Below are 72089 nucleotides of genomic sequence, written 5' to 3' on the forward strand. Positions count from 1 at the left end.
GTCAATAACACACGTTAATAACATTGGCACATGTTTACCTTATCAAGTGCTTGATTACAAGCCAGTTAATAGTGACATGGGAACTTGCAAAATCCCATTGGGCTAATGAAATAGCCTACTGAGACCTTCCTAGGCACATCAAAATCACACCAAGGTTCCTCAAGGTTAATGAGGAAACCCGGTGGGATTAGCTCATGAGAAGCTTGATGGAAAAACTATCAGTCTTATAGTTTTTGCAAAGGTGTATGGAAGTTGTATTATAAGAGAAGAAAAGGATTTGAATCTCGTCTTTCACAAAGAAGCTGATCACAAAAAAAACTTAAGACTTAGGAGGCTTGGTATTAAAAGGTTGTAAGATTATGTATATGTTGTCCATAGTAGCAATTGATAGTATATGTTAACCATATTCATGCAATCTCTCTAAAGAAGAAATGGGATAGTTTGGATAAATTCTACATTAAGACGAGGCATTCCCACTTTGTGCTTACTTAAGGACCGTATGCATTGATGATGCTTAAAATCTACAAGGTATATATTAAATTTTAAAGTATGGTAAAGTTGTAGCATTCAGATTCATGCTAATGTTGAATAGTGCAACTCTCCCATGAAAATACATTGAAATAATGCACCCTCTTAGCACACCTTAGGGATATAAAAGCAAATGATATCATTTTCTATTTAGAGAGAAATTGAAAATATTCTTGAACTCTTTATCCGATCGATAATCTATTTATATTCATATAACTATAAGGATGTGTAATGAAATTAGAATATTAACTCATTTCCTTGAGAGCATGTCTTCATATAAAAGAAGAACCATTTAAGCCATAATCTCATTGTGTAGGTAAAATAAAGCTACTTGACAACCCTAGGTAGGATAGCAATGATCCAAAATGAATCCTAGATGTATATGTAGAGATATATGATAAGAGCTAAAATACACTTTGACATATAAAAAAGAAGAAGATGAGATCATATATATAAAGAGTAGGAAGTGCAAATAGAATGAGTGTGTAAACTAGTAAATATAAATAGAGGGACACAATTAGTTGATGAATGAAAGGAAATTGAAAGTCCTTAACAATGAGTTGGCAACACATATTAACTCCAAGCTAGCAATTCCATACCAACATGGTCATATGGTCTTTTAAAATAAAACCAACACTAGAGTCTATAGATTTAGGGCAAAGTGTAAAACTATCATCTATCTTGTTAATTAGGGCACCTACAAAACCTTCTAGATAACCACACATGTTATTTGTGAGAGAAATTTGGAAAATAAGGCAAATTTTCTATTTTTCTTAAATTAAATACAAGTAATAAATTATCTTGATTGAGCCAACTAAAGTATATAATCATTATAGTAAAAAGGTGGTTACTAATGCAATAAAATTATCAACTAATCTTGGCTTGAAAATAATGAATGACAATGTATCATTAATTAAGTGTTAGTTATTTTGTTATATTTACAATACATGTTATGATATTAAATGTATACTTAATAAGATATATGTGCCTTATTTGAAAGATGCACATACACTCTATTTGAATGATCCACTTAAATTAACAAAGAGACCATTCGGGGGGAGGGGGGGAAGAAATGACAAACTAGTTAGGAAAAGTTTGACAAAATTCAATTAGAAAATGTACAACACATATATTCAACCCACTGACTAGTACACAAGTTTGTAGTGATTTGTTGTTTTCAACTAGCTACTATCAACAAGGTGATAGTTAGGAATATCTGTTTTGTTCATATAAAGTATAGCTGACTTATTTGTCCACATTGCAACTACTAATGGCTGTATACATGCAACAAAATCCACCACATGCATGCCTAAAGAAGGAGACAAAAACCAAGCTACCATTGCTAGACTCATGGAATTTCTTTGGATGCACTTATAGGAGTCAACTAGGTAGTGGTGACATGAATGTAAGTAGCTGAATTTTGCATAATTACAAGTGCTACTCTTTGTTGGTGAGATTGTGTAGAAGCCTACAATGATCAATCCATGAATGTAAGTAGCTGAATTTTGCATAATTACAAGTGCTACTCTTTGTTGGTGAGATTGTGCAAAAGCCTACAATGATCAATCCAATAGATGACTTCAAAAAGTAGGAAGACATATGTAACACAAACCTTGCATAAGTTGTATCAAATTTGTAGTTTTCATTGGAGCTTGATGTTGTTTCATCTTGTTTCAAGCAAATACTATCGCACTAACTTCATCACTTGGTATCATGGAACTATATAGGAGTAAGTCATTATAGAGGATATTCCCATAGGATTGGGGCAATACTCTATTGGTTTGATGCAAAGTTCACGGCATATGGATGGAGGTGTGCAATAACATTATCAACCTGTTGATCTCCATTTACATGTGTGACTCAGATGTGGGCATGTTTCTTCATAATTCACAAAATTAATTGTCCTTCCATATTATTAAAATTCCAACAATAGATTACATAGGCTTAATGGCATTGTTGGAGCAAAGAATAGTTATATCAATGTATATTAGCAATTAGGTTAATTTAGCCACTTGCCTTTTTTCTAGTCATGTAGGATGGGAATATCTTAGATGGCACGAGCTAATATGAAGTTATACAAAGCACGAGCAATTAGATTCATGATTAGAAAACACGACCCCATGCCTACTTCTTTGTGAACTTTTCATCGCAACATCCCAAGCCCCCATGATTGATACAAAGCACCTCTGAAGAAGCTCCTAGTACCTAGCTATGCAAACATGGATAAGGAGACCTTTGATGACCAGTTTGGTGCTTTATATGCCTCATAGATGAATGGAGAAGGTGTAGATTGCACACTCTCAAGAAAATAAAGCAAGGCGTATAGATTTGGTTTAGAATGTGCACAATGTAGGCACCTAGGAAATTGCTTAGGACCCCTCTCCCTCCTCAAGGACAATGTTAAAGATCCTCCATCTCCTAATGATAAAACGAATCCTCATTATGTAGAGGTAGACTCTAAGTAGCTACATGGTTGGAGGTGTAGGATGCATGACCTCAAGAAGATAGACCTTGGACATGGTTGATGAAGATTTAGTTAAGTTTTTCACATCGTAGACACCAAAAGAAGCACTTAGAGCCCTTGTGAGGCAAATATTGAGGAGCTCCCTTAACAAGAGAAGGGACATGATACATGGTGCCAAGAAGATAGATTGGAGAGGCGTCCCCTCACTATTCATAGGACTATACAACTTGATTTTGTTTATATTCATAATTTGATTGTAGCCAATGGCAAGACATAATTATAGTCCCACTTTATGCTTTGGTCTTATAGTCCATTTTGGGGCTTTTGTAAACATAAATATACCTTTTTTTGTCAATTGTGCTTGTGTGCGTGCACAGGTGCACATGTGCATCCATGTACACTCCTTGGTAATTCACAATACTTTATCAATTTTTCAAGCATGGACTGGACATAAATAGATTATCACCATTTCAATATGATGAGGACTCCCCATACTTTCTTATATCAATAGATGATGGGTTTATTAGATAACTGGGCTACATGAATGTCATATATTGCATTCTATGAAGGTTTCCTAGAGCATCATCAAACATCCTCGAGGTAAGATCAAGGGCAAGTATCACTATTAGAGGGTTTCTCTTGCTCAGTTGATTGATTGACTTATCCTAATCAAAGATGCCTTGGTCTTTTCTACATAGAGTATGGAGGCACAAAGAGAGACTTCTGCATGTACAAAGCTACAAATCCCAAAAACAGATCATCACAAGCTCCTTCAAGCCCACCAATGCACCCTATCCCTTGGTTTTTCTTCTTCCCATGCACCACTTCACAAAAATGGCTCATTCTATGAAGAGCCTCAAAATATCCTAGCCACCAAGAGACCCATACTATCCAAACACAAACCACCATATCCACATCAAACCACATTTTGCTTAGATCAAGCCATGACATGATAAAGCTTTAGAGTCAGAGATTAGAAAGCCTATGATGAGGTTGACTACATATGATAGCCCTCCTCTCCCCTTACACCATGTATGATATATTATAGCCCTTACTATTAGATTACTAAATTACCCATCATGATCACCCTCTTATAGCATGCTAGATAGGGACTAGATATGGGATGCTTTTGGTCAAATTTAGGGTATTTTAGTTTTTACATGATACTTAAGCTATACGATGATTTGTTTCATATACCAATTTTGTCTCTAACAAACATTATATATATCTCCCTCTCCTCCCCTCCCCCCCCCCCCCCTCTCTCTCTTTCTTCCCAATGATCTAAGAAGCCTCAATGCTATCTATAATAAAAAAGTGGATACTTCATATAAGGTAGCATGACTATAATTTCTCATATTTAACTTTCAAGGACTAATGTTCTATATGAAAGAGGTAGTTGAAGCTATGTGAACACAAGAATTTGCGACCTGAGGTGCATGAGAGAGAGAGAGAGAGAGAGAGAGAGAGAGAGAGAGAGCACATTAAATTTTAGCACCATACACCAAATTGTGGCTTTTTGGCACATTGATCACATGACATTATTATATGGTAATTTGATTCAGGGCCTAACCTTTTACATCAAAGAGCGCATGAATTATCTACTAGTTGAAAATAGAGTGCTAAAGTAGAATGGGAATTAGAGACAAACTTGCATCACAATCAAAACAAATTATAGCAGATAGATAGATGGAAGAGGTATCATGGTTTTTCATTTTGGCAAATTAGAGTTAGCTGACCGTATTATTGAGAAAAAATACAACAAAGTACAAGTGCCAAACAATCTAGTTGGAGTTGAATGCAAACCAATTCAAATAGATATGATGCCTCTTAGGGCAGGCTTTGTTCTTATGTGGTGCTTGGTTTTGGGGGGAGTAGGGGGTGTAAGGGTATAGGCTTTGTAGCTATACCATGGCGTTGAGGTCAGAAATACCGATATAGGGAGTAGTAGTCACTCAATCTTTGCTTAGGATGTACTTCTATATGTGATTCCCTATGCTCAGTGGTGAACCCTCAAATGTATAGCGTCACAAGGATGTAATCCTGAGATATGCCTCAATGTTGTATCTTTCTATATCATGAATATAAAGGATTCCTTAGTGACATATATTATGTGCCTTTTTGCTGTGCCATTTTTGTGCCTCTATGATAGATCATGACTCAAAATCTTGTGAAGGTTTGTAACACAATATCAAAGCATCTCTAGCACGGAGTATACTAGCTCAAGAGGGGAGCAAGCCAAAGAAGAAAAGAAGGGTGAGGATGAGCTCAACCTAGATCTTGGAACACCTTGACCTTGACAACCCCAACTACAACAACCAACCAAACCCACAAAGTTCAATAATGATAGGTTGGAAAGAGAGTTGAAGGAGAGAATCATGAAAATATGGGATGAGATAGAAAAATATTTATTAGATGGAGCCATAGAGAAGATCAAGAAAAAGATGAGACAATAAAATAAAAAGAAATGAGATAGAACAAATAGAGGTAGCTAGGCAAAAGCTAGAAGAGAAAGAAACGATAGAACAAATATGTGGAAGAAAGTAGAAGAAAACAAGAGGAAAAAAGTTAGGGAAAAGATTGAGTGAGTAGAAAGAGGTGGAGGAGCCAAGCTAGAAGAACAAGTGTGGAGAGCTAGGAAGCCAAAGGAAGAAGATAAGCTAGAACAAGAAAAGCAAGAAAAGTAGACCAAGGCTTGAAGGCTAAGGAAGAAGAGATAGAACATGACTTAGACTTAGGTAAGAACAACAAAGAAGAAGAGAAGCAATAGATGGACCTAGGCGAAGAAGGATTAAAAGAAGAAGAAACGATAGAGAATGAGGAGAATGAGAATGAGAAGAAGAAGAAGAAGACGAAACCAAACACCAAGAAATGGAAACAGGCCGCTAAGATGCGAGATGAGAATGAAGATGTCTCCAAAACCCCCTAAACTAAACTTGTGGCTACGGAGGAAGCAAATCAAGCTTTCGATCCAAAGCCACATCCCGTCCTAGCCAACTTGAATCAAAGTAAGAACCAAGTGCACTTCAGCAATGGAGTCATTGGCTACGCCTTTGAGTCCGAAAAAGCAAACCCTTATGAATTGGATAGAATGAGTTAGAGGATAAAGTCTCAAAGAAGGGAAAACATAAGGGAGTGCTCACAATATGGGCTGACCAAGGTAAAATGGAAGGGAACCTTGCTAGTTGAGTCATGGAGAACTCTCTAACTCACTCTTAAGGTGAATATCTTTAGACTATGGAACCCATTGGGACCATACTTAATGTTGGTAAAAATTAAGATCTCGACATTCAAGCCGCATACAGTGTACGCATTGTCATCTCGACTCTATGGATCCATGACATACCAAGCACTCCAATTATGGGTGTCACCCCAAGAATTTCAATGATACCTCTACTTCCGCAACTCTCAATCCGGTCTAAATGTGACAACTTAGTCCACGCCACCTCAAGAACTTCAACTCCAAATGAGACTAAGAAGAGCCAAAGAGGTGCCATGCACCAAGACCGCACCTTCTGTGCAAAAAGGCAAGCTAAACCAGTCAGTTTGTCTAAGTTTAAGGCAAGCAAGAAAGATCTAAGAGGCCAAGAAGAACAACCCAAGTTCTCGACTTGGAGATGAGGGAAAAGTGTCTTGGCAAACGAACCAAACCCAAGTCCCCAAGGCCCAAGACAAAGGCAAGAAGAAAGGGAGGAACTACACAAGGAGCAACCCAATGGATTGCCTCCCTCAAGGCATGGCACAACATGGTACCACTTGAGCCACCATGCCTAGACCCCAATAGCACAACAAGTTGGGATCGTGGCTACAAAGCTTGGCATGCAAAGCCATAAGCACCAAGCCAAATAGAGTTAGGACTATGAAGCCTCCACTCCTCAAATGCAATTGAGTCAAGGGTGAACTAGAATGAAAAATAATAAAAACTAAGTCTAGATTGGTAGACCCTAGCCACCTTGATAGAAAAGTTGTGTTAAGACTCCCAAGTCGTAGTGTAATAGACATTGACCAACTTAATAGAAAAGGCTGCGTTAAGAACCCACTAATGAGTCAAGTCCTACACCGGTAGACATTGACCAACTTGATAGAATGAGTTTTGTTAAGACCCTGGAATGAGTCAAGAAAACCACCCTTAGATTGCTAAGGACAGCAATCCATGAAGCGGGGGTGAGTGTAAGGGTATGGGCTTTGTAGCTATATCATTGTGTTGGAGCCAAAAACACCTATATAGGGAGTAGTAGTCACTCAAACTCTGCTTGGGAGGTACTTCTACATGTGATTCCCTATGCTTAGTGGTGAATCCTCACATGTACCGTGTCATGAGAGTGCAGTCCTAAGAGGTGCCTCAATGTTGTATGTTTCTATATCATGAATACAAAGGATTCCTTATTGATATATCTTGTGTGCCTTTCCACTGTGCCATTTCTGTACCTCATGACAGGTTATGACTCGGAAGTCCCATGGTCTGTAAAAAGAGGGGGAAGGGGGGTATATACAAGGAAAAGAAGCAAGGATGTGGTGTATAACATTGCCCAGGGTAACCATCCCATATGAAGGAACTATCAAAGCTCTTGCCCATGCCAAGAGTATCCTTGGAGCTACTCCTCGATCTCGGAGGGAGTGGATAATGGAGGCCCAAACCTCTGCAAATGTGGCATATGCAGGAAGGCTCTTGCTGCTGAATGCCAGCAGGTAGTGGAGCTTCCAAATGTGCCAGCCTCTTGGGCTCCCAATAAATCTCCACACATTTGATTGCAACACTAAAGGCTCCAATACCCTATCAGCTGGGCAATGCCTCCAAGCCCACCATTGTACATGAACCACCCTCTAAGAACAAAGATTTTTCATGCATCTTACCCTCACAAAGTATGTGGCATTCCTGACTGAGATGGACTGTCAGTAGAAAGCTTCCCAAGTGATGAATCCAAGGCTGGGCTCTACTCAACAGAGGGTCCTGCAGGCTCCTCTCTCCACCAGTTGTGCTGTTTCCGACCACAAGTAGTGCTTTCAGGTCTCTGAGACCTGGGCATTGTCACAGGAAACAAATTGCATCTGTGCAAATTAGCTTAGCTACCTACTATTAGGACCCCATGGATCACCAACCAAAGGATGTCCGAGATCCTCAACCCCCAATCCCATAGGTGTCTCCAGAAAGTGTTGCTTGAAGGGGTCAGTGGTGTTGTGCTTTGCCCAATATGGGTTCTGGGTGGGAAGCATGCTGGCTCACAATGGCATGAGAAAGAGCTAGAAGGTCGTACTACATATTGGTGCTCTGGCACCCTCTCCACCTGTGGTTTGCTGTTATCAATGGTGAGATTGGTTCTTTCATTAGCTTTGTACTCCCCTAAGCAAATAGACAAGAAAAATACATCCCTCTTTATATTTGCAATTTGTGATGTTTGTACCATGTATCTTTACTATAGTGATGATCACCATTCCAAAGATTTTTTGAAGAAAAAGTGCAAATTTGGAGGCTTCAATTTCAACATCTGTATGAACTCACAGATGTAGCTCCTTCAAACATTTACAAGATATCATTTACAAAGACTGCTGGTTGCCAAAGCCTAGTCACTGCATTGGGAAATAACTGCTTTTTGATGTACAAAATAACTATATAAAAATTCAATAATTGTAACTGTACTTTCTTCTTTGAAAGCATCTCCACAGGAATCCTGATTCATATCCCTGAAAAGACTGTTGGAAAACTGTTTAGGATCTATCAAGTCCTCCATGGCTCCTCAGAAACGTACTAAGATACCTACTATAGAGACGTATGATAGTTTGGAATTCTCAATTTATGTACAAAGACCGCACAGTTGAGAGACCATGGATATGCAGCTCAAAACACATGCTGCAGAGAAAAACAAGGATTCTTTTTCTTCAAACACACTGCAAATTCTTTGGAGCAAGATCCATATTTCCAGCCCACCTACTAGGAACGCCAACCTTGGTACATACAGCCAGCATATTGGAGGCCCAAACAAGTATCCTGATTCCCAGAGCCCACCTACTAGAAAGGCCAACATCAGTACATACGTGCAGCATATTGGAGGTCCAAGCATGCCACCAAATGGCAGTATCAATAAAACCTGCAAAAACTGAACACCTAACATCATTATGCCCCTGCTCTTGTTCAGTTGCCTGCTCGCAAGCGTTCCTTGATATCTAAAGCCAATCGTTCCTCCAAATCCTAGAAATAAACAGTTTCATGCACTTTAGTGGGCCATTGAATAGAATAATCAAGACTCAACCTGCACTTTACCCAGCAAACGAGAAGCTTCACATACCATGGCCTCTGTCTGAACACCAGTACATACAGGCTTACTATTACTTCCAAGCCGCTGAATTGACTCGTTAAGATGCAAATCTTCGACTGGCAGGTTGAGAATATCCTCAACTGAAACCGTTACCTTACCTGAAATGGCACCATACAAAAAGGTTATGAAACACTCCAAAAGAGAGCTAGGACTGACTACTGAAGGCTATCCGGAAGATCTGGAGGAAAGGTGTCATCCTCACCTTTCAAAGATGGACATCTAAACAGATCTTTGTATTCTTCAGATTGTTCCACATTTGTAACATTCTCTGCCACAGCTCGAAGAGAAACTGCGGTACGGAGAAGGTGCCTATAAATAAATACAAACTAAATCAGCACCGTTAAGAAGTTTCGTCAAGATTTGAAGAGCACAATTTTTTGTGGAAAGGGCCTGGGCAAGGCACATGAGAAACTCCTGTCGCTGTTGCGAAGTCAACTGATCGAGGGAACTAGGCAGCACAAGTCCTTGAGCACCAGGAGTAGAGGCTTGATCCAACCTGCAGTCCAAAAACTCTTCAGAAATATTGAAGCAACTACAACAAGCCTGAAGAATTAACATTAGTTGGTACAGCATGATCATTTTGATGTACTTTGAAACTCCTTGCTCTCTAGAGCTGTTAGCCTTCTCTATCTCAATATCCTCCAAGCAAGCATACAGAAATGTCATTGCTTCTTCGGCACTGCTTCCTGACTGAAAAGCCTTTGTTTGTTCATTAATGTAGCTCTTCATCCGATCCAATTGCTGCCAGACAACAAAGAACAACCCAAACTTTTACAAAAAGTGTTAAAAAGAACAAGAATCAAGCATCGTGAGTTTGAGGAATAGACCTGATTTTGATCCAGGGAGGATGGTTTAAGGTGCTCCTGCTGGCCAATTAATCTTGTGAACTCCTGATCACCCTTCTTGTCATGCTTGTTGGCATGGTGCTTCTCTGTTGCAAATTACAAAGAGAGGACTTTGATTCTCACTGCAATCATAAGCTCTTTAAACTTATTTTATGAGGTGCATATTAACTATGGTTGACATGACACAACAAGTTGGGCTTATGGTCCATGAAACAGGATGGAGGGCTGTGGGGACCGCTTAAAAGGGTACCAATAATGAGTATATTTCAAGCCCTTCGTGCTGATTAAACCCTGGATAATGACTATTCTTGAAGGATGGAAACAAAACCATCTTGAGTGAAGCAAAGCAATGGATTATGGACTCAGCACTATAACTTGAAGGACATTGGCATTTCAAAGTCGTGCTTGTTGCCCACCCCCTCCTATTGATATTATTGATGTTTGTGTGCAAGTTATGAAAATTGTCCCTCAGATTGCCACTCTTGAAGATAGCCCGTCATCTAGGTGGAGGTAAAAGATGCATTGCTGCCTTGGGTTAATAGAATCCTCAGGTCCCCAAGTTAGGATGGTCTCACAGTGAGATTTTACCATGCTTTTTTAAATGAATGATGCAAGAGGTCTTATGTGATGCTTGGCAGCATGGAAAGCTACCTGAAGTATGGAAACAGGCTAAGGCACCAAATTGTCAATGATGTGAAAGCTTCAACGATTGGATCTCATGTCCATCATATGTTGATTCACAAAACTCTTAAGGCATTTCGAATTCAGGCACATATCCAAGAGAATACAGTTCTAGGTGGCAAATGCATGGCAACATAGTGAATGCTTTCAATGCCATTGAGTACACTATGCAACAGGATGTTCATATCATGGTTGCTAAAAAGACGGACATGGGATGGAATTGATGCTAGTCATAAATAGTTTGAGGGCAGTCTGAACCACACACTTGCTAGAAAGCTGCTCAAAACATACATACATACATTGCATTCTACTCATTAGAGTCGATGTATCACCAAAAAAGCTCACTTTGATGTTGATTGACACAAGATGGAAGCATGGAATGGATACTAATTGATGGATAGGTCACACATTGCTAGAAAGGTGCAGATCCATAAGTTATTTTAACGCTGGTTCAGTTATCTGAAAAAATGCCCATTCTGATGCTCAAAAAGTGGGTGATGTTTGACATGAATTCCAGGCTTCAATAAGGCTGGCCTTTGATGCTTTCCATAAACTAAACTAAGTAACAATGCAGTTTGTTGCCACTAAACCCTGAATTGTATTTATGCTAAAGCACAATTTGGAACCAATCAGTTATAATCACTTACAGAAGAAAAATGTAAAAAAAACAAAGTATCTTAATACATTACCACGTAACTTGTAAAGTAAGATCCGTATAGTCTTTTGATTCATGTGATTTCTCCTTGCCAAATCATCCTCTACCTAAAGCAACAACAAGGCCTATCCAATATATGAGTGTACATTCCCAAAGAGAACAAAGTAACTTGCAATGGATCATAGATGCCAAATAGTTGCATATAAAACAGCAGAGTGTGTGTGGGTGGGTGAGGTGGTGATGGGTGGGTTTTGGGTTTGGGGGGGTTTTGAGGGGGTGGGGGGGCAGGTGGGGGGGGGGGGGGGGGGGAGAGAGCTTGAGCTCTTGCAAGCTCACAACTCCCCACACACACACGAAAGAGTACACACAGAGATGGAGGCTGAAACCTGTTAAGCTAAGAAGGTGCATTATACATTAAACTTTAATTAGCTCATTTAAACAGCCCCTGGGGCCTAAACTCAAACTTATTATGCTAAAAAGAGCTTTCGTGTCCCATAAGAAAACTTCCACAGTTTGGTTGGTTCCTCATTTGTAAATAGATGGTGTGCTCAGTCACTCGTAATCCTGCCCATTCAGTCCAGCCTGCCCCACTCAGTCCAATTCTTCCATTTTCTGTGGTGGCCATCCTCAACTGCCACCTGCCCTGCTAGAGGCTCCTACCAGCCTGTGTTTTGCTCCAGCTGCTGATGTCATCATCTTGCACTGCTTCACAATCAGTGTCAACCTGTGTTTTGCTGTTTACAACCTCCCACCTACCTTGGTCACCTCTATAGCATGTTGGACAGGTTCATCAATTGGCCCAACTCCTAACTGGCTGTTCCCAACTGCCATGCCTTGCTCAGCCAGCCTTAGCAGACAGCTGCATTTTCAGCCTGATCGGCCACCCTGCTGCTGTACAGCTCCTGGGGGTAACACTCTGCTCCAACAAACTCCTAAAGGCTGCATTGTTGCTGCCTGCCCACTTCTTTCATCTCCAACTAATGGTTGTAGCACTCAAGTTCCATCTCCAGTGGACGTCACACTCTGAATCCTCCCTCAGCCTGCTCCCACGAGAGCCATTGGATGTCGGACCATCTTTGAGCATTCTAAACACACTTTCATTCACTTTTAGCATGCATTCAAAAATCCATCGCAATCCCCTCCCACGCCTACCTCTTCTCATGATCACTTGGATTCTCTTTCTTCTACTCTTCATAGCTTAGGATTAAATTCCACACTTACATCAAGTACAAAAGGCTTAGGATCTTCTAATTCCATTTCTAGTACATTTCCTTTTCAGTTCCAAATGTTAGCTACCCACAAGTGAATGCCCTTGAGCCCCCTAGTACTCCATTATCATAGATGCCACCCATAAACATCATGCCTTACACATACCTACAAGTTAACACGCGTTCATATTTGAATGGTTGTGTTGGGTATCCCCTCACTCTGCCTGGACATGCATCTATGGCCACTCAGACCGAGGTATTTCCATGCTCTCCTTATTGTGCACCTTCACACACTCCATGGGCTGCACTGTGGAGACAAGGATTTCCATTCGCTACCTATTGTGCACCTATCTACCCTCCTTAGGATACTCATATGGTTACCATGCCTATGCCTAATCAATGTCCACACACATAGGGATCCACTGTGCACATAGCTTGAATGCATGGCAGGTACTTTTGGGCCAATCCCCAAGTATATACTCTAGTTCCCCACTCTACTTGCCACTCAGCATAAACACTCTAGTTTACAGCCAAGAATGGCTTTACTAATAAGACTCACTTTAACGGGTCAAATTTCACGACTTGGTTGAACCTAATGCAACAAGTGCTCCAGTCTCAAGGTCTTCAAGACCTTGTAATTGGTCTAGAGGCTATGTTGGGGACCCTCGACTCGCCCACCTTGATCATATTCGTTAATGGAGGGCTCACAATGCTATAGCAAACGTTGAGTTGATGCAAGGATTACTACCCGAATTTACTCACCATTACGACACTTCTCCCTAGCATTGACAATTAAAGTCATCTCATTGACTGCTATGTAGCAAGAGATCGAACTTGACACGTCAACCTCGAACATGAGCTGCAAGAGTTTTTCATTAAGGAGATGATCTGAAAGTCAAGATGGCCAAGCATAGGCAATTGCCAATTACTCACTGAGTTCACTAACGCTGGCTCACCAAAGTCAGATGATTATTCTTAAATAAGCTACCTCCTAAATACTGCCACTTTATGCAGCAAGTCATCTCATTACCCCAAGTGACAACCTTCTATAAGTTCAAATGATGTTTTTCTTGCAAGAAAAAAATGGCTAGTTATATTACTTAGAAGACTTTACAACAAAGTACATGTGCTCAATAGCCTAGTTGGAGCTAATACAAAGTCATGTTGGAATCATATACACATGCCTCTCATGGCAGTCTAGGGGGAATGGGGGATCAAAGCCATGGAGGAGGAAAGTAATGCCACCTAGGGTTGCTTGTCTACATCGTGAAGAACAATCATGACCACCCCTAGGTACGTAAGAAGTGTTGTCGGAGCTCCTCACGAGCTCGACAGTCACCCTGCACCTGATCCCAGCCACGAAGGGAGTGGATGATCGAGGTCTAGAGCTCTACCAAAGTCTCATATGTAGACAAGCACTCACTGCCCAAAACCAACTAATAGCATACCTTCCAAATGTGCCAAATTGTGAGGTTCCCAATAATCTCCCATACCTCTGACTGCTCTATTCTCAGCTCTAGTACTTGCCAAATGGGTAGTGCCTCCAAGCCTATCATAGTACATGAACCTACCTCGATAAGAAAAATTGTGGTGAACACAACTAAAGTAGTAAGTTGTGTCACTACATTTGGAGTTAGTACTAGTCAATTCCCAACGCTGCTGGACCTTGTTCACGAGGAAGAGTAGAAAAAGGAGCTGCCATTGGAGGAGGTAGAGCTGCTGTGAGCTCTCAGCTCAGCCCGCCACTTTGTCAGCTGTCCAGCTAGTCTCACTTGCAGTTCTAGTGCCGCCAACCCAATTTGCTAGCTGCCCATGCCCACGGTCAGCCAGCACCTCCACAATCAGCACCTGGTCTGCCAGCTGCGCACCCAACTCCACCCAAGCTAGTGCCCTGCCCTACCCACTGCTGTGCACTGCCCTGTGCTAGCTCTGCCATCTCTGCCTGTGCCTACCAGCGCTGCCACCAACAGCACCAGCATCGCTGCTCATCTGCAGTAAGCTGCCACTTGTCAGCTGTGCAGTGCCACCAGCAGCGCCTGCTGCTCCAGCCCCTCCTCAGCCTGGAGTACACCCGTCTCAGAAACAGCAACTAATGACACTCCAAAGGTCATTGATACGCTTCCCGAGGCAGTGAACACATCCAAAAGTTTGGGGCTTTTGCCCAATTGGAGCTCCTGTGTGCAAATCTCCACTGAATTTGCCAACATCACACAATTTCTCTGACATTGGTGCAAGAAATTTGAGGCTTTTTTGTTTTCTGGGTCCAGCATGCATCCGAAGGTGCATCAAAGTTGCGGTTAATATCTAGGCCCATCCCAATGCAACATTTCATCAAATTTCAGGCTGTAAGTTTTAAAATTTCTACACTTTCTTGAATTTTCTTTGGAGAAACTTGGGGCTTTCACTTGGCATGCATCCCAAGACAGGAAACAGGGGTTGCAACAGCATTATCTTGCTGTTTGAGTCAGATTTGGCAAAGAAATTTGTAAAAATTTGGCAAATTGCAGTAAAATTTGGGATTTCCAGCATTACATAGTTGAAATTTATACTTGGCATGCATTTTGCAGCAAGTGGAGTGGAGGGCACTGAATTGCTGTAAATTGCAGATTGGGTGCTAATTTGTGCAGTGTGGGCACACTTTTCGAGGAGTTTGACCATTTTGGTAGTTTGTACTTGCATTAAGATCCCGTGTTGGGATTTTGGTACTCGGAAGAGTACATTTCACACTTCAACTTGAAAGTGTTTGGCTGCTGAATTTCTTGCAACAATGGCAAATCAGGACACCAAAGATCACAACAACATTTTGGAAGTCCTCACTTAGGAGAATCAGTTGGATGGCACCAACTATCCCTTGTGGAGTTTTATGGTGCACAATCTACTTGTTGCAAAGGATCTCAGGACTATAGGTAAGTGAGGTATAGGTAGAGGTCAATGAGGAGAAAGAGAAAAAGGATAAACACCAGCTCCAAAAAAAAAGGACAAAAACCGAACGGATCATACACGCCCAACCAGACTGGACAAATCATTCTATATGGATCTGTCCATGGATGAAATGCAACTATGGCTGTGACCAGAAGAGCTTGCTCCTCAAACACCTCAGGGCAATGCTAGAGGACAGCCAGCTACCCCTATTTCTACCTTCGCTCCTACGGCAAATTAGAGGAGATGGGATTCAAAGGATACACATGCTTTGTCAGTAAAAGAGAGAGATTATACCTCATATTTGGTCATGCAAGACCTCTAAAGCAGCTTGAGATGTCTTGGAAAGCATGTTTGCAACCCAGAATGAAGCCAAATTCTCTTCCTTGCGAAGAGAATTGGCTAATGCACATATGGATGAGGGTGACAACATAATTGATCACCTTACACACTTGCAGTACTTACATGAGCAGCTGCTGAATATTGATGAGGTTATTTTGGATGCAAAGATTATGAATATCACTCTAAATTCACTTCTAGTCTTATCTTGGGTTCCAAATCTCACTGAATTGGTTTTTTTTTGGGGGAGGGTAAAGCAAAGCGGTAGTGGGGGGGGGGGGGGGGCGGGGGGGGGGGGGGGGGGGGGGGGGGTAGGTGGCCTTACATTCGTGGAGTTGAAGAGCCTCTTGTTACAAGAGAAACATAATTGGAAAAATATTGCTATGCATTCAAGTGATATAGCCATGCTCTTTAAGTACAAAGGCAAGGGTAAAGCAAAGCGGTATGTGAAAAATCAGCCCAAAGCTGATGTGGGACAGCCATCTAACAAGGCTGCCCAAGACACAGAGAGGCAAAGAGAAAGGGGAAATACCACTACTGTAAGAAACCTAAACATTACATTGATGAACGTAGGAAAATATTGGCCAAAGAGAAGAAGAAAGACTCCGGTTTGGTTGTCCAAGAGACATCAGTCTCAAAATCTTTTGATGATGATGCTACAACAAATTTTGTAGAGGAGGACTATGCATTTTTTACATGCAGTTATGACACTTCCATGGCTGATTCTGCATTTAATACTATTGAAATGCAACATACTTGGTATTTTGGTAGTGGAGCATCCAAGCACATCACTTCATGGAAGTGTTTGTTTACATCTTTGCACTCACCACTATAGGGAAGCATATTGAAAGACATTGAATTACATTGCAAATCAGATGGTTGAACTTTTTCAACAAAAAAAATATAAGTAGTAACGCTTAGATCGGAAAAAATTCACTAAATTCCAATGTTGAAATAATATGTACACTATTTTCTATGATCTCCGAAGGGTAAACAACCCTCGATCACCTCAAAATGACCATCAAGCTCAAAAGAAGGTACATGATTTTTATAATTAATGTACAAAGAGGATTATTTATCAAAGAACCATGGCATGTCAAGAATGACATCGACATGGCCAAGTCTCATGAGTCAGAAGTTCATACACTAATGATACTTTTGGATCAATAGATCCAAATCTGATACCATCTGATCCCAGTGCCCATGCGTAAGTTCGGGTTCAGATGAGCATCCTCTATGTATTGAGGTTCGGTAGTAATGGGTGAATCAAAAGGAGATACCGCAAGAGAAGTCATGGTATCAAGACAAGAGAAAGGAGCATAGAGAAGGAAGAAAGTTTGGAGCGATGAAAAGATGTGAGAATTTAGAAATTAAGGAGTGTGCAAGAGGAGAGTAGATTATAACAAAGATACTCTACAGTTAATACAAAACCGAGAGGCAATCTACATTTAATGTAGAATAGAAATTGTGCCCTTTTTTGGGTGCAAGTATGGGGCAGCTTAAGGGCTTGCTTGAGGCACCTTAGACCAAATGAATTTAAAAAAAGGATTAAGGGAAAAAAAAGAGGATCCGAGAAAAGACGTAGACATTGGAAAGGATAAGCAATCCATTGAGAGGGACACACCAATCCATCTTGAAGGACATGCTATCCCTTCGAGTGCCTCAATAGTCCTCCATGCACCATGCCTAGCCATCCCGAGAGTTCCAACAGTCTAATCATCACTCTTTCTTGCCATGTGAGCCCACCCAATAGTTCGTCAATCCAACTGGCAGTCCATTAGTCTCCTACGATCCCACCATCACCAGTCCTCTCTCTCAATCCATCCGTCAATATAATCGACCCCCCTTCATACATCATCTTCCTCTCTTGCTGCACGACATGTACAATGTTTTCCTCTCCACTTAGCATCTTCAAAGAGTTTCTCTCTCTCCACAACTATGAACACAAATTTTTTCTCTCTCCACAATTGAACTTGAGAGAGTTCTTCTCTCTCTATCTCTTTTCAAAATGGCTGACTATCACGATGGTTGACTGCCATCTCACCACGGCAGGGATACCAAATTGACAATAATGTTTGTCCAAAGATTTAAAAAATGTTAACATTGAAATGATAATAACATCAACCTAAGCATTAAATGTTAGACTGACCATAACATTTCATGTTACATCGATGTTAAAATAAATGACAACATTTACCTTAAATATTAAATCAAGAAAAATCATTGTCAATTGAAATTTTGACGCACTGTCAATTGAGATTTTGATATCTATACAGACTGCAAGAACTCAACTTCCAATGATAGTCTACCATAGCCCTAGAGTGGCAACTCCCTAGACTCCAATCATTAGAACCACTAAAATTTCTTACACACAAGCATCAAAACAACACAAAACCCGAGCATGCATACTAGACAAAAATATACCTTGTCATCGTCCCCAACACCTGCAAAACATGCCACCTATGCACACCCCTCCCACTAGCAGTGTCCCATACCACCCTTAACAAGATGACGATGTACCTGTCAAGTGTGACCCATCACAGTTCCATGAGCAAAAGCGGTTCTCACATCATCTAATCTCGCATCCGATTGTAGGTTGACGCTCTGATACCTATGAGACATCCCCCTTGGATCCAGCCTGCACATGAGACATGACACAAGCTGTATTTACAATAAAAGGGATTGGATATCAAACTCGCCTCCCTGCTATAGAGCCAAACGGGCTCACCCCCAAGCTGGGGAGCTAGCAACACTTCAAGTCGCAACCACATCCCAAGGGTTGGTGTCTCATACCACCAACCCACACCATCCCGGTGTACGGATGCATCATCCCAACGGGCCAAGAGTCCAAAAGTGGCAATCACATGTTGAATGTGTACAATAGGGCCTTGAGTCCTAGAAATAGGACTCAATTGCCCTAACCCTGAAGTGCCCTTAGTGCATTTGTACTAAGTCACTTCATGAACACTTTGACCAATGCTACTAGTGCCCATCCGGATATGTAGAGACGTAATAGTACTTCTTCAGTTGATATACCTACTCCTACTCCTTTTGGTAACCCCCACCTTAGTGGCGCATTGTTGAGCGTATGGCATATGGACAACACACTCCATTCCCACTTTTTAGGACCCCTAGAAGTTGGAGTGATTGCTCTACTACACCTCCACCACCAGATTTCTCACTGCATGCACTTCTCAGCACTATTTCAAGGTCTCCTAATGCTTCCCTACTTAGGTCCAGTTCTCCACTTTGTCACGAGTTTCATTGATAGAAGCATGCTATGGACATGCCAATGGTGGCTACTCTTTGGCTAGAACCTTTTAAGTTCCTTAGTGTACCCCCAACTAGTCTAGCATTACTTAGTACTCTTAGCCCCTTAGGCTATCGACTTGGGCCCACGGGCCAACTTGTTCTTTAGGCTACTTAGCTTTCAGATTTTCATTTGTCTTCTATTGCACATATTCATTTGTTGTGTTACTCATTATTTCTTAACCTTATCCTTGTATTACTTTTCTTTGTTTAGTATTGAAGCATCTCAATATGAAGCACTAGAATGCAAGTTTTGGTCTTTTCTTATCCTTACATGCCGGATTTTGTATTTGGTGTGTATTCACTTTAGGGCTTACTTGGTCTTGTAAATCTTCTCTCTACTAACACCACTCAATACACACTATGAAACCAACTATCCACTGTTGGCTTATATGATACATCATGTATCGGTTGCAAAAGGGCTTTGAAACATTGTGCATGGAATTGAAGTTTGTTATGGTAGTGTTTTGAAAGTTGCAAGTGCAACAAAAACAGCTATTGAGGATGTTGCAAGTTCTAGTTCTACTCCAATTAATGCTAAGAGTACCACCACCACCTACTCTTGAGCAGATTTGACAAGATGGAAAAGAGACGAAGGCTCATGCCTTTATTGCATTGTCTATTAAACAAACTATGATTTCACATATTCGCTCATGTAAGACAACTAAAGATGCCTGAGATATACTTGCACATTTGTATCAAGGAAGAAATGAAGCCCAAGTTGCTTACTTATGCAAGTAATTAGAGAGTGAACTTATGGATGAAGATGACTCTATGAACAGTTTTTTAACAAAGATCAAAGATCTTAAGTAGTTGATTGTTGTAGATGAGATTTTGGACTGTTCACCTATGCAAGCTGTTCTCAATAGACTTCCTAATTCTTATCAAAGTTTTACATCTACTCTCCGTTTGATGATGAAAGGAAAACTGAATGCTTTGCCATTTGATGAGTTTTTTGTTTCACTATAAGAAGAACAATCTTGACAAAACAAGTCCATTATGCATGTTGCCGAGCTTTTGTGGCTACTCAAAAAAGTGAAGAAAAAGCTACCTTTCCTACTAGTAAGCAGAAATATGAAAACGTTGTTCAAACAAAGAAGGCTGATAAGGATAAGATAAAAAATCCGAGTAAAATCTATTGTAGATATGCCTTTACTTTCAAGTTAATAGTCGACAAGCACACGTAGCACCAAATGAGGCAATTCTTCAGCCTATGCAGATTTCTCATCAATCCATAGACCAATATATTTCTAATACAAATTTAAATGATACACTTCTAAATGAGAAAGTAGAGACTGAGCAGTCCAAGACCATGCCAAAATGGCCGCTTCAATTGTTACATCCTTGCCACTTGGGTATTTGGATGGGTACTAGTAGCACTAGTTACAATGATCATGACTTGACTTAGTGCAAATGCACTAAGTACACTTCAGGGTTAGAACAACTGAGTCTATTTATAGGACTAAAGGCTCCATTGTGAACATTCATTATGTGATCACCACTCTTAGGGGGGAAGCATTACATTCTTAGACATCTAAATGGGCGCTAGTAGCATCGGCCATTGCTCAGGAAGTGACTCAGTGCAAATGCACCAAGAGCAAGATTCAAGCAGTTGACTTATATTTATAGGACTCAAAGGTCCCATTGTGTATATTCATTGGGTGATCATCATGACTCTTAGACTCTCAAACCATAGGCCGAGGAATCCGTACACTGGAACAATATGGACTATGGCATGGGATGCCAATCTTTGGGACATGGTCGTGACCCAGATGTTGCTAGCTCCCAAGCTCAAGGATAAGCCCATTTGGCTCTATGGATGGGAGGTAAGTCAAATATCCAAACCCTTTATGTTGGTGGATATAGCTTATATCATGTCTCGTGTGGAGATTGGATCCTAGAGGTGGACGTCTCACAAAAATTACATGAAAGTAAATTGGATGAACCTTTGTCTAGTTGTACTTGTTCTGGCTCTCACAATGCTTATTATGCATCACATTGTTATCCATTGGTTATTTCCAATCTATGTGATGGAAATTAGTTTTTTTCTTTTGAAATGGCATACAATTAAAAAAATAAGATGATTACTATGCAATTTAAGTATGATGCTATTTTCAAAAATGGCACTTGGCTCTTATGTGACTTGCCTTCTAGCCAAAAACATAAGTGGATTTACAAGTTGAAATAAAATTCCGATGATAGTATTAATTGCTATAAGGCTAGACTTGTGGCAAAAAGTTATACTTAGTAGAAGGGCATTAACTTTGATGAAACCTTTGCTCCCACTTACCATATGATAACAATTCGTATCATTTTTGCATTAGTAGTCATAATGGTTTGGAACATATATCAATTGGACATTAAAACTACATTTTTGAATGGCGATTCGCATGAGAAAATATACATTTTTCAACCTCGTGGATTAAAGAAGGTATTGTATAGTCTAAAGCAAGAACCTTGGGCTTAGTATAAGAATATTCATGCATACTTGACTATACGTGGTTTTTAGAATAGTCCAACTGAGAGCACCTTATATGTTAGACAAGACGGTGATATACCTTTGATCATTGTGGTTTATATCGATAATATACTATCTATTGGTCCTACTAAGACACATATTGCAGATCTTTAGAACAAATCAAATTGAATTCAGCTTTTTATATAACAAGTTTAGGCCTATTGCATTATTATTTGGGCGTTCAATTCAAGCAATACCATGAAGGTATTGCTTTGCACCAAACAAACTATATTGAGATATTATTGCAAAGATTTGGTCTTGAGGACTGCAGGCCTATAGCTACTCTTATGAAAACAAGTTCGAAGTTGAGCCTCTATGATGCCACTGACTCCTTTGATTTCTCTCTCTATCAGTAGACTCTTGGATGCTTGATTTATGTATGCATTATGAGGCCTAACATTTAGTTTGCAATCTCATAAATAAGTAGGTTTATGCATAGCCTAGGCACCAAGCATTGGCATGCAGTGAAGCATATTTTTCACAGCTGATACTCGGCACTTGGGGCTGTTTTATACCAATGGGGGACCATAACCGCTATATTTACATGCTTTGTCGGATTCTAACTAGGTTGGTTATTACAACACTCCTGTATCCACAAGTGGTTTTTGCTTCATACTTGGCAGCTCGTGCAAGTAGGCAACAACACACTATAAATACTTCTAATTGCAAAGTTGAGTATAGGGCAACTTCACAGCAACTATGGTGGAGTGTGTTTGGCTCAAACACCTTTTGGATGAGTTGGGTGTTGGATAGTCATCTACCACTACCATTTTCACTAGTAGTCAAAGTGCATTGGCAGTTGCACAAAACCCAATTTTCCATGCTCGTACTAGGTACATTGAGGTGGATTATCATTATGTTAGGAAGAGACTCTTTGCAAGAGAGATCGGCTTGGCCTATGTGCCAACATAGGATAACCTTGTAGATCTTTTCACAAAGGCTTTGCTTCATAAGATATTAAGCTTTTTGCAAACTTTGGGCTTACTCTCCTTTGTGGATTGATCGTGGTCCACTGGGCTTGGAACTTCCCCATACATGAGTGCCAACTCTTGTTCACCACATCACTCCCAAGGGGGATTTGTTACCATATCTGATAGTGATGTTTGTCAACACACTTAGGACCATCGGGGCACTTTTTCCCCTCTACTATTTTGTGTTTTTTCGTTTTCATCTAAATTATTTCCTCTTCTCCTTCTTCACCCAAACATAACAAGAAAGGTCTACTTAACATGAGTGAGAATACCACATACAAATGAGTCTATGTACAATGGTGAATGTGAAACCACTAGTGAGTTAGTTGGCAAGAAATTGTGCCATCACTCTTGGCATATAGACCAAGTCGGTGTAGTCTAGTTGTTGTATTGCTAGCAAAGATCCTCATATCTACTACCACATGCTAGTAATAAATATAAGTGAAAAGTCACCCAAATGAACCATGTGTTGAGCTTGATATCTCAACACTTCCCCTCAAGCTCAATACCAATTGTTACAACCCAAGCATCACGTGAAATTGCTGAAGTTTCTCTACTCCGATGGCCTTCATGAAGATGTTGGCAACCTGCTCATTTGTGCTCACATACACAAGGTTGATGTCACTAGCCAAGACCCCATCCCTAATGAAGTGACAGGGCACCTCAATATGCTTCATCCTGTAATTAAAAACCAAGTTCTATGCCAATTGTATGCTACTGAGGTTGTCACAATGAATGACTACTAGCCTCTATACCCATCTCCCCAAATCTCCAAGTAACATATGTAGCCAAGCAAACTCACATGCTGCCACTATAGTACCCCTATACCTCTACCTCTGTACTCAATAAGGCCACCATAGGTTGCTTCTTGCTGCTCCATGTGACATCAACACTCCAAAAGGAAAACATGAACCCACTAGTAGATCGTCTATTAGATGTATTGCCTACCCAATCTGCATCTATATATCCATGGGAGGATTTACTACCAAGATAGTGGGATGGTGATGTAAAAGCATTGGCCTGAAAGGATATGGGGTGAAGCCTCCTACCAAAGGCTAATCCCCCAACATAGGATCTATCAAGCTGCTCACACTTCCAAGGGCAAATGACCCAAAGAGAAATAAAGACTCCAGACTTGAAGATGTCCTACTACATAACTTTATATTTGTCATTTATGGGCTTGTTTTGTACTTTAACCTTCATTTTTTCAGCTGAAGTGATTATTAATTTAAAAAGAATTGTTCAGAAAGGAAAAACAAAGAAAAGCAGGCTCTACTAGCACCAATAATTATTTTCTTAAAGCGTGCATTGTCAAAAGGATACTTCACATTATACTAAAAGCTTGAGTTGACTAAATGATTGAAAGAAAAGTGAGTTTTACTAATGGAATATAAGTGGCCTTTATTAGAAATTATTGGAAAGAACTGGTGTGCTTTCATTAAGATTTTCCACCCATACCATGGGTTTGTGCTAGAGATCATGTTTGAGTTATTAAATCTGCTCACAACAATCACTATGTTTGGAATCACCCTTGCACTTTTGTGCAGCTTACAATACAGACAGTTTTGTTTATAAGATACACTGTTTACGAGTATCATGAGATTGAAAATTATTTATAGCAGGCAAATTATGGCAGATTTGAAGGTCCTACAAGATCATGGTTAATTTTCATTTTCTTTCTCCTCTCAACTAAAGGAATTGACTTTCCCTAACCTAACATGTGTACACAGCCTGCAGCCACAACCTGTTGCTTAACATTCCCAAGAAAAGAACAAAGGCTCAAATATAATTCAATATTACATTGCACGCATAAAATGGCAAAGAAATGCAGACAATTCAAAGGATTCAAATTCAATAGAAGAAAGCCCAGTCAAAAGCTCATATAATTTGACAAATTCCAGGGAGAAACAAACAACCAGTAAAACTTAAAACTTTATAGTCAGGATGTTTTACCTCCTTTGCTAAAAGAACTTGCCGGTGCAGCTCAATATTTTCTTGAACAAGCTTCTCATTCTTTTGTAAAAGCAGTTCGGTTTGCCTTATGTGGTATCCTACTTCCTTGCCAAGCTGCTCATTCTGTAGAATTGTCCTCTTTGTTTTCTGATTTTTTGACAACATCCTTATAAGTACTTAACCCCTCTATGTTCAAGAAAAAGTTGCAAAATCTAATCTGCAAATGAGCTGATAATAACAGAATTACTCAAACACTTTCTACTGCAGCACATCCATAACAGTGCATCAAGAAATGATTGATTGATAGATAATTAGGATACAATACCTCCATGCAACCAAGTGTTAAAAGGCTGGGTATAGAAAATCAGGAAGAGAAATTATATTCTTCATGAAAAGGCGAAGTCCCCAAGTACTTGACATTCAGATAATTCTAACTTCTTGGAAAAGAGAGAAAATTATTTATCCCATTTTAAAGTTTACTGGTATGGGAAACTACAGCATGCAGCTGCTCATCCATTTGCTGCAACATCTGCATCTTGGTTTCTTCTATGCGGGCTGCCATCTCCTTCTTAAGCCTTTCTTTTTCTTGCAAAGCTGCTCTTTCAACATCACTCATGGCCTCTTGATGCTCTTTTTTCTCTTTCTCCAGTTGCTCTTTAAGTCTGATAACAATTTACAAATCACATGGTCTAGCAAATTCTGTTGTATAAAATCAATATGAAGGAACCATGAAGATGATGGATTGATCATGATGTGCTAGTTATGCGAAGGACGGTTCTGGATGTTAATAGACCCATATAAAGGGAAACATTCACATGAAATCATCTGAGAGCCTCAAAAAAAGAATACCAATGACTGAAGCATAACCAAATAAACATAAACTGTCTGCTGTGCAGTGAAAGAATAATCATTTTCTTTCATGCTGGATGTGATTTGTTTATGGCTTCTAATGCTTCATTTTGAAACAGCCTTCTTCATGTGAGCAGCAGCACCAACCCTCCACTAATATAACACAACTGCTGTCAGAGTACTTAGAAACAAGCCAAAACTGCAAACATGCACAGATAGACTCCCTCATTTTCAAAGAAGCCACACATGCACAGCTACTCCAGTACAATGTAGACAAGGATTGCAATCAACAGCTGACCTAGCACCTGCACTAAGCCATGATGTACTGCCCATACTCACAATGCTATCCCAGGAATGCACCATCCAAATTTATCCAAAACCTCAAGCTGAATCTGACCACAAGTAAAGATGATGCCCTCACAGGCTGAGAATAAATGTTCACACAGAAAAACACAAGCTAACTTATGACACTGAAGGCATGACTTCTCAAAAAATGCAACAAGATTGGTTGCACTGCACACAACTCTAAGAGATTACTCATGATGGAAGCAACTCCAATTAGCTATGCCTCTTCATTGCAACTGCACTACAGAACATTCTATCACATGCAAAATACTGGCTTAATACTCAACACAGCAATATTCTTGACCCGTCTTAACAACAGGACTAGGAAGTATAGAAGAGAGAATTGTTTGTGGAACAGAAGAAAAGAAGTAAAACAAACTTGCAGAAAGTCACATTTTGTCAAATAGCTTACTGAGCAAGCTTGGATTTATAGAAACATGGTTGAATTAAACTAGAGAAGACAACCCTGCACGTGGAAGCTGACAGCTTACCCTGCGATTTCTTGTTCGATTGCCTGCTTTTTTGCACGAAAATCATCTATATCACGCAATTGCACCTGTGCGTTTGCCAGCTGAAGCCGCAGATCTTCAGTCACAAATTTGTGGGTATTCTTCAATTCATTAAGATCTTTGGTTAGAGCTTCAATTGCTCTTGTGCTTTCAGCTTTGAGATCTTTCAAGGATTGTTCCAGCTCATAAACCTTTGCTTCTTTTGCTTTATTCTCACTAGAAAGAGACACAAATTTCATTGATCTCAAAAGTCTTTGTTTAAACATAAACGTTTACCTACGCCATGCATATCTTTACCTGGTTAGACAAGATATTACATCTCTAAGTTTTTCCTCCATGTCTTTTGTAGCAATCTGCTGTTTTTCTGTGAGAATTGCAAGTGATTGGGACCTTTTCTCAAGTCTTAAAGACTTATCTAACAAAGTCTCAATCTCCAAGTCCTTTTCAAGCAACAAGCCTTGTATGTCACCCTCATCATTCTTGCCATCTGGGGACCCCTTCTTAGGTGGCATTTCTTATCCTTATCTAGCAGTAAAGCCTCTTCCCTATTCTGCAGCCATTATGTCAAAATTAGGAGTACTGATACCAGTACAAGGTTACAAAATAACATTCACTGCTTTACCACTAATCAAGTATAACAAGCCAACAAAATAACCATATCAATAACGTAATCAAGTACAACAAGCCAATAAAATGACAATATTACTTAACAAATACAGAATATGATTGGTTTATTTAAGCACATGAGAAATCCAGTGCAACAACGAGCAAACAAAGCAAATTTCATTCTGAAGGTTGGCTCTATAGTTTACTGCATCATAAGCAAGCAACCATGTATATGGCTTGCCCGGTTAGTAACTTGGATACTCCCAGAGAACAAACTAGAACATAGTTTTTAATCAACCAGAAGAAGAGACTTAACCTGTGATATAAAAGTTGTTATCACTGTTGATATTTATTGTAAACTAAAAGTAAACGGTCAAGGCTGAATAGCGGCAGGTCAATAGAAAAGGCTCCTTGATCCAAACATGCATTGCAAAAAGGTAACAAGAAATTTCTTGATTAAACCTGTAGTTGAGGATGTATGGAACTGGAGTCATCATACATGCAGTTTCAAGCTAAATGGAGAGTGTCAGCAAATGGTATGTTGCAACTAAACTGACTTAAAAGGGAAACCTGACAGCCATCCACTGTGAAAATAAATATGACACATTTTCCATTTCCATGATACAGTAAGTGCCTAGCTTGTTATACCTGCCTGTGAACTCCCCAATCCAATTATCATGATATGGATGAGTGACAAGGTGGTTAGTACACACTCTCAATTGGAGAAAGCACCATTTGATGTATACTGCTCTTAGTACTCGCCAAAGCAATCCTAGTCTATCAATCACATTGTCTCAAACTTTCAAAATGGGCATCACTCATGGCAAACAATGACTTATTTGGGAAAAACTCAGCCATTCTGTACCGTTCAGTCCAATTGGTGGGCTCAGGCGGTAGAGGACAGGGGCATTGTGGTTCAAAGGAGAGCCATGTGGATCTCTGTGAGAATTTGGAGGATGCACTTATTGGTCTATTGGTAATCTATGCCCCAAATGATCAGTGACAGGAAACCAATTTGGACTACCCTCAATCAATCTCTACCACAGGTCAACCATTGGATAGTTGGCAGTGACTTCAACATGGTGGAGGCCTTGGAGGATAGGAGAGGCAAATGAACAAAGACCGTTAGAGGAGGTGAGCAGGTTGCCTACAAGGGGCTTTTATTTTAGATTAAAGGACAGGACCCATGGTTCACAGCAAAGTTTGGCAGATCCACAGGCTTGTTTTAGTGCTCTAGGAGAGACAGGGCAGCAAGAGCTAGGATTCTCTCCTAGCTCAAACAATTCTATGTGAATGACAGGCTTGTGAAAAGGGCGGCCTAATAGGCATCATAGTTGGCACAAATCTTGGACCATTCACCAATTCTGCTAGTTCTTTTTGAGAGTGTCAGAGGATTCCACTCTAGTGTTGAGATTCCAAAGCACCTGTTCAATCCCATTCCATAATGACGATCTCAGAGAGTTGGTTGCATGGATTTGGGGATCTAGGCCTATCTCAGCTGGACATGCAGCTACACAACTTTGTTAGGATCCTTTACTAGACCCCCAGGCTATGAGAGGGACAAAAAGAGAGTATGGTAGAGCACCGAGAGGGTGATCACTGACAGGATAAGCATCTGATGGCCCTTTTTACAAATTTTTACAAAGCATCTGGAGAAGGCACTTCTGGCACTACCCTCAAGCGAATGACCAGGAGAAGATGAACTGGACAAGTCCTTTTTGCACTATAGGAATATTTTTAGTATAGGCCTCATCACAGCTTTCCAAGAGATTGTGGTATTAGGGAATATGCCAAAGAGACTTAAGGGATTGATTCACCTCTTTCCCACGGGAAGTGGGGACAGATTGGAGATCACACAATGGCAGCCAATCACTTTTCTTGGAAGTGCCTACAAGATCCTTGCAAATACAATCAATCTCAAACTAGCACCCTTGATCCTAGATATCGTCCATCCCACCAGATAGGCTTTGCCCGAGAATGTAGTATCTTGGACAACATCTTCAGCTTTCGGGAGTCCATCGCTCTTGCATGTTACAAGAACTAGGACCTTGTTGTGCTTCTCTTTGACTTCCAGAAGGCATATGATTGTGCAGATCAGGAGTTTCTGGAGGGCAGATACTGAGGATGGAGTTCCCAGACCTGTGGGTCTTGATAGTTGCGGCTCTTTATTCAGCACACAGCCACGTTCTGACCAGCAGCTTACAGGGCCAGAGGAGACAGATTCGGCATTTAGAGATCAGTGAGACAGGGCTATCCACTAGCTTGCTTCTTGCTTCTATTTGTAGCAAAGGCCATAAGCTCTTTCTTGACAGACAGATCCACTGGTATCAAAGGCATCAAGTTACCCATCCCTGAGCTTGAGGAGCTCCTTGATATGGAGTTTCCAAATTATACAACGGTTTATATTTTTCAGAGCTAGCAGGTGCCTTGATTAATTGCCAAGCCTCCTTTGGATTTTGGGTGTGTGACACTAGGCAGCCAGAATGCCGATTGCAGAAGATCCAGAGGCAGAGACTACAAGGTCTCAGGGGCCACAGCTATGATTGAGGCCATGACAAAGGGAGTACCTCCTGACTGGAGGATGGATACAGACACTTCTCAGACCTGTATTGGCCTCTTCTCCAGAGGGGGCATCCTCCTTGCAGTCATTGCAATTAGGAGAGACAAGATAATCACTTGCACAGTGGAGGGGGATGGCTGCCTCCAGCGAGAGGACTTGGACCAGACAGTTCAGAGGGTGTTCTAAACAGAGGACCAGAGTAGTGGCACACTATTAGAGGAAGTGGTACCCAGCCACCTTCATCCTTTAAAATCCCAATTCATAAGTCCAAATGGTCAGTTTGGAAAGCAACCTGACCAGTTCCTATGCGATGGGATGTCTACCAAGCTATGGATAGCCAAGCATTAGCTGAGATAATAGGAGGTTCATCACGTATCTGCTTGAACGAACCATCAGCCAAGGTGTTTGAGTGTAGTGCCCATTTAGGCAGTCAGAAAATGGCATGAATGTTTTAGGTCATTGGATATAGATTGAAAGACACTGGGACAGCAATACAAATTGACCAAACCAAGTGCTTGGGGAAGCTCCTTGGCTCACAAAGTCCTCAAACAAAAAAAAAGATAATATTTCAGGTTTGTGAAGGTACTGCGCGAATTCAGATCCTCAGATCAAGCTCAATTGTGAGTAGGATATGCCTTTCAATACTACTTTGCTCACCTACAAAAGTGCCATTGCTTTAGAGATCTCATTTCCTTCACATTCAAAATTTGCATGATGTCAATACCCATACAGACAAAACAGTAGCTAAACATGTTACGATGTTTTTTCTAGTTAGAAATGAAGAAGTGAAACACAAGCAAGTGTGATTAAGGAAGCCCAACCTGTCAAGTTTAGTAAAACTCTTTCTACACCCTCAGTTACAATCGCATTTTTCATCAATGAGAATGAGCCACTATCATGAAGCATTCTACAACTCAGCACTTCACTACAAAGCATTACCCTACTCAGCACTGCATAAGGTTCATTTTTTAAAGAACCAGCTCACTGTTTCTCTGTGTGGTTAGAAAGACAGACCCCAACAAATCAACTCAAGTGGCTTTTAGCTCTTGAATACCAAAGGTTCCAGGGACAGGACTTCTTTAACAGGAAAACCTCACCACAAGAAACATCTGCCACTGTGAAGGAATGCAAACAGTATTGGCATTCCTATTTTCCCCCACATACTGTTCAAGTCTGATTGTTACCTTGATTGCAGTAGTATTTGAGCACATTCAATTGGATTGGTATTCCGAGCAAGAGGGCCCTCACAAGAACCTGTCCAACTACAAGATGTCATCAATTTATGGACAGATTTGAACAATCAATCGACGAACTATTTGGAAGTGTAGATAGCATCGATTGTCCAAATCTGATTTGTACCTTGATTGCAATGGTATTCGAGCACATCTAATCTGATTGCAATGATATTCGAGCACATCTAATCTGATTGGCATTCTGAGCAAGCAGGCCGTCACAAGAATCTGTCCAAACTGCAAGATGTCATCAACTTATGGAATATCTATACTTCCAGATAGTTTTCCAATCCATTGCAACATGAATTTCACAGGATTACAAGATGTCATCGATTTACTGCATATCCACACTTCCTGTTAATCAATTTGCAATATGAATATTTGACCGGATTTCATCTTAGTTAAAGATATGCTGTCGAACTACGAAATGCTAGAATCCGCAAAAAATTATAACTGACACATTCAGCTAGCTACAATTCAGGAAGCGACACTGGATGTCGTGTTCTGTAGACGCCCTGTGCATGCAAAACAATGTGGCTCTGTGAAAAAACAGTAGATTACAAGAAGCATGGGCATACCTTGCGTGCCGCTGGAAGGACTTGACGGTGGTCTAATGGCGGGCGAGGCGGGGGCGTGACCCGTCGTGACTGACTCTGAGAGAGAGAGAGAGAGAGAGAGAGAGAGAGAGAGAGAGGAGAGGAGAGGCAAACGTCACCAATGGAAGGCCAAATGTCAGCGAAGAGGGCTTTCTTGCCACGTGTCGCATGTAGAAGTGACTAGTGCTAGGACATCACTTCTTAATGCTATAAAATCAAGGCTGGCTGTTGAAATGTGGTGTAGGCAAAAATAAATAATACAAATATTCACACTTCCCTTTTTTTTTTTTTTTTGCTTGGAGAAAGTGTGAAATCAATACATTAAGCAAAACGAAGGTATGTACATCAAAGTATCAAGATTGATGAGAAGCTAGCTTTGCGAAGTAGCCAGCATAAGACAATTCTCGCAGCACTTTGCACCGCTATATTTCCGATGGGGTTCAAAAGTATGTTTCTCGTGGCAAGAGGATTCATGAGAGGTTGATATAAGAAACATAGTCCAAACTCTAAAATCTTTGACAATTTAGACTAATACAATGTTGAATGTATGAAAATGTAATTTATGGGGATGTCACACTCACTAATATATAGGAGCGGAAGACCGACATTAAGAGGATCAAGCCTAAGATATATCTCCAAAGAACCCTTATGACCATTTCTCAAAGTTTTTCAAATACAAACACATTTCATGGTGATTTCTATTTACATTGAGCCTATCATAGCATGCACACTATCCTCACAAATTAAATCTACAACATTACATAAATTTGACAACCCATAAGATATATCAAGAATCTTTTCTTCTTCGCTTCTCTCTCCCTCTCTCTCTCTCTCATAATTAATAATTAATAACATATGTACATAGTTACACACACACACACACACACACACACACACGTACGTTAATTGGTATACAATTATATATAGTTATGTATCTTTTAGTAATAGTTAATTGACTTATTAATAATCAACAATTAATACTTATTTAATTACATTATTGTATCATTGTGTATATTACTTACCTACACAAAATTAAGTACATCTAAGTATTAATAACTGCCATACATATATTACAATTATCATTAATAAAAACAAAATATGAAAGATAATTATATATAAGAATAATGAGTTAAAATGATAATATGTTAATTAATATTATAGATTATTGTTATATATTAACATATATGCATAACACACACACACATTAACCTATTTATTAATTATTACCTACATATATCTTACATATCTTTTATTTACAATTCATTAATGTATTGATAATTAAAGACCTATACATAATCAATTATGTTAATGTATTATTAACTAATTATATAATATTTATTATTATTATAAGTTACTATTATATATATAAATAATAATAATACATATATATAAGTATATATGAATTATTACACACCTTAATAATTATAATATATATTATAATAAAATAAATAAATATTATACATAATAAAATATCAATATGTGATATAAAGATTAACTACCATCCACTATTGTACATAAGCTTTGTGGCAATACGTAGGCTTCAAATTTCATTTTCTTAACATGCAACTCAATGGAAAGAGGTAGCATCTATCATTCAAACATCATACCAAGTGGTAGAAAGCATAGCAATAAAACCCTCTTTGCTATTTTGAGAGAGAGAGAATAAATATGGCCCCCACTCACCATTGAAGAAAAAGCCCTATTTATTTCTTGAATACTAAACTTTTCCTCATTGTGGCATGTAGGCTTGGAAGCCTTTTGGTTGGTTTAGGATCCCCAATGAAAATCTCTTAATAATATATAGAATAGATTTACATTTTCATTAGACACAAATAGATATTTGATCGTAAATAATATCATTTATTATATCCTTGGATTTTAGCCAAAAAAGAGAAACAACTTTCAAGTAAGTGGAATTCAATTTTGCAACTACTTGCAATTCAACCAAAGTGTCGTTTTTAGGCCAACCCATCTTGTGCATAAGCTCCCAAAACCACAAATGCTTGAAAACTATATCCTCCAAGTTGATGTCTACCCAAACCGAGTCAAACAACTGTTTGAGCATGGCTTCCCAAATGTACTAAATAGTTAAGGACCTAATAGTTTGAAAGCTTAAAATTTATGTGTTGTATTGCCCTCTCTATATATGTTGAAAATGCATATTTTAAAGTACTTCCTCATTTCTCCCATGTAAGCTAAGAAACAAGAGAATAGGAATGATGACCATACCATTTTGCATTGGGAAAAAACCATTTAGATTATGGGCAACCACTTCCCAACAATTTGGTATGCCCTAGATAAATTTTGAAGACTCCTTGCTTTTGAAGCACTCATACTAAGCTTAGTAGGTTTCTCTTTTTCCCATGATGTGAGCAATGGGAAGAGTAACAAACCATGTCCAAAAAACATTTTCTTCCTACCTAAAACCTTATTTGTTCTGCACAAAATAGTGTTAACTATTGTAGTTGCCCACAACCCTAACAAACAAGAAACAAGACCCTACAACTCAACTTTCTTAATTGTTTGTGTAATTACTAGGCCAACTCCATCGATGCTTCAAGTGCCGCAGAATTCGTATTCTGATGGAGTAGTAGCACTATGATCATCTACATCCATGGTGTGTCCTACTGCCAACATCTATGAAGCAATCTAGCCCTTAGAATTCTTCCTTCCTCATTGATGTCTATCAATTGAAGAATGCCCCATTGTTTTGTCCTTTATTGAGGGTTTCCAGCATGAAGGGGGCAAGATGTTTATTATTATGCCCTTTCCCAAAGAAATATGCCTAACTAGGTGTCCCATTCCTTTTGCATTCTAGAGCTCAACATAGGTAGTGGTAGATAGCAAGGTGTAGTGGAATAGATGAACATCTCAAGGATCTCTAAATTTACATGTAAAACCCATGCAGTTGTACTCTAGCATGGGATTTTCCTTCTAATTTTGTCCAAACCCCAATTAGTTTTCTAAGCTTCCCTCATGTCAATGCCCAACAAGACACCTGAAATTCTTTATACTATCAATCACTTTTCCTTACCAACAAAGATTTAGGAGATCCTCCCCAAAGACACGATCATGGTGGATTTTTGGAAGTTGAAATTAAAACCTATAGCTCTTCCATAGGTCTTTAAGACTTGTAATGCCTTCTAAAGATCAACCTTGGCTGCTTCCAACATCATGAGTAGATCATCCACAAAACCTTGGTTGATTGGCTATTTTTCCTCCTATTCAATGCCTATCAATTCTTAACTCTTTATTAGTTTCTCAATCATATAGAAGAATGGGTGAGTGTAGCTCTACTACAAAGAGGAGAGGGCTGATTGGGCAACCTTTCTTGATTCCTCTTTGAATCTCAAAGAAGTCTAATAGCTTATCATTTACTGATACTTGAGCCTACATTTTGACTACCAGAAGATAGGGGAGATTAGCGAACTTTTTATTAAAACCCATGTTAATTGTTACTTACTTCAAATAGTTCCATGAAATCTATCAAATGCTTTCTCTATGTCTAGTAGAAAGTTGATTACCATTTGACTGGAGGATTTATCTCATTCTTCAACAAGTACTACATTTAACACATTGTCAAGGAGGGATTTGTCCCTTATGAAGCCATATTGATGTTTGTGGATATGTCTCTAAATGTTAGGTGGCAACAACCTTGGTGAGGACTTTGTATATAGTGCTCATGAGAGCAATCAACCTCTGGTGGAACAATTTCAAGCATTGGTTTTGCTTAGGGGATCAAGTTGACAATGCTTTTTGTCCCTCGTGCTAGTGGTTACCCTATCTCCCAATATGTGTTAGTCAGCTTAGTCACATGACAAGGTAAATCCGATTAGAAATGTACATGCATTACATCATGACACCATCACATTTGGCTCCGAAACTTCCATGGGCCATTAGCATAACCTCTTGAGAAAAGGCTTTGAGAATATTGTAATTATCATCCTTACTAAATCCAATAACTATTTTGTTTGCCCCCCAATCCATGTCATCCTTGTCTACATACAATGCTATAATATAATTTTTGTACAAAAGCATGAGTTCATTTTGACATGTGACCCAAGTGCCACCTTGACTATAAGGCTTGTGGACTTAGGGTTTAGGAATGCAAGTACACAACTAAGAGAAAAAGAATTTTGAGAGAGCTCAACTCAAAGTGTATTTGGAGGTATCGATAGAGAATATTTATGAGACTAAGTATACTCTAAAAGTGAATATTCATGTATACAAGGCCAGTGGGGCAACACCTCCTAAAGAGGGAAAAAGTACCCTGATAAGTGTGTCACACACATATAGTAACAAATCCTCCCTAGGAGTGATGTAGTGAATGAGAGCTATCGCTCATATATAGGGAAGTGCCATGCCAAATGGACTAGATCAATCAATGAAAAGAATTGATATGGATGTGCAATTGAAGGGAGAATGGCACAAGATATAGAGGCTCAAGCAATCTTTTCCTTCTTTATCTTCATTCTTCTATATCTTCCATTCAACAATCTACACACCAAGTATCTCACTAAAGTAATAGATATATTTTGACCCTTAAGTCTCTTTACACACAACCTCTCTTTTATTTATGTATAGATAGGATATAGACTTAGCCTATGTTATGTTTCTCAACACTCCCCCTTAATCTCAGAATGAGCTTACAAATACAATACCCCAAGCACACTTTTGAAGTACTTAAATGTACATTTATAATGTTGTGGTAAAGATATATGTGACTTGGTTATTAGTTTTGACATGTAACAAGTCTATCTCTCCATCCATGACTTTCTCTCTAATGAAATGATAGTGCACTTCAATATACTTCATCCTTGCATGGTAGACTAGGTTATTTGCCAACATGATGCTACTAATGTTATCATAATATACGATAACTCTACCATCTATCTCAATTCCCATATCACATAATAGTAGTCTCAGCCATGTCTACTCACATGATGCCAATGCTATACCTCTGTACTATGCTTCTGTACTAGATAAAGCAACTACATGTTATTTTTTGTTGCTCCAACTCACCATGGTTGAACCAAATTAAAAATCATAACTATCGGTGGATCTCCTATCCATGGTACTTCTTGCCCAATCTACATCTATGTATCCAAACAATGTTGGTTTGATCTCTTTCTCATAGAACAAGCCAAAGGTAACTATCTTCTTCACATATCTCAAGACTCTTCTATATCCAAATGTGACTTGCATGACTTCTGCATTGAATAACTCAAGTCTAGTCTTGTTATGGTTAGGTAGGTTAGTCATCTTTCTAAACATAGTAACATCCTCAACATACTATCAATCATCCACCATCTTTATGTTTTTATCCAATGGTGTATCCACTAGCTTACATGCTATCATCCCATACTTCTCTAACATCTCCAATGATTATTACCTTTGCATTGTCCAAACTCCATGTGGAGTATCAATCAAGTAGGCATCCCATACTTCTCTAACATCTCCAATGAATATTACATTTGCACTAGCCAAATTCCATGCATAGTGTTAACCTATCAACTAGATGCCTCACTCTATCGGATCTTCTCAACCGAGGTGCAATAGACAGTGCCTCAACCATTCTTGCATGTGGTGGTACATACTTTCCTGCACTCTTTAATCCTAGAGTTCTTACATGTGGTATCCCAAACTCATCATCCATAGACTCATCCTTTAAACTTTTACCCATAGGCTTCTTTTCTTATGAAATGTCTGCCTTCTTTTGTGCACTTGGTAGCCTGTCACTCCATGGGCTATAACTGTCATCGCTTTCTTCACAGTCTTGAGGTCCAGATGTATCCTGAATATATTGATTTCTTTGACCATTATTTTCTATAATTTTCTTTCCAGAACCATCATCATTAGTGTTCTCATATGCATCCAACTCAACTACAGCTTTCAATATATACCAAGAATCATACTCACTAAACCTTACATCCATGTTTATGTAGACCCCTCCAGTAAGAAGATCATAGCATTTGTTATCTAGATAGCCAAGGAAAATGCATTTGATAGTCCATTTTCTTCCTCAAGTCATTAGGGACATGAATATAGCATACACAACCAAACACCCTAAGATATGCAAGTGTGGTTGTTCTTCCATACATCTTCTCATATAGAGATATGTGACGAGTTAAAACTATAGGTGTCATGTTCATATTATAGACTACAATATGTACTGCCTTAGCCCAATTAGTTAAAGGCATGTGTATCTGATTCATTATAGCCCTTGCAACTTCCACAATAATCATGTTCTTCCTTTTTGCATCACCATAATGTTGCGGTGTAAATGTGCATATAACTTGTCTTTTGATCACATGATCTCCCAAATAGCAAGAGGATTCGTTAGCATGTATTCTCCTCCATTATCTAATCCCAAGCATTTTATGTAACTCCCAAATTGCTTTTCTACCATGGCTTTGAAATCCAAAATCTTTTCAAAATCTTTTCAAAAGCTTCACTTTTATGTTGCTATTTGGGCTCATCAGGTCGTTTTGGGTATGCATCTTCACCTGTAATGAGGTCATATAGACCTTTTCACATCAAAAAATTCTCCATGTGATAGGACCATACATTGTAGTTGTCCTTAGTCAATTTATGGCCCATAATCTAAATAATCTGTGTAGTTTTTGACAGTATGATAGTTGCAATTTTAGAAAAACTAATAGTATGTAATGTGTCAAATCACTATCCAAGTATGTGAACAAGTCCAAGCATCAACCACTCAAATCCAAGACCAAAAAGTATTAAAAATGCCCAAGAACATTAAAAATTTTGAGTTTCACTACTATGGTTGTCATACATGTGTCCGATTTCTATCATGTATACCCGTACATCGTGTCAATATGTCAAACATCAGCTCTCCAACACAAAAAACAATGAAAACGAGGCTTAAACGATACTTATACGACCCAAAAAGCATCAAAATACAAGTCTAAAAGTGAGGAATTTCCCTACTATTTTTTTGTAGTTTTTCATGCGAACAATGAAGTCCAACACAAGCTCAATCCACACTAATTTTCTTGGAAATATTCTTGAATTTTTTCCCTTTCATATCAACACTAGAAAATGGCATAGAAACTGATATTTTTATCTAGTTCAATCTGTCTACAATGTGAATAGACAATTTGTCAACCAGTTTACAAAATAACTAGTTCAAGCTTTTTCTGTGTGAATCCAAAGTTATAAGTTCATCTGACACAAGGGTGAAAGCAGATATCCAAAATAACCAATTCAATGCCTATGTCAATATGAAGGGGGACAATTTGCATTAAGGCTTAATATGCTTCTCGCCTCTTACTCAATAAGAAATGTGAGAGCTTAAGCTCTATTACCTATATAAATAACTCTTCTCTTTCTCTTCTCTATGTCTATTCATCATTAAACCCCCTACTTTTTTCCAAGTAGGCCTTGTGCAAGCAACCCCTATGCTTTTGGGCTCAAGAAAGCCCCCTACTCAAGCAAACCTTGAGTTTAAGCACTCCCGGTGCTTCCAATAAGTAAACATGAGCCAATCCAAAACTAGATACAATCAAAACCTTGCTATCATACATCATTTCCAACCTCCTATGCATTCAAAGTGAGCATCAATGCCTCTCTTATAGTTCTTGAATCCATGTACCTACTTTCGGTGGATTAGATGAGAATTTTTACTTGATTTCATGGCAAACAAGAAGCTTTAAATTGGATGTAGACCTTGAATTTTCACACTCCTTGATTTGATCTTTTGCTCTCATACTCCCGCTCTGATACCAACTAAAAAGAATCATTATGGATGTGCAACAGAAGGGAGAATGACACAAGATATGTAAGCAATCTTCTTCATCATCTTCTTCATTCTTCTCTATCTTCCATTCAACAGTCAATACACCAAGTATCTTACTAAAGTGATAGATACCTTTTGAACCTTAAGTCTCTTTACACATAGCCTCTCTTTTATTTATGCATACATAGGATATGGACTTAGCCTATGTTATATTTCTCAATAATCCACAAAGGGGAAAGCCCAAAGCTTTGCAGAAAGCTTTGAACTTCTCATGAGGCAAAGCCTTTGTGAAAAGATCTGCAAGCTTGTCCTATGTTAGCACATATGCCAAGTTGATCTCTTCGTAGAGAGTTTCTCCATGAAATAATGATAATGCATCTAAATCTACTTAGTATGTGTATGGAACACTAGATTTTGTGCAATTGCTAATGTACTCTAACTGTCCTCAGTGAAGATGGTGATGATAGATGATTGTTCAATACCCAAATCAACCAAGAGGAGTCTATGCCAAATACACTCAATCATAGTTGTGAAAGCTACCTTGTACTTAGCTTCACAACTAGAAGTGGCTATAGTGGGATGCTTCTTACTCAACCACAATATGCATGTTGCCAAGCATGAAGCAAAAACTACTTGTGGATACATGGGTATCATAACAACCAACCTAGTTAGAACCTAAAAAATGATCTGAATCTGGCTCGAATGATCCCTCCTCGGAACAAAGTAGCCCCCGACGTGTCAAGAACCACTCGAGTAGCAAAATGTATGCTCCATTGCCTACCAATGGTTAGTATTTGGGCTATGCATAAAACTACTCATCTATAAGACTACAAAGTGAATGTTAGGCCTCATAATGCACATATAAATCAAGCATCCAATAGTATGTTGATAGAGAAAGTCATCAAAACTATCTTGAATATTGTGAAGGCTCAGCTTCAAACTTGTCTCCATTGTAGTAGCAATAGTTTTACAGTCTTCGAGACTAAATCTCTACAATAATCTCTCAAAATACTTTATTTGACACAAAGTAATACATCCATCACACTACATAAATTGAATGCCCAAATAATAATGCAATAGGCCCAAATTAGACATGTCAAAAACTAAATTTAAATTAGCCTCAAATTCAACAATATGTGTCTCATTAGGACCAATGAGTAGCATGTCATCAACATAAAGCCACAATGATCAAAGGCACATCACCGCATAATAATCTAATGCAATAAGAGACACTGTGAGAGCCCAAACAAGAATGACTAGCCAATGGTGCATCCAACTTATTATCATGCAATGTTTGCACTAGTCATTTTGGCATAGTCCTAGACTCCTCAATCTCTACTCTCTCATCGAGAAGTGCAACATTCACATCTACATTAGAAATAGGCTGATCTATGTTATCATGAGAAACCTACATAGGATGAAAACCGAGCTCATTTAGCACTGCATGTGACTACACCCCACTAAAAAAAAAGCAAGAAAGTGTCATACATATCCTATGAGTATATATCTATCTCTTTTGTACATAAAAGTAAAGGCTAAACAATATGCTTGACCAAGATATGCTCATTTCTTGCTTATGGATGGTATAACTTACAACCTTTGCTTTCATTATTGTACCTTAATGAAAATACATTTTACAGCCTTGTCATCCAACTTCTTGAGTTGTTGTACTAAAATGAAAGCATAAGTCAACAAACCAAAAACATGCAAGTGAGCTACATACGATTTTTTAATATACCAAGCCTCATATAGAGTGATAGATTGCAAACCCTTTGTGAGGCATATGTTAAGCATATAGGTTGCACATAAAATAGCTTCAAGTCAGAAACTATCTGGCAACGATTGACTCTTAATCATGCATTGTGCCATCTCCCCATAAGTTATCTGTTTTCCCTCTCAACTATACCATTTTATTGTGGTATATATAGAATTGCACATTTGTGTTTAATCCCACATTCAACAAATATCCATTAAATTCCTTAGATATATACTCCCCTCCCTGATCAAAATGGAGGGTATCAACTTTACATCCTGACAAATTTTTAGTCATGCTAATATACTACTTGAAGTACAAAAACACTTCGAATTTAGCTTTTAAACCATGTACCCATGCATGCCTAGAGTAGTCATCAAAGTACAAGTAGTTGCCAAAAGATGTTCTTTGCATTAAATGTCACTATGTACAAGCTATAGGTTGCAAACATCTCTCATTGAGCCATCCTTTGGAAATGAAGCACGCTACATTTTACCCAACATGCAGCCTTCTTAAATGTGTTTTCTAGGTGCCTCATAACTATGCAATGAAGACACCATATTAAATTTTTGTAAATGCAACAAACTAGCAAAATTCAAATGACCAAAATCCACATGGGAAAGTTTTGCATCTAAAACTACCTATGAATCTACAACATCACATGCCATGTCTTCCATGCATTTCCCTTAGTTAATGAGCTTATACATCCCACAACATAGTGAACCAAATGCAATAATTGTATCACCATAAGAGAGATCATGAACTATACATCTCCCATCAATAGACTTCATAATCCAATCTTTGCAAGCGTAAAAATTGACAACAAATTCTTTTTTTATCTTTGGTATATAGAAAGCATCCATAAGTGTAAAAGTACTACCATTAATAGCAATCAAAACAAATTTTCCAATTCTTTTAACATAATAAGAGGAGTTATTTGCACATGTCATAGTATTTCCCATACATGCAAGCTTAAGAGAAGTGAACACATTGCATAGAAAAGTAATATGCTTTGTGGACCATTGTCAAAGTACCATATATTTGCATACACAACAAACATGCAAGAATTGTGTAAAGAAGAGTCATAAATATTTTATGCACTAAATGTCCATTCTATATCCTCCACAACATTTACAAGTTCTGACTTAGAAGGAGAGTCATCTGTAATAGCCATACTAGTCTTCTTTCTTCTTAGCTTCTTTTACAACCAATTTAGGACAACCTTTTATGATATGATCTTTTGCCTTATAATACCTACATAGCATTTGACTCTTTCTTCTCATCCTTATCATCCTTCTTTGTTTGAGTAGCATAGCTTGGTATGCAACACACATAATGGATCTATTTTTTCTATATTATTCGTCTTACATCAGAACACAAACCAACTCATCAGACAAAGCATTCAAATTTCCTTTCATTATCAAGTGAAGAGTAGATGCTAAACTTTTATCAGAATCAGGAAGACCATTGAGATCAATCTGCACAAGTGAATTGTCTAGTAAAATCTTATCTATAACACTCAACTACTCCTTAAGATCTTTTAATTTTTTAAAGAAATTATCCATGGAATCACCTTCATCCATATGTTCACTTTCTAAACTGATTACACAAGTAACGCGAGCCTCATTTCTTCCTTCATACAAACATGCAAGAGTATCCCATGAATCCTTAGCTATCTTACATGATTGAACATGTGGGATTGTGGCACATTTAATGGACAATGCAATCAAATCACGGGTCTCTATGTCTCTGCCATCCCAACAAATTTGCATAGGAGTAGGTGGTGATGGCATTGTAGCATCAATTGGAACAAAACCTATACTTGTAATACCCTCAATATCACATGTTTCTATTGCTTCTACTACACTCACAACTTCTAAAACACAAGCAACATTTCTTTCAATTCCATGTACAATGTTCCAAAGCTCCTTTGCAACCAATATATAATGCACCATATAAGCCCACAATGAATAGTTAGCTCCATCCAATGTATCCTCAACAGCCAACATATGAAATACATAGTTTCTAGTTGTGGCCATTGATTATAGTTGATGCAAAAGTTGCCTATGTAGAGGAAAATATGTACAAAACCAACTTTTTTATGTAGCATAGTATAAAGGAGATTGTAAGGGTTCTTACCTACTTAAATGACTAATGCAAAAAAATTTGAACAAAAGGGCGAAGTAGCTTGTGCAATACTCACAATAGTGAAAATGGAGGCCAAAATAAACCCAAATGAAAAATTAGACAAGGTTTATCCCTTATGGGCTATCCAAATCTCATTCCAATATGAGAATAGAGTGTTGTGGACTTTGCCCAAGAGGTTGAAACTCGCTCTAATACCAATTGTTTGATTTAGAGGTGCAATAAATGCAAGTACATTGTTAGGAAAAGAAGAAGTTTGATAGTGTATTGAGAGTATCAATAGAGAAGATTTACAATACTAAGTATACCCTAAAAGTGAATAAGCATATAAAGAAGGCCAAGGGAAAAAAACGTCCTACAAAGGGAAAGAAGTGTGTTGATGGTCCTAAGTATGTTCGCACACATCACTACCAAAATACAATAACAAGGCTTTCCTTCATTCATTTTCACCTTATGCTGCTCATTTTACAAACTTCACAAAGTTGCATTGCAGATCAAGAACAAGCTTCTTATTAAAAAGGAGGCCTATCTTTTCTAGTTCTATACTTGAGTATTGCTAGGGGTTAAAGGCTGCCCGTGCCTAGCTGCCTACATTTACTTGTACTTATTGCCCTCAAGAATTTAGTTTGGAGCCATTCTATCCATTTTGGGTGGATATAGAGCACACTACAGAAGTCATGGATAGCTATGTAGCTTGATAGCACTTTCGTATTATGGCCATAACTTTTGCATACCATATCAAATTGAGGTATTCTAAAGCTCAAAACAAAGAGCGCCATGAGAACTACAATTTTGAGTAATCATAGAGTTGATTTTGTGCAGTTTTTAGTTCTTTAATTTACACCAAACATAAAAAGTTTGGTTTGGATAGCAAGCATTCACACTTGATGTCTATGTATTGAATACCTACATAAAAAGTTTGGTTTGGATAGCAAGCATTCACACTTAATGTCTATGTATTGAATACCTACATGCTATCTCAGTATTCTACATGGTTATTTTAATGCTTGGTATTGTTGTTTATACCTAGATATGCTTATGTTGGGCTCTACATCTTGGATTTGAGCTTAGTTGGTTGCATTTGGGCTTGTTGAAGGTATATACTCCTGAATGTATACATTCGTGACTTGAGGACTTATTGAAGGTATATACTCTTGAATGTATACATGATATACATTGGGCACCTGGATGCTATGAGCTTTATGCATTGAGCTTTCTTTGCTACTTTGGATACTTTGAAATTTCTCCATTGGGAGTAATTAGTATTTTTACACAGAGCATGTTTCATTTGAATTAGTGAGAGATTTTCTTATGCTTAATTGGTTTATGCATATACTTTCACTACAGATGTTTGTAACCATGGGATAAATTTCCTTTGATTTGAACACCTTGTATCGCTCGTTGTCACTGGATTGTTAGTGGTAGATACATGCTTGGCATGCATTGTGGTATGCATGTGTATATGACACCTTGGATGCTTTGATAATCTTTGATACTCAATGCTTTATGCTACACTGCTAGTTGCATTATTCATCCCAATTCCTACCCACATTTTCCTGGCGGCTGTGGAAGCTTATTCTTTTGCATGTTTGTCTATAGCTACATCCTGATCTACTGTAGTTTTATGGATAGTAGCCATGTTGAAAATTATCTTTGAGCAATTCTTTTGAGAGAAAACACTTGTATTTAGCACTCTAATGCTTTCTGCTTGTGGACAACATTGTATTGGCTTAATCTTCCTTTTGCAACACTCTTTTTGGCTTGGTTTTGGGTTGATTACTATTATTATAGCAGCATGTACTCTTTTTCTTTGGTAGACATAATGGTAGTGCTTCAAATGCTTCCACAATGACAATGCTATGTTCAACATGTAGAGAAGTTGGATAGTAATAAATTCTAGTATTGAAAGACCCGGATTCGGCAGCTATTGGTGTAGAAGAAGTAAGTCAAACCCATTACACGTAGATTGCATAAAGTGAAAACTTTATGATGTAGAGGAATGGAAAGAGTTTGATGAGCTATATAAGTCTACCATCATTTTGTCATTGCCAAGGCATGTATACTTCAATGCCCTTGAAACTAAGTGTGTTGATTCTACATTATGGAAAAATATTTGTGATCTCTATGATAAGAAAAATCCTGCAACTTAGCTACATTAGCTTAAGAAAACCATGGACCTTAGCATGAAGAAAGTGAAATCTATGTCTTCTCATTTAAGTGAGTTTCATTTCATTTTTAGTCAGCTTACTTTGCAAGGTCTTAAGTTTGATGAGAATGTCAAGTCCCTCTACTTACTTGTCACAGTACCTGAGTCTTGGCATAAATTCCACACTTCTATAAGTGCAAACCCTCTTGAAGGTTACTTTCAGCTCAAGAATGTAGAGGGTTCTTTGCTTATTACTAAGGAAGTAAACATGAAGAATGTTGATGTATCCTATACTTCTTTGTTGAGAGTGGAAAAATACTAAAATTTTGACTGATTTTTTGTTGTTTTTGAGGTCTGAATGGTTGATTTTTGATGAATTTTGAGTGATGTATGATTGTTAATGAAATCTTTTGAGAGTGTTTTGGATGATATTGATTATGTTTTGGAAGCTCACGATGATTCTTAGTGGAAATATGAAGCTCTATGATGTTTTGATAGGTTCTGCTGAGGTTTTGATACCTTCTGTATAGCTTCTGTTTTGTTTTGATTTTCTTCTCTATGAAGCATGGATTGATGATTGATGAAGGTTGAAATCTTTTGAAGGTTTATTGAATAGTTTTTGATAGTTTGGAATGGTTTTAGTATGAGCTACGAGGTTCTGATGTTCTCTGTGACCCTCTGTAGAGCTTTTGTCTCTGCTCTGTTTCTCTTCTATTCTATTTTGAAGATCTTGTGTAAGTGTTCTGTAGAATGTATGTGTGATTTTGGAAAATTTTTCTAACTTTTGGAAAGGATGAATCTAAGTTCAAAAGAGCTAAAACAAATGGAAGAAGTAGTTGCTGAAGACTGAAGTGACAGTGACAGTAGTGAGCTATGAAGAGACACTGTAGTGGCTCTGGTGCCCTTTCATACCTCCCATACCTTTTGGGAGGTGCATCCACAACCTAAGAGGGATTATTAAGTTCTATTATTGAGTATTGTAATAAGGATATGATGTATTATTGAGCGAGAGAGAGAGAGAGAGAGAGAGAGAGAGAGAGAGAGAGAGAGTCAGAGGTAGCCAATTCTATCAAAACAATGTATCTTTCTATGAGAGATTGAGAGAGAAAGCTATGAAGACAATGAAGATGAATACTATGTGATTGATTTTCATTCAAAAATGGTGTATTCTTTTGTGTTCTTGTTTGTTATGATGGATTCTATGAAGATGTTGAAGATTATGGTAGATTCTATCAAATTCGTGGGAGATATTTACTATGATGTTGCGTGAAGATTTGTTGTTTTCCTTGTTTTGGTCACCAAAAGAATGAAATAAAAGCTTGCTAATGTTACAAGATAGATTTTATTGCAGTAGAACCTTTTCCTTGGTGTCTCTATTGGGGCTCCATGTTTTTGGTGTGCAACCAGGGAAACTTGCCATCAACAAGCATCAGAAGAGGCTGAAAATGAAGGAAATGGCATTGCCAAGAAGAGAAGAATTCAATGGATGTTTGCAAAGTTCCTTCTTCCACTAAAGAGTTGGAGATTCTTATTGCCAAATCCACTTTCTACAAGAATTTCATCCCACAATGGCGAAAAAATATTACCATCATGATGCAAGTTCTATGTGGTAGTCCATTTCCTCTATTTGTAAGAGGGTAATTTCTAGCAATAATAGTACGTTGACAATATTTGCTTTAGACTTCCTTCTAAAATGTTTCAAATCTTGTATGTTAACAGGTTGTGTTGAAGGTTGACTGGTTCCGTGCTGAGTACAAAGGGGCTGGGCCACAATGAGACAAGAGCCCTCTAGGTTTTGGTCAGTTGACTCTTCAAATCCATTACGAACAACACAGGAAGCATACATATTATCGGTACACTATGACCAAGATTTCTTCTATGCTGCCCTAGATTCTCATAGTCCATGGAGGCAAGTTGTGCCTATCAATCCTTGAGGACGACGGGTGTTTGACACCACTTGCAAGGAGGCGGACCAAGAGAGTCTACAAGAGGATGACTGAACTTCTACAGACCCCCATTCACTCACAACATTAGCACAAGAAAAGCACCAGGAAGAGGAAGTGAGCGACAATGATGCAATAGATGATGAGACAAAGGATCTTGCTTTGGAGTTGGACTTTGAGCCTCCTGTGTAAAGTCTCAACCATCGATAGCTTTGCCACCCACTCTTGCTCTTGATGTACAACTCACAAACAAGGAGCTTCAAGAGACAAAGCAAGACAATGAAGAGATTGACTTGATCATTGATCTCTTTCCAAACCACACTTGAATCGTAAAAGCCAAAGTATTATATTAAGTGTTTTGTCTTGATCATTCCGACCACTTTCTAAATGATTGTAGGAAAATCAAATTGATATCAACCCGCACATGAATGAGCACAAAGTAGCCGACACACAAACAATCGCGCGGCTAAGAGGCATTCGCAGGGAGGGTAATGAGAAGGCGTATGCGTGGGGGAGAATAATAGGGGGGAATTAATGTGTGGGGGGTAAATAGTTTTTGGGGGGGGTAAAAATGAAAAGGGAGGGGGGTAAAAAGGTAAGGGTGGGGGAATGAATGTAAGGTTTTGGGGGGAATTAAGGGGTGGGGGGTGATTAAGGGTGGGAGGGGGGAAAAGGGTGGGGAGTAAGCTTGGAGGGTAAGGGGGATTAAGGTTGGGGGGTGGGGGGGGTAAGGTTGGAGGTAGGTAAGGGTAGAGAGGGTGGGTAAGGGTGTGGAGGGTGGGAGGTTGTGGGTGGGTAGGTGGGCAAGGGTGGGGAGGGAGGAAGGGTTTGGGTGCGGGCGGGTCGAGGAGGGCACAAGAGGGTGACAAGGAGACGAGCAATGGGCAGGGTGTAGAGACTTGGTGGGCGATGAGCAACAAAGGATGTGTGGTGAGTGGGGCGCAGGACCTGGAAGGCGGTGTTAGTAGGGGACAGGGCAGCGCAGAGGGAGAAGGGGAGGGAGGAGGAGGTAGGTTGAGAGAGGGAATAAGGGAGGAAGGAGGTAGGCTGAGGGAGGGAATAAGGGAGGGAGAAATGGAGAAGGAAGAGGGATGGAGGAGGAGGAGAGAGGGAGATGAAGGAGATACGCGTAGAGAGAGAGAGGGAGAGAGAGAGAGAGAGAGAGAGAGGGAGGGAGGGAGGGAAGGAAAGAGGAGGGGAGAGACGGGGTGACGGTTGGGAGGGTAGGATTTTTTATTTAATTTTTTAATTATATATATTTGTTAAAAAAATGAAAAAAGAGTAGTAAAGCATGCCCCCTTCCCAAACGTGGGTGGGGGTAAAAAAATTACATTGACGAAAACTACAAGAGGCACTATAGCACTATAGCAGCCTTATGGGAGGTTCTATATGCCTAGAGGGCCTCTGTAAGTCGATCATCCCAATCAGGCGATGGGCGACAATCATCCTTGTTAGGATCGAGCAGAGGATGCAATTCGTAACTTCGACTTGGCCGTTGGATGTGGGGTAGTAAGGTGTGGACTTGCAATGGTGGATCTTGTATAACTCTATTAATTCTTCCATAATCTTATTGAGGAAGTCAGTACATCTGTCACTTACGAGCTCTAGGGGATTGTCAAAATGGGTTATGATATTCTTGTACAAGAATAGGGCCACGTTGTTGCCATCGTTCCGCTTGAGAGCTTTGTCTCCATACCACTCCGTAACATAATCAGTACATACCAAGATGTATCTGCTCTACTTTCTTCTGGTGGGAGGATCGATCAGTCCCAAGAAGTCAATTTCCCACTTCTCGAATGGATTTAGGGGAAGGATGGGCTATAGTGGCATAGTGCTAGATTTGGTAGACTTTCCCATCCATTGACAAGCATCACAACATTTGCAATAGTCATAAGCATCCTTGTGGAGGAGTGTTGGCCACCAATATCCTGCGAGTAGAGCCTTTTTGGATGTTGCTTCTCTAGTAAAGTGTCCTCCACAAGGCTCGTCGTTGCATGCTTTTAGCACTATTCCAATCTCATCTCCTATAATAAATCTTCTCAATACTTCATACTTGCCTTTCTTGTATAGAGTGCCACCTAACAAGGTGTAGGGGGATAATTCCAACATAAGCTTCTTCTTTTCGCAGCTAGAGATACTAGGGGAAAATTGTTGAGCAGCCAAGAGGTTGACTATGTCTACATACCATGCGATTACTATTTCAACTAGAAAGCATTAGGAAGGTCAGGATCATCCTGTTCCCCTTCATTGCTTTGAGGGATTCACAATAGATGATCATCAATCAGGACATGGAGCGACCAGGCTTGGTAACCACTTCAAAGTTGGAACTCTTGGAATAGAAGGAGCCATCTCATCATTCTTCCCTTCACATCTACTTTGTACATCAAGAAGGACAGGGCCTCATGGTCCACATAGAATTTGAAATGTGTCGATAGTAGGTAGTGTTGGAATTCCTCCGCCAGGGGGCAAACACCATTGCGAAGCACTCAAGCTCTGTCATTACTGTATAGTTTCATTTTTCTCAACACTCCTAACCTGCTTCAACAAGTTTCAATCATAATTTGAAACCTACCTAAGGTCCCTCTCTAAGGTTTCACTCATCTCTACTATTAGTTAAGAGGAGGTCGGGGGCTACTGCCACGTGGCAGCCCCCGACCTCCCCTTGACTTTATCGCGGGGGTGCCACGCGTTCGGCACCCCCTCACCGCGAAAAGGGCATTGACAGTCTCGTGAGTCGACCTGTGCCCCCGCCTCCTCGAGCTGCGTCCTCCTCGAGCTGCGCGGGGCGAGTTGAGCTCGGAGAGCTGTGTAGCAGCCAGCTCTATATAAAGAGCTGCTCCGACGATCATTTGCCTGCGCTGTTGCTCCGACGATCATCTGCCTGCGCTGTTGCTCAGACGATCAATGTGAGTGTCTATGTGTGTGTGTGTGTGTGTGTGTGTGTGTGTGTGTGTGTGTGTGTGTGTGTGTGTGTGTGTGTGTGTGCATCAATGTGAGTGTGTGTGTGTGTGTGTGTGAGAGAGAGTGTGTGTGAGTGTATGTGCATGTGTATGTGTGTGTGTGAGTGTGTGTGTGTGTGAGTGTATGTGCATGTGTATGTGTGTGTGTGAGTGCAAGTGCGTGCGTGTGTGTTGTGTGCATGCCATTATGTGTACACATAGTGTGAGTGTGTGTGTGTGTGAGTGTATGTGCATGTGTATGTGTGTGTGTGAGTACAAGTGTGTGCGTGTGTGTTGTGTGCATGCCATTGTGTGTACACATATCATGTGAGTGAGTGAGTGTGTGTGTGTGTGTGTGTGTGTGTGAGTGTGTATGTGTGTGTGTGAGTGCAAGTGCGTGTGTGTGTGTTGTGTGCATGCCATTGTGAAGAATGAGAGAGGGGGATGTGTGTAGGCATGTTAATAATTAATGTGCATTATTACATTACCAATGTTTATGATGCACTTAAATATGTTTGACGTTACTCTCTAACATCATTTTCATTTTTCCATGCAATTTTTGTACTTTTTCTTTCGTCATCAACTCTACTCTTTCGTCATCGTCAATACTTCTCAAGTGCATCTCTCTCTCTCTCTCTCTCTCTCTCTCTCTCTCTCTCTCTCTCTCTCTCTCTCTCTCTCTCTCTCATAAAGTTAATTAGAAAATTGAAATTGTAGCACTTTGATCATGTGTCTCATTTAAGTATTCATGTAGGCATCACTCTCTCTCTCTCTCTCTCTCTCTCTCTCTCTCTCTCTCTCTCTCTCTCTCTCTCTCTCTCTAAAAGTTATAAAAGTTAAAATTGTAATATTTTAATTTATTGGATGTTTAATTTTTTAATGTATGCATGTCATGTCTTTTGATATGAAAGTGTGTTAATATTATTTTTTAATGTGTTTATGCGTGTTATTAATTAATGTGTTATGTGTGTCATTAATTAATGTGTGTATGTGTTTTAGTATAAATGTGTGATAACATTATTATGTTTGTGTTAATAGTATGTATTCATATGTATATATGTGCTAATAATCAATGTGTATTATGCATTTGAAAATGAATGTGTGTTATTAAATAATGTGTATTATGCGTGTTATTAATGTATGCATGTCATGTCTTTTGATATGAAAGTGTGTTAATATTATTTCTTAATGTGTTTATGCATGCTATTAATTAATGTGTTATGTGTGTCATTACATTGTTAAGGTGTATTACATGTTTTAAGTGTGTTATTAATTAATGTGTGTTATGTGTTTTAGTATAAATGTGTGATAATATTATTATGTTTGTGTTAATAGTATGTATTCATATGTATATATGTGCTAATAATTAATGTGTAGTATGCATTTAAAAATGAATGTGTGTTATTAAATAATGTGTGTTATGTGTGTTATTAATGTATGCATGTCATGTCTTTTGATATGAAAATGTGTTAATATTATTTCTTAATGTGTTTATGCGTGTTATTAATTAATGTGTTATGAGTGTCATTACATTGTTAAGGTGTATTACGTGTTTTAAGTGTGTTATTAATTAATGTGTGTATGTGTTTTAGTATAAATGTGTGATAACATTATTATGTTTGTATTAATAGTATGTATTCATATGTATATATGTGCTAATAATTAATGTGTATTATGCATTTAAAAATGAATGTGTGTTAAGTGTGTTATGGAGAGGATGTGTGATAATATTGTTATGTTTGTGTTAATGTTATGTATTGATATGTGTATGTGTGCTATTAATTAATGTGTATTATGTGTTGTCTAAAAGTTACAAAGTTGAAATTTAAATATTATAATTTATTGCATGTAAAATGTTTTTCTTTATCGATACACACTTTGTCTTTCTCAAATAACTGTGGATATTCATGGTTTAATATAGAGTTAAAGATGTGTTAATGTTGATGAATAAAGTAATTAGATTATTTATTAAAACTTAAAAAACTTAATATTTTGTTCATTTAAGTTTTAATTAATGCTTGAATACTTTAATAGTTTAATGCTTTTATGATGTTCCTCATGTGTGTATGTATATTCATGCTTTGATGTGGAGAAAAAGATGTGTCAAATATTTTCTCAACATAGTCTCATTGTGTCTCTCTCATGTATGCATAAATATTGTAATACTTTGGTGCACCTAGGTCATGAAAGTATTCAATTACTTTTTAAAAATGTTCTGTGTGTGTGTGTGTGTGTGTGATCTCTTAATACTTTGTGTAACCATGGCAGTATGGAGCATGCTGAAATATTTGATGCAAGAAACAATGTCCATGTACCAGACATTGTTTTGTGTACTCCCAATGCACGAATGAATGTGCGTAAAGTCAAAGACATGGCTAGGAGGAAGTCAGTACGGCGTGCCCTCAAACATGTCAAAGGACACAACACTTCCGTCGTATCCCTAAAGCTCATGCATCGATTGGATGCAATGGAGAAGCAAATCAAGAGTTTAAACAAACGTCAAAGAGCTTCGAACTCCTTCTGTCAAAACTTTGGTGATCGCCTTCAAAGGATCGAAAAAATCCTGGCAGAAAAATATGAAGGAGGCTTGGAAAATATGAAGGAGGCTTGGCTGATGGGATAATTTTGCAAGACGAGATAGATGAAGTAAAGGGCTATTTAGGAGAAATCTATGAGTTGGTTCGCAAGCACTGGCCACGGTGTGCTTTGGAAGACCATGCAGAAAAGCTGCAAGACCTTGCTAAGAGCAATGATCGTATAGAGGATTGAGTGTGTGAATTACTAGCTCAAAAGAATTCAAGCGTGCTTGCACCTGAGAGCATTTGCCTCGATGTGCATGTCACATCTCTAAAAGTTTGCCTCAATAGGTTCTATGCAATGTTGAACCTATTGAATCGTCGAATGAGTTCATCGTCCAATGCATAGTTCTCTTAGCATATCTAAGGATTTCAATAACTTTCTGTTGGATCCTCCGATAGATATGTCATTCTATTGTTGCGTTTGAGAATTTTCATGTGATTTGGACTTTTGTATCCCCCATGATAATGACATAATATGCTCTTTCAATTTATATTCTTGCATATGTAAGATTATATTGTTGCTTATGTGATGTTATAATCTTCAAATTTTATATTGAAATAGTGTTTAGACCAAATTTATATTGAGGTATATCTTTGCTAAAGTCTTCCCTAAGAGATAGGAAGAAATTTTAGTTCGCCTAGGTCATAAAAGTATGCAATCACTTTTAAAGAATGCTCTCTCTCTCTCTCTCTCTCTCTCTCTCTCTCTCTCTCTCTCTCTCTCTCTCTCTCTCTCTCTCTCTCTCTCTCTCTCTCTCTCTCTCTCTCTCTCTCTTTAAAAATACGTTGTATAACGATGACCATATGGAGTGTGCTGAAATATCTGATGCAAGAAACAATGTTCCTGTACCAGACATCATTTCGTGCGTTCTCAACGCACGGATGAATGTCCGTAAAATCTAAGGCATGGCAAGGACGAAGTTAGTTTGATGTGCCCTCAAACATGTCAAATGTCACAACAATTGTGTTGTATCCCTAAAGCTCATGCATCGGTTGGATATAGTTAAGAAGCAAATGAAGAGTTTAATCAAACTTCAAAGAGCTTCAATCTCCTTCTGCCAGAACTTTGGTGTGAATCGTCATACGAGTTCATCGTCCAATGCATAGTTCTCTTAACATACCTAATTCCTTCAAGACTTTTTGGACAAATCCTCCAATAGATATGTCATTCTATTGCTGGGTTTGAGAAATTTCATGTGATTTGGACTTATGTATCCCTCATGACAATGACGTAATATGCTATTTCAATTTATATTCTTGCCTATGTGAGATTACATTGTTCCCTATGTGAAATTATAATCTTTATCATAGTATAGACTATAATAACGTTTCAAAAAACTTCGCATTTGTAAATACTAATATCAAAGTACATTTTTCTTTTTATCTCAGGTTTTTCTCGACAATGGTACTTCCAACACATTCTGTGCCTAGAGATCGTGTATTGCGTGCATGTAGGGAAATGCTCAAAATTACTAGACATAGATATAGGCACATTGCAAGAGTTAGGACCGAATTACATATTCGTGACCATGCAAGAGATATGTATGAACAACATCATGGAAATGGAAACGATATGGATGTTCAAATCCCAAATCAGCTATATCAAACCAATCAATTTCATGTTGCATCTTGCTCTACTGCTCATGATTTGGTATCCTTTCAGGCTCAGATGTCTACCACAACTCGACAATACAATCCTAATGGTGGCTTGAGTGTGCGTAGGCAAATGCTTAATGTTACGAGAGCCGAACATAATTACAACAACTGCATCATTTCTACCATAGATAGAGATAGATACAATGGCATCCAAGCTACAAGTGTCCAAATGCCAGTTGCACCATTGTTGCCGTTGAAAGTTCAACCACCTCCTATTCGTCAAGGAGACAATGCAACTATCCACAATATAGATGTTGAGATGTTGGATTACCATGAATTGCTACCCTTCTCGGAGTGAGGGTACATAGCACAAGTCGACAAAGAAATGGAAACACAAATAATCCAGATGGTGGATTATAAAATTGTAGGCAAATGCTTGATGCTACTAGAGCTGAACGTAGACACACGGCAAGAGCAAGAACGCAATTACAACAATTGCATCGCACTACAACAAATACAATTGATATAAGTGCTCAAATGCCTGGTGCACCATTACTGTCCTTAGATGTTGAATTGCCTCGCATTATTCAAGAAGAGAATGAAGCTATCCATAATGCAAGTGCAAGTACTGAGATGGTACATGACCAGTACAGGATTCAAGCTCCTATATTTCTACCTCAAAATGGTGGATTTTGTTCAATTCTCCATGACATGCCACCTAATTTGGATGTTCATCCATCAGTAACAATTTTGCTCTTCCAAAAACCAAATTTGCATGCAATTGGTACCCTTTGCAAGGTTTGTCACCATTGCATGGCTAAGTTGTGGCACGGTGAAACTAAAACAATGCATACAACTTCGATTGGAAAGCATTGCTGTAGAGAAGGGAAGGTAATTTTACCACCTCTACAGCAGTCACCACAACCTCTATGTAATTTGCTTGATGGCACAAATCCACAAAGTAGAGAATTCAAAAAAAAAAAACGTGCTTATAATAACGCATTGGCTTTTGTTTCAATGGGTGTAAAAATTGATGAGCTTTTGCCTCAAGATGGAAATGGTTATACTTTTCGAGTTCATGGATCAATATATCACCGAATAGATTCCCTATTGCCAAGTGAAGATGGACAACGAATACCAAAGTTTGCACAACTTTATATTTATGACACTGATCATGAGTTATTGAATCACATGGGGGTTTTACCTGGGATTTTGCCAGACTTACTACAAGAGCTTCAACAAATGATGCATGATCACAATGCTTACACACAGGCCTTTATAGCAGTTGGTGCAAGCTTGCAACGCAATCCATCAGTAGAAATAAGAATGTCAATTTTTCAAAATTGATCCACCTCTAGATGATATTCAATTCCCACTGCAAGTGAGGTTGCTGCGATCATGCCTGGACAAGGTGATGATGATACACTTGATCATCGTAGCATTCAAGTTTGCACACGACAAGGCCATTTGATTTATATTTCTAACTTACACAAGGCAATATGCCACTGTTATATGTTCTTCTTTTTCCAAATGGAGAGGATGGATGGCATACTAAAGTTCCATATGCATTTATGGATGCTCATATTAATGTCAATAATCTTGCAAATAAAGATTGTGTCACTCAAATGCAGTATTACGCTTTTTGACTTCACATTTGAGATGATACTAATGCATGTCTTTTGCGTGGTGGTCGCTTGCTACAACAATACATTGTCGATGCTTATTGGAGCATTGAACAATGTAGATTGGCTTGGTGTCGTCGTAATCAAGCAACATTGCGAGTTGAAATGTATAGGGGATTGGCTGATATGGTCAATGGTTCAGATGCAGTTGATACTAATATCGCTGGGATTGGTGTGGGCAGGAGAATAGTATTGCCATCTAGCTTTACAGGTGGACCAAGATTCATGTACCAATTATATCAAGATGCTATGGCAATTGTGCGTAGCAAAGGCAAACCTGATTTGTTTATCACCATGGCATGCAATCCTAGGTGGTCTGAAATTACAGATGCTTTGTTGCCTGGTCAAACTGCACATGATCGACCAGATTTAACTGCTAGAGTTTTTCATTTGAAACATAAGGACATGATGCAGTCGATAGTGAAAAAGGAGCTGTTTGGTAAAGTTGCTGGATATGTGTCCGTCATAGAATTCCAAAAGAGAGGCTTGCCTCATTCACATATGCTCTTGATATTAGAACCATGCTTTAAGCCACTAGAGGCACGTCATTATGATAGACTGGTGTGCGCTGAGCTACCTGATAAGGAAAGGTTTTTGGATTTATATCGAATTATTACTAAATGTAACATACATGGTCCGTGTGGTGAGTTCAATCCAAAAAGTGCTTGCATGGTGGACGGAAAGTGTATAAAGGATTATCCAAAAAAGTTTATACATACAACTACAGTTGATAAAACTGGTTATCCTTTATACAGACGTTGAGAGAATGGAAGGACTCATAATGCTAATGGTAACCTCTTGGATAACTGATGGATAGTGCCTTACAATTCTTATTTGAGTTCCAAGTATAGTGCTCACATAAATGTTGAGGTTTGCTCGATAATTGCAGCTGTCAAATATTTGTATAAATATGTATATAAGGGCCATGATCGAGCAACCATTCGGTTTACAAGTATACGTGGTTCTGAATCCAATGATATTGACACAGAAAATATTGATGCACAAAATATTGATGAGATTGAGAGGTACTTAGATGCACGATATATTTTAGCTTCTGAAACATGTTGGCGAATATTTGAATTCAAACTTCATGATGAGAAACCCAATATTCAACGATTGCAAATACATTTACCTGGAGAGAATACTGTTTCCTTTCGTGACTCTGATAACATTTGTGATGTGGTGCAAAATGAAAATGCTCAAAAAACAACTCTCACAGAATGGTTTACATGCAATCATTTGCACCCTGACGCTAACACAGTTCTCTATCAAGACTTTCCAATGTTTTGGGTTTGGAATGCACACAAAAAAATGTGGACAAAGAGAAAGCAAGGAACTACATGTGGTCGGATATACTTTGTTTCACCTACGTGTGGAGAAAAATACTATTTGCGCCTACTACTCACTGTATGCAAGGGGTGCACATCCTTTGAGGCATTGCGTACGGTTGATAATGTGGTATATTCAACTTTTAAGGAGGCTTGCGTTGCAAAAAGAATGTTGGAAATAGATGATGAATGGCAAATGTGTTTGCGTGAAGCTGCATTGATGCAAACCGGTGCTCAATTAAGAAATTTGTTTGCGTCCATCTTGGTATTTTGTTCGCCTGCCCGACCTGGGGCTCTATGGGAAGAGTTCTTAGTTCCATTGACAGAGGATATAAAACATCGACTCTCCTTGCAAAATAGGCGAAATGTTGATATGCAAGATGAGGCCAATAATCATGCGTTGATGCATATTCAAAAACTTTTAGATAAACATGGACGCAATTTGGCAGAGTATCATGGATTGCCTAAGGTCACAATGCAAGAGTACACAAATCCTTTGATCCTTGATGAACAACTATATGATAAGGTAGAATAAGAGAATACCTTCTTAACAATGCAAGCTTGTTGAATTATGGACAAAGAAATTGTTTTATGGCAATAATGAATGCTATTGATAGTGGTTTGGGTAAACCATTTTTCTTAGATGGCAAGGCGGTTTTGGAAAAACATTCCTATACAAATGTTTGCTTGCAAAGCTTCGCAGTCAAGGTTGCATTGCAATAGCTACAGCATCCTCTGGTATTGCTGCATTGCTTTTGCCACATGGTCGTACTGCCCATTCAAAGTTCAAAATTCCATTGCAAGTAGATAATAATTCTACATGCAATATACCTGTTCAAAGTCACTTGCAGCACTGTTAAAAGAGGCAAGTCTTATTTTGTGGGATGAAGCTCCTATGTTGCATCGTAATACCTTTGAGGCACTGGACAGAGCTTTAAAGGATATAATGCAATGTGATATGCCATTTGGTGGTAAAGTTATTCTACTAGGTGGAGATTTTAGTTAAATATTACCTGTTGTACCAAAGGGTACCCGTGAGGATATTGTTGGTGCTGCTATATGTTGTTCCAATTTGTGACAATATTTCAATGTTTTGAAACTTACACAGAATATGCGGGTCGCATCAGACCAGGATCAGTTTGTTGCATGGTTGCAAGACATTGGAGATGGAAAAGATTTGACACATACTAATAATATATTGCAAATTCCACCTGCATTGTTGTTAAAGGGAGGATCTATGCAAGACTTGATCAATTTTGTCTATTGTGAAATGAATTGTGTAATTGATTACAAAACATTCTTTAGTGGACATGCCATTCTTGCACCTCGAAACAATGATGTGGAAATGATAAACAATCATGCATTGCAGCTGATGCCGGGAGAGGTTAAACAATACGTGCTGATTTTGTGGATAGAACCGAGGAGAATCATTCCTCTATTCTGTGGAATATCTAAATTCCCTTGACCTCGGTGGAGGTATTCCTCCTCATATCTTGCTGCTCAAAGCAAATGCTCCAACAATATTGCTCAGGAACTTGAATCCTTCTAAAGGTTTATGCAATGGTACTAGGCTGGTATGCAAGGCTTTCAATAACAAGTTCATTGATGCAGAGATAATTATAGGGACCAATATTGGTGACAGAGTTTTTATCCCGAGGATAACTTTCATCCCAACTACACTGGAACTTCCTTTCTCAATGAAACGCTTGCAATTCCCAGTCCGTTTGGCATTTGCAATGACAATCAAAAAATCGCAAGGCCAAACGTTATCATGTTTTGGGATATATCTAAAAACCCCAATCTTTACTCATGGTCAACTCTATGTTGCTTTCTCAAGAGTAAAGTCTCTGGATAGATTGAAAGTCTTGATTGATGAGAAAGAGGACATGGTAAATGGTACCATCAATATTGTATATAAAGAAGTTTTACAGAAAGTATTGTAATCTGTATTTTTTCAAAAAGTGTAATCTTTGTTCTCTCATATTATATTTGCATAATATTTTTATTTCAATACAATCAAAGCCTTTTTTTCTTCTTTGTTCACATATCTATAAAATGTAGTGTTGTACTTTCTTATGCTCTTTTTCAATAGTGAGTTCTTCGTCGATGAAAAGCAAGTTTGACTTATTTTCTCTGAATTAATACTTTAATGTTTTATTCATATCTCTCATGTATGGATAGATATTCATGATTTTATGTGGAGTTAAACGTATGTTTGTTTTACTATATGAGAACATTGTGTTTAAATTATTTCTACCATAAAAAGTTATTTGAACTTTCTATCATAACTGTAATGTTTTTTTTCTCATATTATATTTACATAATATTTTTGGTACAATATCATCAAAGTTTATTTATTCTTTTTTAATCATATATTTTCAAGAAATGAACTATTTTGCTGTCTCGTGTTCTTTTTAAGTATTAAGGTTTTCAAAGAAAAGTAAGTTCAACTTTTTTCCTTTAACAAATAATGAAATGTTTTAATCTCTCATGCTCTTTTGAAATATTATATTCCTTGAATAAAACCATGTTTGACTTATTTTCTATGAAATTTTATTTGCATTTATACAAAAGTAAGTTTTGAGAAATTATCATGTATAAAGTTCTTTTATACAATATGCATTACAAACTCTTTTTCTCTTCTAAATTGGTCTTCTAATTTCAATATTGTAAAGTCATTTTTTTCTTTTTTTATTAATTTGATCAATATTACTAATTTTTATGTTTTCTAAATTTTATTAATAGATGGCCCAAACAGTATTCGAATATTATCGTGCCTCTCCTTATCAAATGAGACTTCAAGAAGCATTGCAAACTATTGCTACGGATGATGTTATCCATAGAACTTTGGCTACGGTAATCGAAAGATTACCCAATGATGGATTTACTAATGGAAACACTCCTTTATATGTAGAAATTTTATATTTTGGATGGATCCAATGCTACTATGTTGGACAAACAGATGTTGAGTACTTCATACCTCGGTCCCACACTAGACACATATTGATACCTCGGTCCCACACTAGACACATATTGAATGACTGGGAGTTTCAAGATTTATCATGTTTTGTAACTTTGCATCAGTTTCATCCAAATTCCGCCGACTGCTCTACTAATGTTAGAGCCAATCATATCACGTCCCCATGTAATAATTACTCACCATTTTCATTAATGTTTTGCTTTATAAATTTAATATTTTTATTTCTAAAGTCTTTTTTTTTTCCGTTTTTAGATGTTGCAGCACAATCTGGGGCGGGGCGTGTCACAACTTCGCCCACACATGTTTCCCGTGTTAGATCCACTGTTGATAATTCATCTAAGAAGAGAAAGCTTTCTTTTTGATAGTTGATTTTCGACAATACAACTATCTTTTTGAAAACATAATATACTTTCTTTTCCATTTACCTGTTGTTATAGTTGGAACTCTTTCAGTGATATTTAAAAATCACTTTTGCTTCAGTTATCTTTTCCAATTATTATTGTTGAGATAATCAATGTTATTGTATTGAATTGTTAGATTTTATAATGAATTTTAAAAATTGCAAGACTATTTGATTCATTACTAAGTGGAAGAATGTGTGAACAAATTAAAAAATTTGTGCTTCACATCCCGGCACGAAGCACCGGGTTGAGTCTAGGCGTGGAGCGCCTAGTAAGTTTCTGAGAGAGAGAGAGAGAGAGAGAGAGAGAGAGAGAGAGAGAGAGAGAGAGAGAGAGAGAGAGAGAGAGAGAGAGAGAGAGAGAGAGCATGTAGTATCTAGCTTCCACGCTCCTCCCCCACCCCCCTTTTCCTAGTTCAAGGATAGCAAAAAAAACTGACAACAATGAGTGGATACACACTTAACTTGACATGCGCGGAGAGAGAGAGAGAGAGAGAGAGAGAGAGAGAGAGAGAGAGAGAGAGAGAGAGAGGTGCTAGCAACTAGCATTACATGGCCAAGAGATGGCTATCTGAGTAAGAGCCAACACAGGAGAAGGGAGAGATAGAGATGGTCTATTAGGCGGCCAGCGCAAGGGATTCCAAGAGATAGAGGGAGAAGCTCTAGATCTCCTCCTCCACCATGGTAGTTGAGTTGCTAATCATTATCATCAGATAGGTAAGCATGCCAACAGCCAGTATTGCATGGCCGAGAGATGGCCATCTGAATAGAGCTCCACTCCATTTTTAGCCTAGACTGTATCCGCCTCCACCAAGGTAGTTGAGTTGTTAACCACTATCATTGGGTGGACAGGCATGCTAGTGGCCAGCATTGCATGACCGATAGATGGCCATCTGAGTAGGAGCACCACAAAGGCTAAAAATGGTAGCCCACATATGGCTGATATAGTTGGTGCCAGCGCACGAGAGGGAGAGAGCGGGAAGGTTGATTGGGCTAGTGCAGGAGAGTATCTACTAAGAGAACAAAGGGAGGCTGCAAGAGACCTGTGTACAACCATGTTTACCTATCGCAGGGTTGCAAGGATGGTGAAGTAACCCATAGTTAGTATTCCACCTCCATCTTATTGAAATATATAATTACATAAATAATGTAAGGCAAAATCCAAAACGTCACTTGCATTAAAATGTATGTGTGTGTGTGTGTGTGTGTGTGTGTGTGTGTGTGTGTGTGTGTGTGTGTGTGTGTGTGTGTGTGTGTGTGTGTGTGTGTGTGTATATATATATGTATATATGTGTGTGTGTGTGTGTGTGTCCAACACCATTTCTTTCTCTATCTCTGTGTGCATAACCATGACATTCTACGCGGCTTTCTTCTCTACTTAGCACCTTCTACATGATATCATCATCGACGACGATCGATGTGATCATCAGATCGTTGTGAGCGTGTAGGCCTCAAATCAACCCTTTTGGCTATTAGTTGTAGAGGATTTAAACATGTTAAATGACATCTTCTAATTTATCCATAGAATCATATAAGATCAATTGGCTGAATAACACAAACTATAGAACATGGTTAGCACCTTCTACACATCTGCTTGACTTGGGGGTGGGGGTAGAGAGAGAGAGAGATACCCTTAGCACATGAGCCTCTCCGGCTAGTCATCCATGGAAGAGATGGTGGGACCTATAGAGTGCACCACCATTTGGAAAAAGGTGGAATGTTGAGCACATGAAAAGCTCCCTGAAAGGTTAACTATCGAATCGAAAAAATTAAGCTCGCCCTTTCCACATGTCATTTTATGTGTTAGGTAGTAAATTTTCATGGCAATGGATTCCTTGGACACATCAAACCACAACCCTACTCTTCATGATGTTGATTGACCACAGAGAGAGAGAGAGAGAGAGAGAGAGAGAGAGAGAGAGAGAGAGAGAGAGAACCTCTCCTTTAATCTAGATTTTTTAAAGTAGAACAAAAAAAACATTTTTAAAGATTAAAGTACAATCATTTTTGTAAGCTCGTTGAGCTAGGACCAGTTCTACAAAAAAAAAGACAACCATAAGAAAAGGACAATTAGAAGGACAAGAATCTAACACTAAATTGTATATGAAGAGAAAACGAGTAATACATATGTGTAGATCCAAAGCAAAAAGAATGAATCTTGCTTTAGGCTAGTTATATTTACAATAGGCAGTGGTCCCATCATTTTCTATTATAACACCCTTTTCAAGAATTATCCTATTTCTTGCACCCTTTTTAAAATCATTCCAACGTTCACATCTTCATTCTCAAATCGTCTTTTAGGTTATTTTTGTTTTCAAATCTTCTTCTTCTTTTCTTCATTCTAAGTGCACAAAAAATTGTTAGCATGCTTTCAGGTTCAGGTTAACAAAAGGAGCTTCATTGGAACCACTAAGGCAAAACCTATAAATATTATATAGAAAAATTTATTTATCTCTTATTGTGTAAAATGCACCAAACCTAATGTGGTACCACACTTCCAAGAATCCCAACCTAGAAAAGAGTTTTTTGTTTCAAAAGAAACTAGGTGTTGCATGCTTAAGACATGCACAAGTGTCAACCGATAGGCTGTTTGTAAAGCAATGTTATTTAAACCTTTCCCCTGCCTTTTCAATACCTTTCACATTAGCTATACTCTAGAACTCAAACTTACTCCATGTATTATAATAGGGCCTTTCCAAATGAACTTCAAGAGATTCAATAGGAATAATTGAAATATGGTTGCTATATTGATTTTATGTGTGCGTGTGTGTGCGTGCCCAAATAGAGCCATCAACATAAGGTTTAGCTTGCATAATAGATAGGTTGATCTAACTTGGAATAGCCCTTTCAGTATAAGACTGCTCCTAACCCTTCTATAGATGCATCAATTTGCACATTGAACTCCTTCATCCAATCACGAGGCTGCATGATGGGTGCTTTAATCAAACACTGCTTCAGGGTGTTGAATGATTCTGAAAGGTGAGAAGGATCGAAGCTTGCACGCGAGCTATGGCGGGAGAGCAAGAGCAAGAAAGAGAGAGACAAGAAATGGGAACTCCAACAGTCACAATGTGTGACCGGGCCTTCCTTTATTCAAACTGTCACTAAAAGAATAAAGAATAAAGTGACGTGACGGGCGCCCGCCACCTGCAGTGTGCAGTGGCGGGTACTGTCAGTGTAGTAATACACGGGGCGGCACGGCGGAGGCGCCTTTACCCCCAACAACCTCCCACTTAAAGGCGAATCTGCCCTAGTGAGAGAGAAAAGAAAAAGAAAAGACAGTACAAATGTACATAGGTACAAGGGATGAGGAAAGGTGACATCTCATCCAACGCCCATCAACCTCCTGAGGAAGGCAAAGCGCTCAGTAGTGAGGCTCTTCGTGAGCAAATCTGCAGGATTCTCGTCAGTGGAGATCTTGACAAGGTCAACAGACCTGTCCTCCACGACACCACGTATGAAGTGATACCTCACCTCAATGTGTTTCGTCTTCGCATGGAAGACCGGATTCTTAGCCAACTGAATGGCACTCATAGAATCCGAATGCAGTGTAGGTGTAGCATCAATCCCAAGGTCAGCAACTAGACGGCCTAACCATATGGCCTTCTTGCAAGCCTCAGTGGCTGCAACATACTCGGCCTCAGTGGTAGACAAAGCCGTACACTTCTGAACCCTGGACATCCAAGAGATAGCCCCTCGAGCATAGGTGAATACATAGCCAGAAGTGGACTTCCTACTATCTGCATGTCCTGCATAATCGGAGTCAGTGTACCCCACGACCCCTGTATCCTGGCTGCCATAGCAAATACACATATCTGCTGTGCCCTTCAGGTACCTCATGATACCCTTCACGGCATCCCAATGTCTGCTGCCAGGTGTAGCCATATAGCGTGCCACAACACCAACTGCATGTGCAATATCTGGACGAGTGGCTATCATGGCATACATCAAACTGCCCACGGCTGATGCATAAGGGATCTTGGCCATCTCGGCCCTCTGCTCATCTGTCTGCGGACAATCGGCCTGTGATACCTTTACATAAGAAGGTAATGGACAGCCAATAGGCTTTACGTCCTGCATGCGGAAGCACTCAAGGACTTTATGAATGTACTCCCGCTGTGAGAGATACAAAAGTCCCTGATGCCTATCGCGCTTAATGCGCATCCCAAGTATATGTGAGGCCTGTCCCAAATCCTTCATCTCAAAGCTCTTCTTCAGCTGAGATTTAAGAGCATCTAGCTCATCATGAGCTTTCCCTACTATCAGCATATCATCAACATAGAGTACCAAGATAAGCAAACTGCCATCACAGGCTTTCTTCGTGTAAAGACACGGATCCATAGCACTCCTGCTGTAGCCCTGTGACTGCATAAAGGCATCAAACTTATGATACCATTCCCTAGGTGCCTGCTTCAAGCCATACAAGCTCTTCTTCAACTTGCACACTAGGTGCTCCCTGCCAGGTTCTGCAAAGCCCTTAGGCTGATCCATATAGATCTCATCATGCAAGTCCCCATGTAGAAAAGCTGTCTTGACATCCATCTGATATAGATCTAAGTCAAGCTGTGCAACCAAAGCCAAGACTAAGCGCAGGGTGGTCATCTTAACCACAGGAGAGAAGACCTCATCAAAGTCCACACCATGTTCCTGCTTAAAACCCTTTGCTACCAATCTAGCCTTGTATGCCGGCTTGGGGTGTCCAGGGGTACTTTTCAGCTTGTACACCCACTTGCATGGCAAAGCCTTCTTGCCCTTAGGCAAGGCAACCAAATCCCAAGTCTCATTCTTATGCAAGGAGTCTATCTCAGACTGCATAGCCCTCTCCCAGGAGTGACTGTCACCCCTGCGCATAGCCTCATCATAAGTGAAAGGCTCTCCTGCATCTGTAACCAAAACATAATGCATAGAGGGCTGAAATCTGTCAGGTGGACGTCTATCTCTAGCAGACCGTCTCACCGCAGGCTCTGCTGCCTGTCTAACTACCTGTCCAACATCCTGGCCCTGTGGAGGAACTGCTACAGGCTGTACTACTGGCTGTGCTGGAGCTTTAGGCTCCTCCTGAAAGATCACTCTGCGGATCTCAACCACCTTCTCAGGCTGCCTGTGCATCTTGTCTTCATGGAAGACAACATCATGGCTGCGTACTATTTTCCGCGCCTGCGGATCCCATAGGCGATAGCCCATCTCTCCTGACTCACCATAGCCAAGGAATATGCATTTAATGCTCTTTGGATCCAATTTACTCCTCTTGTCCTTGGGCACATGGCAGAATGCCTCACATCCAAAGACACGGAGATGCGCATAAGAGGGTGGCTTACCAGCCCAAACTTCCTCTGCAACCTGGAAATCCAATCCACTGGAAGGCGATCGGTTTATGACATGCACTGACGTACTAACTGCCTCAGCCCAAAAACTCGGGGGTAGGCCTGCATGGCTAAGTATAGAGCGCACACGCTCCTGAATAGTCCTGTTCATGCGCTCAGCCAAACCATTCTGGGGTGGGGTGTAAGGGGCGGTCAACTGACGCTTAATACCCCTGTCATCACAAAACTGCTCAAAAGCATGCGAGACATATTCTCCCCCATTATCTGTCCTAAGGCATTTCAGCCTATACCCAGTCTGGTTCTCAACAAGAGCAAGCCATCTCTGAAAAACTGCCAAGACATCGGACTTCTGCTTTATGGGATAAGCCCACACTTTCCTAGAAAAATCATCAATGAAGGTAACGAAGTACTTCGCGCCACCCATAGACATGCAAGGCATAGGCCCACAAACATCGGAATGCACCGATGCCAAGGGCTCACTCATGCGTGGCCTACCCTATTTCTTATGCGTAGACCTATTCTGCTTACCATAAAGACAATGATCACACGAGTCAAAACATGCATAATCCAAAGGCGGAAGATACTGCAAACCAGATAACATTTTCATTCCTTTCAAAGACATATGCCCCAAACGGGCATGCCAAAGTGATACATGTGGGATAGAGCCCACTGCCAAAACATGGTCTACAGAAGACCCAGATACAACAAGAGGATAGAGGCTGCCAGCCTTGGCGCCTCTAGCAAGCACAAGTTTGCCTTTGGTAATCTTCCAGGCAGAATCCCCAAAACAGACATGAAATCCTGCATCATCCAACTGTCCTGCAGACATAAGACTACGCGTAAGCGCAGGTACATGACGTACATCCCTGAGCCAAAAGGAACTGCCAGTGGAAAACTGCAACTGAATATCTCCACAGCCCACAATATCAAGAGACATGTCATCTCCAAGTCTGACTGATCCAGATACAGTACGGTAAGAGTGAAACCACTCACGGTAAGGCGTCACATGGAAGGACGCACCTGAATCCAATAACCAGCACTGTGCATACATACTAGGTGTCTCAGTCAAGTGTGAAGCATCAGAAGAACTAGCTGCAAGTATAAACTCATCACCACCATCGGACTCTTCAGTCTGCGTGACATTAATTTCCTCAATCTTGACGTTGGACTTCGCAGGTACTATGCTGCGATCAGAGGACTTCTCCTGCACTTTATCTTTCCCCTTATCCTTGCGCTTCTCATTGCGCAACTCATGACACTGTGGTCTAATATGGCCCTTTTTCCCACAATGATGACAAGTGACATTTGCATTGTGTCCACGCGACTTACTACGCGACTTGCCACCACGAGATTTAGACCGACCCTTCTGCGAGTCACGGCCTCGGCCATTACCACGGTCATACCTGTCATTCCTGCCTCTAACTGTCAAAGCATGACTACCACGAGAGGCATCCAAGTTTTTGCGATTCACCTCTTCTTGAAGAAGAGCACTCTCAACATCTGCCAATTTTAGAGTAGCACTAGAGGCACAAAGAGCAGTGCGGAATACATCCCATGACTCATTCAGAGTTCCAAGCAAGAAAAGAGGAGTTACTTCCTCTCCAAAGGTGATATCCTGCGAAGTCAGGTTCTTCAGTATAGCATGGAACTGGCTCAAGTGAGCAGACATAGTCGCATTATCCTTCATGCGCAGATCCATAAGCTGCTTCAACCAGTACATCTGACTCGCCGGACTTTTCTTATCATAAAGATTCTTGATCTTATTCCATAGATCCCATGCACTCTGTGCTTCCTCAAATACATTATAATGTACCTGTTCAGTGAGAGACAATACAATCGTGGACTTGCATAGCTCATCAAGTTCAAGCCAGTCGTCAATGTCCATAGTTTCAGGCTGCTCCCCACTCAACCGAAGTGGCTTAATCTGAGATTTCTGCACCAAAACCTGCCATATTTGACTCTTCCAGTAAGAGTAGTTGGTACCATCCAACTTTGTAATGTTAAAGATGGCACTATCATGCGAAGATGACGCCATTATGCAGGCTGGAAATGCCCAAACAGTCCAAAACTGCTTGCTGTTTTACTGCAGAAACTGCCCAAAAATGACCAAAACGGGGTCCAAAGGGTGAGCAAAGTGTGCCAAAAGTTGCTGCCCACTTAGTACTAGGTGCGGTACACCAAATCAGGATATTTCAGCATGAAAAGTACACCTCAGTCCACCAATAACTGCTTGCTGTAATAAATTGCAGGTATGCAGTCTAGAGAGCAAACTGTCCCAAAATAGGATCCAATGTCAAGCAAACAATGCTAGGTCCAAAGCCGGCATGAAACGGACATAAGCAAGGCCAATGACAGTGAAAAGAACATGAGCTCAACACCAAGCATGTCAAAATAACATCTGCCAGTGAAAGGCACACCCCCAGACACTCTAGGCAAAGTGTTCCTGTAACTGCCAAAACCTGACACAAATAGGTATCTGCTCAAAGAGAAAGATCCAAATATGAGACTCAGCTCATAAGCATCCTGTGAACCAAGAGTACATCAATGCATATCCATAAAGATCGGAGTATGATCCCAAAGTCTCAATGTGTATGTAGCTGCTCAAGACATAAACTGCTCCAAATACATGTAAGTGCTCCAATAGCATGCAACTGTCAAAGGTCAAGAAAGCATGTAAAATGCTTCCACTGGCACAAAAGGCGTATAAAGCGAGCTCAGAAGCTCAAACAACCCAAGAGAAAGCACCAGTGATAAGTGACCCTGTCAATGCATCAAGCGCATCCGAGAGAGCATGACATACATGAAGCACCAGTCGTATTAACCATGAAGCAATACATAAGCCCAAATAAGCTCTCGGTCAACTCAATGACATCCAAATAGCAACCAAGATCAGTGATCAAGTAAGCCGGGAATGCTCAAATACATCCAAATCCAAGCTCCAAATGTCGGTATGGCATACACGAACCAAATAGCATATGTCACGAACCAAAGCATGTAATGCAAAAGCCTAACTGTCAAGCAGAGACATGAGGCATAGGCGGTCCACGAGCATGCCGAGTCGGTCCAAATGCCAGTGAAGACGGAGCTAATGCGAAGCTCAAAAGCATCCCATAATCTCATACATATGCTCCAAGTTGTCCCCAAATGTCAAAGATATCATGCCAAAGCTCAAAGCATACATCCGGTATCGGTAGGTAAGTGCCAAAGCATGTAAAGTACCTTCAGCCCACTGTTATTCCAGCATGTATTTACTGTTCTAAACAGTAGATTTCAGCCCCAAATTCAAGCCAAAATCATGGTCAAACCAAATGCATACATCCCCAATACATCCGGGTAGGAAGTAGACCGCATACGGGCATCAAACAAGGTAACCGGAGTAGAGTATAAGCATTAAATGCCAATGCCAAGTGTGGCTGCCCTGTTTCCAGCACTTTATAACAGTAAATAACAGTCCCAAATCAGCCAATATTTCAAGCCAAAATCATGGCATAATCATGTGCATACATTCCCAAGGCACTAGGCATCATGTAGACCGCATACGGGCATCAAATAGCACAACCGGAATGGAGTATAAGCAACAAATGCTAATGCCAATGGCGCTGCCCTGTTTTCAGCCTGTTATGACAGTTTATGACAGTCCCAAATCTGAAGAAATCAGCCCCGAAAGATCAAGACCAATACCCAAAGCTTGAATGACATCAAACATGAAGTCTATAGCCCTCTTGATCAAGGTAGAGAGCAAGAAGCAATGGCCAAGTGTGGAGCTGAAGTAGATGAGTGCTCACAGCCTGGAAAAAAATGATGCAATCTGCCCTGTTGGTGCTGAACTTGCTGTTGCTCCACATGGGCTGAAAAGGGGGTAATGGGGGGCTCAATGATGGCCCAAGGTAGGCACATACCAAGCCATGAAGGCCCAATGCAAAGGGGAGGGAAGATATGAGCTATGGAGCTCAAGAAGAGTGGCTGCCCTTTGTTCCTGCCCTGTTTCAATCTGAGAATACACTCAAATGCCTACAAATGCTGAAGCAATACCTCAAGGGCAAGGCCCTGATGAAGCTCAAGAAGGCCAGGATGGAGCTCGGGAAGCCGGGGAGAGTCGGGAGCTCAAGAGGTCGGCTATGGCTGCCGGGATGGAGACCCAATGCGTGAAGCGAGTCGATGCGAAGGTCGGGAAGCACCGAGTCGAGCTCGAGCAAGAGAATGCCAAGCTCTGATACCAGTTGAAAGGTGAGAAGGATCGAAGCTTGCACGCGAGCTATGGCGGGAGAGCAAGAGCAAGAAAGAGAGAGACAAGAAATGGGAACTCCAACAGTCACAATGTGTGACCGGGCCTTCCTTTATTCAAACTGTCACTAAAAGAATAAAGAATAAAGTGACGTGATGGGCGCCCGCCACCTGCAGTGTGCAGTGGCGGGTACTGTCAGTGTAGTAATACACGGGGCGGCACGGCGGAGGCGCCTTTACCCCCAACAGATTCATCACAATCAGTGGTCCATACAAACTCTGTATCTTTCCTCAAGAGCTTATGCAAGGGGACTACCTTTGTTGAAAAGTGTGCAATGAACTATTTGTAATAACCCACATGGCCAAGGAATCCCCTCAACTGTTTAAGGTTGGTTGGTGTAGTAGAGGTGCAATCTTATCAAACTTCGCAGGGTCTATTGCTATTCCTTGTGCAGAGACAATGTGGCCCAGCAAAACTCCTGAAGAGATCCCGAAGATGCATTTGTTGGGATTGAGAGAAATCCCATACTCTCGATATCTATCAAAGCACTTTCTACGTGTCCCTGATGCTCGTGGATTAGGCTATAGACATAGAAGTCATCTAGGTATACCTCAATGAAATCATGCAAATGGTTTTGGAATGTGGCCATCATCACTTATTGGAAGGTAGCAAGAGCATTACTTACAGATCCCAAATGGCATAACTCTATAAGCATAGGTTCCCCATTCTGTTGTGAAGGTTGTTTTGGATTGATCTTCTTCTATGATCTAGACTTGCTTATATCCATTGAATCCATCCAAGAGGGAATAAAGCTTATGACCTGCCATTATGTCCAATAGTTGGTATGTGAAAGAAATAGGAAAATAATCCTTCTTAGTCTTGGAGTTCAGTTTTCGGAAGTCCACACATATTCACACCTTTCTATTTTTCTTAGGTACTACAATGATGGGTAAAATCCATTCAATATTGGCCTCTAGATAGGTAAACTCAGCTTCAAGGAGCTTTAGCAATTCGGCTTTTACTAGGGCATAGTAATTTGGATTCATGTGCCTCTACCTTTGTCTCACAAGCTTGGCCTCATGCTCTAAGTCGATGTGATGTTGATGACACACAGTGGGATCAATCCGATTTGGATCTTTGTACAACCATGCAAATACATCCAAGTTCTCCTTTAGAAGGTCATGCAGGACACCGACAACTCCTCTTCTAAAAGACTGATACCCACCTTCAGATGACGTTCAGTACCATCAGCATCCAAGAATGTTAATTGCTTTTCACCTTCTAATTCACAGATGAAGGTCCCATGGACTACTTTTAGGTAGAGATCTGACTCCTTCAAGGGTGTGGTCTCCTCTTCTAATGCTCCATTGGAACCAACTTCCTCTTTCAATGAGGACTAGGCTGACTCCTTGGGATGTTGAAATGGTATCAATGCTATTTTGGATTTGGTTTGGGAATTCATCTCTTGGCTTGAGGACTCATCTCATGAGGATACCTCTAGGAACATCACACAATAGGAACCTTCGGAGTTCTGTTTGGTCTACAAGACTAGTGTTGCCGACAAGGTGCATCATCATTATTCTTTCTTGAGAAGGGTAGATTCGGGTGATAAGAGCCACTACTGAGAAGGCAGGCTTGTTTTGCTTAATCCATTTCTTATAAAGGTTTTGTATAGGAGAAGATCCATTTACCAATCCAAAGGATACCTTAGTCATTCTATCTAATAGCATGGGATCTTTGGCTGCTATATCCTTTTGGAACTTCTTTCTCATTTGCATCCTCTTCAAACTGGATGGATCCTTCCAATGTGCTTTTATAATCATCTTCTGCACTGTCATCATCATCCTCTTCAGACTCTATTTCTGCCTCTATAGGGACTATGTAAGAGAAAA

At 39.5% G+C, this 72089-nt stretch overlaps 2 protein-coding genes across 9 annotated transcripts; one reads left to right on the forward strand and one right to left on the reverse strand.

Moving 5' to 3' along the window:
* Positions 1-8460: 8460 nt before the first annotated feature.
* Positions 8461-31500, reverse strand: LOC148035718 (uncharacterized). 8 transcript variants are annotated; one of them, XM_087677728.1, is made up of 15 exons: positions 31381-31474; positions 30930-31156; positions 30755-30824; positions 26702-26954; positions 26387-26620; positions 25198-25363; positions 24702-24848; positions 11519-11591; positions 10131-10234; positions 9893-10044; positions 9707-9799; positions 9506-9612; positions 9274-9401; positions 9076-9176; positions 8461-8993 (listed from the first exon to the last, which is right to left on the reverse strand). In XM_087677728.1, exons 4-14 carry the CDS (start codon positions 26914-26916, stop codon positions 9120-9122), a joined length of 1476 nt encoding a protein of 491 aa, XP_087533854.1. In that variant the 5' UTR covers positions 26917-26954; positions 30755-30824; positions 30930-31156; positions 31381-31474; the 3' UTR covers positions 8461-8993; positions 9076-9119. The 8 variants fall into 8 exon arrangements, with proteins under 8 accessions (XP_087533854.1, XP_087533848.1, XP_087533852.1 ...); XM_087677722.1 differs by adding an exon at positions 30392-30462 and having other exon boundaries at positions 8461-9176; XM_087677726.1 differs by having other exon boundaries at positions 8461-9176; positions 30930-31039; positions 31123-31156; positions 31381-31465.
* A 24566-nt stretch (positions 31501-56066) lies between these two features.
* LOC148035719 (uncharacterized) lies at positions 56067-57803 on the forward strand. Its single transcript, XM_087678835.1, has 2 exons — positions 56067-56583; positions 56830-57803. The coding sequence occupies exons 1-2, from the start codon at positions 56067-56069 to the stop codon at positions 57801-57803; spliced, it is 1491 nt and encodes a 496-aa protein (XP_087534961.1).
* The last annotated feature ends 14286 nt before the right edge of the window (positions 57804-72089 follow it).

This window comes from Lygodium microphyllum, chromosome 5 (genome assembly GCF_053477565.2).
Source record: "Lygodium microphyllum isolate KBCC chromosome 5, Lygodium_microphyllum_v1.1.10, whole genome shotgun sequence".
NCBI classification, from domain to species: domain Eukaryota; kingdom Viridiplantae; phylum Streptophyta; class Polypodiopsida; order Schizaeales; family Lygodiaceae; genus Lygodium; species Lygodium microphyllum.

Coding starts and splice junctions, on each gene's coding strand:
- LOC148035718 (XM_087677729.1), bottom strand. CDS start 26,916: ATGCCACCTAAGAAGGGGTCCCCAGATGGCAAGAATGATGAGGGTGAC. Junction 25,364..26,386: donor ATCGAACAAGAAATCGCAGG/GTAAGCTGTCAG, acceptor AATTGTTATCAG/ACTTAAAGAGCAACTGGAGA. Junction 10,235..11,518: donor CTTACTTTACAAGTTACGTG/GTAATGTATTAA, acceptor AATTTGCAACAG/AGAAGCACCATGCCAACAAG.
- LOC148035719 (XM_087678835.1), top strand. CDS start 56,067: ATGGTCAATGGTTCAGATGCAGTTGATACTAATATCGCTGGGATTGGT. Junction 56,584..56,829: donor TAACATACATGGTCCGTGTG/GTGAGTTCAATC, acceptor CGATAATTGCAG/CTGTCAAATATTTGTATAAA.